The sequence below is a fragment of the Epinephelus moara genome, chromosome 8 (genome assembly GCF_006386435.1).
Source record: "Epinephelus moara isolate mb chromosome 8, YSFRI_EMoa_1.0, whole genome shotgun sequence".
NCBI lineage: Eukaryota > Metazoa > Chordata > Actinopteri > Perciformes > Serranidae > Epinephelus > Epinephelus moara.
This window is the reverse complement of record NC_065513.1, coordinates 20,850,164-20,913,997: the sequence shown is the minus strand read 5'-3', so window position 1 is coordinate 20,913,997 and position 63,834 is coordinate 20,850,164. Positions and strand designations below refer to the sequence as shown.

The 63,834-nt window shown below is 40.9% G+C and overlaps 6 protein-coding genes across 8 annotated transcripts; 2 read left to right on the top strand and 4 right to left on the bottom strand.

The window, feature by feature from the left end:
* Positions 1-8,170: 8,170 nt before the first annotated feature.
* Positions 8,171-19,353, bottom strand: mvk (mevalonate kinase). The gene is made up of 10 exons (XM_050052025.1): positions 19,215-19,353; positions 18,770-18,917; positions 18,239-18,383; positions 15,961-16,116; positions 13,931-14,034; positions 13,740-13,785; positions 13,471-13,561; positions 12,911-13,030; positions 11,982-12,135; positions 8,171-9,428 (listed from the first exon to the last, which is right to left on the bottom strand). Exons 1-10 carry the CDS (start codon positions 19,290-19,292, stop codon positions 9,277-9,279), a joined length of 1,194 nt encoding a protein of 397 aa, XP_049907982.1. The 5' UTR covers positions 19,293-19,353; the 3' UTR covers positions 8,171-9,276.
* A 398-nt stretch (positions 19,354-19,751) lies between these two features.
* On the top strand, positions 19,752-22,247 carry mmab (metabolism of cobalamin associated B). 2 transcript variants are annotated; one of them, XM_050050948.1, is made up of 9 exons: positions 19,752-19,922; positions 20,226-20,284; positions 21,056-21,149; positions 21,245-21,302; positions 21,396-21,468; positions 21,567-21,664; positions 21,755-21,819; positions 21,923-21,982; positions 22,065-22,247. In XM_050050948.1, exons 1-9 carry the CDS (start codon positions 19,819-19,821, stop codon positions 22,147-22,149), a joined length of 696 nt encoding a protein of 231 aa, XP_049906905.1. In that variant the 5' UTR covers positions 19,752-19,818; the 3' UTR covers positions 22,150-22,247. The 2 variants fall into 2 exon arrangements, with proteins under 2 accessions (XP_049906905.1, XP_049906907.1); XM_050050950.1 differs by lacking the exon at positions 21,567-21,664 and having other exon boundaries at positions 21,714-21,819.
* Positions 22,248-22,387: 140 nt separating this feature from the next.
* Positions 22,388-26,518, bottom strand: aldh3b2 (aldehyde dehydrogenase 3 family, member B2). Its single transcript, XM_050050947.1, has 10 exons — positions 26,403-26,518; positions 26,123-26,318; positions 25,921-26,031; positions 25,500-25,620; positions 25,320-25,405; positions 23,897-23,978; positions 23,430-23,819; positions 23,167-23,333; positions 22,967-23,066; positions 22,388-22,870 (listed from the first exon to the last, which is right to left on the bottom strand). The coding sequence occupies exons 1-10, from the start codon at positions 26,462-26,464 to the stop codon at positions 22,671-22,673; spliced, it is 1,515 nt and encodes a 504-aa protein (XP_049906904.1). The 5' UTR covers positions 26,465-26,518; the 3' UTR covers positions 22,388-22,670.
* A 1,429-nt stretch (positions 26,519-27,947) lies between these two features.
* On the bottom strand, positions 27,948-40,221 carry ube3b (ubiquitin protein ligase E3B). 2 transcript variants are annotated; one of them, XM_050050945.1, is made up of 27 exons: positions 39,670-40,221; positions 39,338-39,506; positions 37,984-38,101; positions 37,391-37,450; positions 37,206-37,310; positions 37,023-37,119; positions 36,830-36,912; positions 36,624-36,706; positions 36,353-36,458; positions 36,129-36,249; positions 35,824-36,001; positions 34,754-34,920; positions 34,485-34,652; positions 34,210-34,381; positions 33,999-34,117; positions 33,795-33,909; positions 33,584-33,683; positions 32,869-32,988; positions 32,604-32,780; positions 32,397-32,507; positions 32,160-32,297; positions 31,998-32,063; positions 31,856-31,914; positions 31,554-31,736; positions 31,213-31,324; positions 31,008-31,100; positions 27,948-30,375 (listed from the first exon to the last, which is right to left on the bottom strand). In XM_050050945.1, the coding sequence occupies exons 2-27, from the start codon at positions 39,496-39,498 to the stop codon at positions 30,184-30,186; spliced, it is 3,204 nt and encodes a 1,067-aa protein (XP_049906902.1). In that variant the 5' UTR covers positions 39,499-39,506; positions 39,670-40,221; the 3' UTR covers positions 27,948-30,183. The 2 variants fall into 2 exon arrangements, with proteins under 2 accessions (XP_049906902.1, XP_049906903.1); XM_050050946.1 differs by having other exon boundaries at positions 39,716-40,221.
* A 251-nt stretch (positions 40,222-40,472) lies between these two features.
* kctd10 (potassium channel tetramerization domain containing 10) lies at positions 40,473-44,798 on the top strand. The gene is made up of 7 exons (XM_050051286.1): positions 40,473-40,560; positions 41,772-41,985; positions 42,089-42,258; positions 42,821-42,907; positions 43,029-43,081; positions 43,193-43,388; positions 43,511-44,798. The coding sequence occupies exons 1-7, from the start codon at positions 40,558-40,560 to the stop codon at positions 43,727-43,729; spliced, it is 942 nt and encodes a 313-aa protein (XP_049907243.1). The 5' UTR covers positions 40,473-40,557; the 3' UTR covers positions 43,730-44,798.
* A 20-nt stretch (positions 44,799-44,818) lies between these two features.
* myo1ha (myosin IHa) lies at positions 44,819-59,529 on the bottom strand. The gene is made up of 32 exons (XM_050051285.1): positions 59,279-59,529; positions 55,424-55,558; positions 55,216-55,331; positions 54,941-55,139; positions 54,763-54,843; positions 54,081-54,260; positions 53,890-53,988; positions 53,695-53,811; positions 53,537-53,608; positions 53,305-53,424; positions 53,164-53,231; positions 52,842-52,947; positions 52,682-52,762; positions 52,510-52,601; positions 52,018-52,112; positions 51,878-51,924; positions 50,548-50,628; positions 50,050-50,155; positions 49,842-49,959; positions 49,615-49,728; positions 49,452-49,528; positions 49,304-49,372; positions 49,139-49,223; positions 48,891-49,053; positions 48,718-48,801; positions 47,671-47,764; positions 46,840-46,895; positions 46,620-46,755; positions 46,465-46,535; positions 45,568-45,665; positions 45,385-45,484; positions 44,819-45,281 (listed from the first exon to the last, which is right to left on the bottom strand). Exons 1-32 carry the CDS (start codon positions 59,282-59,284, stop codon positions 45,255-45,257), a joined length of 3,093 nt encoding a protein of 1,030 aa, XP_049907242.1. The 5' UTR covers positions 59,285-59,529; the 3' UTR covers positions 44,819-45,254.
* Between the last annotated feature and the right edge of the window lie 4,305 nt (positions 59,530-63,834).

Sequence of the window (63,834 nt, the reverse complement as noted above, 5' to 3'; positions counted from 1 at the left end):
TGCCTCTCGGACCGTAACAGGAAGATGATTCCACAGGAGAGGAGCCTGATAGCTGAAGGCTCTGGCTCCTGATCTACTTTTGGAGACTTTAGGGACCACGAGTAACCCTGCGTTCTCAGAGCGCAGTGTTCTGGTGGGATAATAAGGCACTATGAGCTCTCTAAGATATGACAGAGCTTGACCATTTAGAGCTTNTTAGGGACCACGAGTAACCCTGCGTTCTCAGAGCGCAGTGTTCTGGTGGGATAATAAGGCACTATGAGCTCTCTAAGATATGACAGAGCTTGACCATTTAGAGCTTTATAAGTTAACAGTAGGATTTTAAATTCAATTCTGGATTTTACAGGGAGCCAGTGCAGAGAAGCTAAAACAGGAGAAATATGATGATGCTTTTTAAACTCCGCTCCGTTTCCGTTTCGTTTACCTGCGTGCTTATGCATAATGACATGAGGCATTAAGTGGTATTGGATTGGTCATAGGCTGTACTCGCCGATACCCGATACCGCATTTTAGGCAGTATCGGAGGTATTTCCGATACTGGTATCGGTATTGGTACAACTCTATTGAAAATGTACATGTGATACAAAATTATTACAAAATACGATACCAAAAGGTCACATGCTAGCACAGAAAATTCACTCAACTGAGTTTATTGCAAAAAGTTCCCACTTGTACACAGGTCATACATAAACCAAATAAAACAAATTAAAATACCACACTTTTATGACTATTTGTGGTCAGTTGGGTTTCAATTACAGTAGAGAAGCAACGGTAAAATAAAAGTTAATCTGTGCCTAATACATTTACTTTTATGGCCCAGAACTGTGGAATCGTTTCAGTGGTTAACTACACAGAAAAAGGCCAAAAAGTAATCTAACTACTTGAATCACCATGCAAACATTAATGTAGTTGAATCACTAGCAACTTGCTAGTTTAATTACATGTAGTTCACTACTCCCCAACACTGGACTTTACACTAGATGAAACAATATTTTGCTTCAGAAAAGTTTCTTAGAGGAAGAAGCATAGTCAAAATTATGGCAGTTGCACTGTAGCAGTTGAAGTGTTATAATTAGCATTCAGAGTGAAAGCAGGATCATGTGACCGTTGGCAGAGTTTCTAAGTTCTGGCCCAATGGACAGAGAGTAAACTCCACAGGGGAGTCCCCGGGGAGCGAGACATGCTGGGTTTGAGAGGGGTTATTGGACTGTGCTGTCTCTCTGACTGTGAGCCACTGGGGACCAGAGCAGAGGTGCCTGATGGTGCACTGAAGCCTGAGTGTGACACCTGGGCTGTCTGTCACGGCCACAAACACAGACAATGTGACACTTGACAGGATAGGAGTTGAGGCTGCAACACCAGAAGTCAAGACCCAGCTGACAGTAAGGATGAGAGGCGTGCAGTTCAACTCAATAATTTCCCCGACACACTTAAATCCAAGCCTGTTTGTCTCCATCCTCCTTTCTCCTTCTTCATGTGTTCATGGCCCTTTAAATAAATCAGGGTCCTGAGGAGGCTGAACCCATCAATTAGAGTCGTCTGATGAGACTGCATGTGTATTAATCAACAGTGTGAGGCGTGTGACAGCCTGAAAAGAGACAGGATGAAGGGCTGCAGCGCCAGAGAGCTTTAAGAGGAGTTCTGACGAACAGGCTCTTAAGATGAATTTCCCAGTCTGCATCGCTAAACTAAACTGATATCCAATTATGTTCCCCACATCGACAAGCTAACGGAGCAGCTGTGAGCAGCACAGGCTCGCAGTGTCAGAATTGGCCAGGCGCGAGGCAGAGAAACCCAGGACCTTGAAGGAGATGTCACAAGGAGGCCGGAGTCAGCCGCTTGAGTGAGCGATGGTCCACACGCTTGCCTGAAAGCATGACATTGCCGAAGGGGGAAAAACACCATTTTATCATTCAGTGCGATTCGCACCCTCTCTCCCTGTCAAACATGCCATATGTCCCCGTCACAGGTCGTCTTGCTGGCTTATCGAGTGTGACAGGGCTATTCACACACTGCTCCCAATCAGACACCATCTCCTGCAGAAAAAAAAAATCACCACCATAGCACAGTGACAGGCTGTCAGGCAGAGGGCACCAACCTCCACAGGGCCTTGGCTGAGAGTCTGCCCAATGCGGGGAGGGGGGGCAAAGGCCAGGGGTTACGATGGGAGACACAACGCAGGCATCCACACGTCCACACACCTCGTGCACACTCGTACTGTTGACACTTTTCCTTCGTTATTCAATCAGCAACGAGGCAGAGCTAGAATCCAAGTCCATCAAAGCATCAAACAAAAGCTTTAATTAACACATATAGTAAAGCTTTTGTGTTTGGGAACTTTTAAGTTTAACTCTGTTTTATGCTGAGACTACAAACTGCTCTCAGCAACTTCACCCACAAAATGACCATTTGTGTATCAATCATGAGGCGTTACCTTGAATTCATGGAGAAAACTGATTTCCTTGCATGCCTTCACAGAAAACAGCGAACATATTGATTGATTTATTGACTGGGGACCACATTTAACAACAGCAAAACTATATCAAAACATCAGTTTACAAACTCTCACACAACTCGTGCAAAATAATCCAAGTTTCATTCATCCAGTTGTACACTCAGTACTTCTGAAACACATGCATTTTTGCTAAATAAAAAAACCTGTCTGGCTTTAGAGAGAGCATAGATACGTTTCACTTTAAGTTCAGTTTCAAATAACAATCTTTTAGTGAAAATACATGTGTTTGAAAAGTACTGAGGATACGACTGGATAAATGAGGCTTGGATTATACTGCACGAGTTGTGTGAGAGTTTGTAAACAGGATGTTTCATATAGTTTTCCCCAGTCAATCAATAAATCAGTGGAGGCATGTAAGTAAAATGCTATTTTCCACAAATTCAAGGTAAAACAGCATGACTAATTGATACATAAATGTTCATTTTGTGGGTGAAGTATTCCTTTAACTTACACTGCTCACACTGTTTATAAATCTCTGTGAAAGATATTTGACTTGATATTTTACTGGATGACGTAAATCACATGAAATTTGCCTGACAGGAAACAAAAGTGGTATGTAAACCTCACCTGGGACTTTATCCCCGTGACCTGGTCACCAGGCTATTTTCCTAACCACTAGACCATACGAGCCCCTCATGTGTCGTGCCAATCTGAGGCTACAAGCCAGGACAACTAGAGGTCACTGAAATCCATATGTAGGGTGCACAGTCTCGGAGCTTTGAAGCAGATTTGCTTCTCTCGATGCTCTTCTGGAGTCTGCAAATGTTTACTTTGATGCCAAAGAATCTCAGTGGTACTTAGCCACTTGGCTCCAAACACAATAACACTGCAGATGCTGAATATATTCACTAAGTGAGCAATCAGTTGCAAAGTGGGCTGAAAATTACACTTATCCCCCACCCCGTGATGATATGCATAGAGAAATAAATCAGAGAGCAAGAGAAGGAGCAGAGGGGCAAGGGGGAGAAGTGGTATCACCTGATCCGTCTTATCTTAAAAAGCGGCGGGATGTGTCACCTCAACTCTTCAGAAAAAGAGATAGAACCCTCCTGGCACATTTTTATATGAAAGATTTCTGTGAAATGATTGCTAATCTATGCAAAAAAGCAATCAGTGACTCATTCATAATGCATGAGCAACGAGATACCAATTTTGCAACGCTTTCAGATTATTAGATGTTATCGTGAATGCAGCAGATGAAATATGAACACTCCTACCTGTCCCATTGTAATTACATGACTGCAGTGGTCGAAAGATACACTGGGAGAGGGTAAAACGTGCAGAAAGAAACATGCAGAGAGACAGACAGACACGCAGATAGAACATCCATTACTATCTGACTGCAGATAGCTCTAGATGGGAATATTTGTTTCTAACAGCTTTATGTATCCATTTGTGCTGTAATTTATCAACCTAAAAGCTGTGGTTTTAAGTACATCTGGCTGACATTTTAATGGTCCATCAATAACCCGTGTCATGTGATAACATTTTGAGATCATCCTCCTCCCCGAGCCTCCGAGAAAAAAAATATAAAGCTGAATCCAATAAATTGGCTGCAATCCCAGGGAAATAATGAGAACCTATTTCTAATTCAAAGCAAGTTCAAAGTATGAATGTTAGATAAGCTGCTTCTCAAATTAATGCAAATCAAATTTCATTTAGGATATTTTTGTTCTATATAGACCTCTAATGCACTGAATATATTTATGTGCCAGTTTCTGAACTGCAGTTTAAAGCCTGACAACAAAAATACAATTCCTGTTTGGATTAATGGCGTCAGATTAATAAGTGCAATGTATTATCAAAGTAGAATGCATTTGAGGAGACATAGATGCATACATCATAAACAAAAAGAAAGAATTAAACTGATTTCACAGTTTTTAAAATAGAAAATACTGCTAAACCTCTGATGTATCCCAAAATACTGGACACTATTTTCTCCATTTTAACAGAAACACTCAAAACGGACAGAGCAATAAAATTTGACCCTCCCAGTCTGATTGTGTTTCCAATACAACCTCACATTCAACTGGTCCCATATGAGACACACACTGGTGTGTGTAAGATAGCCTCTTTTCTTCCTTCTCCTGTTTAAACATTAAAAAAAAAAAAAACACAGGGGCCTGACTTTTTTAACTTGGGTGTTAACTTGTATGGATTGCACCTGGAAGCCTTGTGAAAAGCGCTGACAGATTTCATACTTTTACATTCTGGGCAACTTCGACGCAAGGGATTTGCTCTTAAAACGGAGCACAGCAAGGATGAAGGGTGGTATAAAAATCAATGAGGCTTTTCAAAGGCAACAAGAAAAAACAGCGCCTTAGCCTGCAATTAAACAAGAGCGCTCCTGGCACTGAGGGATGACAGAGTATGTTGCAGGTGCCCTCGACTTCACAGAATCAATTACAGGATCAATACAATGACATGATACAATTCCATGATGGAAAATGGGACGTGGACTGGGAGTCGCTCTGCGTCATGTGTTTCAGATGTTTACAATAGTACAGCTCGAACAAGTCTATACACTGTGGGCCCACTACATAAACATGAGTAAAGCCCAGTTCTAGCCCAAACAGATCCTGCGGGTGGAAACTTCAGTTGAAATATTTTGTCTAAGGGAAAGAGTTAAGGTGAGGTTCCCAATCTGGAGGTCAGGAGCCCCACAAAGGGTCACAAAAAAACAAATTGAAGGGTCATAAGATACCTAACAGGACAGGAAAGTAGAAGAAATGAACATGTCACAAAATCAGGCTTATTTTTTGAACCCTCTCTAATATTTGTTTAATTGGTCCAGACTGAAATATCTCAACAACCATTTGTTGGGTAACTGTGAAATGTTCCCAGAGGATGGAACTAAAGTACCTCCCCTGACTTTTCTTCTTAGCGCCCCCTAGGGTTCAGCATTTCTGGTTTGAGTGAAATGTCTCAACAACTATTGCCATAAAATTTTGCACAGACATAGATGTGCTCCTCAGGGTGAACTGTGATAGTTTTTTTTTTTTTTTTTTTAACTTTTCCTCTACGACAATCCTCAGGTTAAAACACTTTAATTTAATACCTAAAAGACCAAGCAGCACCCTCCAGGGCTGAAAAATGAAGTCAATTCACACGTGCCGAAAACTGCAGTTCTCTGAATGGCCACTTGAGGCTGGCTCCAGTAGCGAGCCAATCCCCATAGACCCCCATGTTAAAATGCCAAACTTTACAGCTGAAATAAACATGTTTACGGCCTGGTACCATAAATGTTTTTGATCTCTATAGCTTATTTTCTCAATCCTGAGAACTGTACATGAGTGAATTTTTCATAAACTCCCCCGTTTACATTTTATCAAGGCTTAAATTTGCACGGGTGGGTTTGCTTTGCGGAAGACCTGTCTACGCAGCATCAGATCAGGCTCTCCGTCAAATCCATCCCTCGTTCCACCACAACTCCACCCTCTCGTCCAAATATGGTCACCTCTGGCTCCAAAAAATCCAAGATGGCGACAGCCAAAATGCCAAATTTGAGGCTTCAAAACAGTCCACAAACCAATGGAAGACATCACAGTGGCTACAGTCATTATTTTATACAGTGTATGTTTAAAACTTTAAAACATTCCCATCAGCCTCAGCTGTACTTTGTGTTTTGTGCTAATTAGCAAATGTTAGCATGCTAACATGCTAAACTAACATGGAAGACATTATACCTTCTACATTTTCTTCACAACTGGTAACTATACAAATCTAATAATGGAAGGGTTCCAATTAGACAATGCTTCGTTTTGGGGTCCAGATGCTAAAACCTGCGTATTTTAAGGAGAGCTTATCCTTTACATTGGATAAAAAAAATGAATTATAAGGAGCTGAGACTAAAGGAACAATTCAATGTTCCTCCCTAAAACCAAATCCTCCGAGTTCTTTGGCCATGCCCTTGTACCCTGCTGTCTTAATTGGACCCCTGCTACTAACACCGTCCGCCTCCCCCCACTTACCGAAAGGGCAAACACCCCCAGGAGGATCATACAGCCCATCATGACTGAGAGGAGCTCATGATGTTGATGTTGCCTCTGTCAGCGTGCCGATATGAATGCTGGGAGAGGACGGTCACACAAACCTTCCCCGCTGTGGCCAAATGCACATCCCCTTTCGACACAAATATCATGACATAAATTATAATATACGCACAAGTAACAACCGACACCATACTGTGATCCAGAGGCCTCTATATGTTAATGCAAATGCTCACTATAGGAAGTCATGCACTGACTCCCTGTTAGTAAAACCAGTGGCCAGCAGCAACATGATATCTTGTCAGTCAGGTCTAATTCTGTGTTCAAACTTAATGGCTCCTGACAAGCATTTCACCAGTCGACTGAGGGACCAGAGGGAATGTGCCACAGCGAGCATGACCACTCAGCAAATTCACATTTAACATTTCATTCCTCCTGCTTGGACAAAATGAATTATACATCCTTGATTCTCCCACATTGATCCATCCAGACAAAACTCCCTAAACGTTAAATGTTAAATGATTTGTTCGTCTCCTTCCTCGCTGCTGGGACAGCATCTCTCTCATTCTGACATTCTCCCTCTATCCTTGACCCCCTTTCCTCACTCCCTCTGTTATCTGAAATAATCTCAGGGCCTCTTTAGATTCTATTCATCAGAGCAGAAAGAAGCAGGCGCTGACATTGATAAAAAAAAATACCATCTGTGCCTTGCAGGGGTAAAAGGAGTGAGAGAGAATGAGACAGAAAAGAAAGAGAGGGGCTTCAAATGAAACAGGCTCTGTTGTCTCCCTCTTGTCCCCCCTCGTCAATGCCATTTCAATTGAAAAGCGCAGTGGTAATTAAATTCCAGCAGGGGTTAGGGGCAACTGTGCGGCGCACTGACGGGGGGCTGCCCTGACATAAAGATGACACAATTCAAGAGGACAGAGGGGGCGCCAGGCGGAAAAGGAGGGAGGGTGACAAATGTTGTGTATTCACGTACGCTGCCAGATTCATACTGCTCAATCTTCATGACATTTAAAAAATGGAATATGAAATGGATATTCAAACTCAACTGAATCCCACTATGACCTTTTCTCCAAATCAGGGATATTCTAAACAGATCCTTCCTCTGTATCTGCAGCATTTGCAGAATATTTCGTAATGCTTAGGAGGATGAGCAATTAGGTAGAGGAGAATTTGGGAAAGCTGGTGTCTGTGTGTGTGTGTGTGTGTGTGTGTGTGTGCATGTGTGTGTCTGTGTGTGTGCATATGTGTCAGCACAAATGTGTGACTCACAGAAGGACGCTGGTTGTTGTTGATTCACATTATAGTGGCGCTAATCCAGAGGCTCCAGAGAGGCCACACACTCCTGCTGTCCCCCTCTCCCCATCCTCTATTAGCAAAACAAAACAGCCAGTCGGTCTGTGACTGCAGAAACGAACAGCACATGGCATGCATTTTTTGAAATAATTTTTTTTTTACCAAACCGTAACAGATATTTCATATTACATATTATCTTCTTTGAGAGATTTTGATTAAATAAACCACAGAACATTCTTTGGTTTCAGCATTATTTTGCATTTAAACACTCTTATGTTGAAAGCAGAACATAATAAAAAACGTTGGTTGGATCACCCTCCAACCAACGTTTTTTATTATGTTCTGCTTAATATTAGGGCTACAACTAGCGATTACTTTCATTGTTGGTTAATCTGTCAATTATTTCCTTGATTAATCGATTAGTTACTTGGTCTATAGAATATCACAAAATGGTGAAAAATGACAATCTTTTTTTTTTTTTTAATGTCCAAGATGACGTCCTCAAATGTCTTGCTTTGTCCACAATGGATATTCAGTTTAGTGTCATAGAGGAGTAAAGAAACAAGAAAATATTCACATTTCAGAAGCTGGAATCACAAAATTCTGACATTTGTTGCTTAAAAAAATTATTCAAACCAATTCACTGATTATTAAACTCACTGGCAATTAATTTAATAATTGACAACTACTCGATTAATCGTTGCAGCTCTATTCAGCATACATCTGTCTTTGTAATAATTTAAGTTTTAGTTTTATATTATATGCAGACAGTCCTCAGAACATATTTATGACATTTATTTTTTCCTGGTCTCAATATTGTAGTGATAGAGAGAAATATCCAAGCATGATCACTTTGATAAAACTCTTTGCAGAACTGTGGAGACTAAAGAAAACAGTCTCTGGGTTTTGTTAAAGAACCAAAAACAATTTCATTTCTCAAACTTTCTCTTCATCATCTTCTGTAAAATGACCACCTTCATTCTAGCAGTTATCCAACATCATTGCATGTTACAGTGCCAAGAGTGAGCAATTAATGACTACAAACGTCTAATCCCGTAAGATGTGTTGACCCTTCTGCATTTAGATGAAACTATAAATTAATTCTGCTAGCGCTTCACTTACACATTAATCAATTTATCAAAGCCTCTCACCATAAATCCTGCTTCATAAAAAGCATTTGTGCAACTCTGCTGCCATCTAGTGGACAAAGCCTTCAGAACATGTAATTGCACCCTTGAGGATCAGTTATTTTTCCCACAGTCCAACATGAATATCAGTAATTTGTTAGATACACAGTTGCCTTGTTGTTAGTTTCACAACAGTAAGATTGTTTTTTAGTCGGTCCAGCTCCGCACAGTGGGAAATTTTCCTTGGTCCATTCGTCTCACTTCATTAGCTGACCATACCTCAGGTCTTGAGGTACAAACAAGAAGACAATCAGGTCGTTTTTCCTCTTGTTCAGCCAGAGTTTCAGTAACGGTTTAAAATCTCCAGAACTTCCTCCTTAACAGAGAGAGGAGAGTGCTGCTGGACACCCGGCCCACCAATACTTGTTTCCCAGCAGTCAAAGCCACAGTCTTTCAAGTCTTGCACTGTCGTCTGGACAACGAAGGAGTCCGTTTCTACAAAAAAAAAAAAAAAAAAAGTCATATTAAAGTCATATCAAAAAAAATTATGTCAGGGTGGGTTCAAATAAAAGGAAATGGATTACAAGCTAACCAGACAGCTGCTGTTGAATGTTAAGACTATAATTTAGCTACAGTGGTGCTTCCACAGATGAACCTGCAAAGGGTCTGTCGCTGAGAGCAAGCGGACAACACTGGAGGCACACAAAAACCTCGTCACTTCAATCAGTGGTCTAACAGATGCAGAAAAATAAGGACTCTGTAATTGGTGGGATCCCACCAAATGGCTGACACTTCCCTGCGGTTAGTTGCAAAGGACATGGTCTAAAGCCCACTTCAGCTGCAGCTGCACAGTAATACTAATGCTAACCACATGTGCAGCTTTATTTTAAAGCTTCAAAAACAAGAGCAGCTTTTAATGCAATCATATAATAACTTAATGCTCGCTTGCTTCCTTCATTCACTCAAAGAGCTTTAACACAAGGACAGACAAGAGAAGACACACAGCAGACGATCTATTTGAAAAATAGCTGTGATGCACACAGATGGAAAGGCTTGCAAGGAAAACAAATAAAGATCATTTGCAAGTTTTGGAGGATTTTAACCGTATGAAATTTCAGTATGCTGCAGGCTGCAGGCGTAAACAGAGACTGAACTCGCAGGTTTTGTGATTGTTTGTTTTGTCAAAGAGAGGATGATACAAAGTTTCCTTATAACAAATTTCACAGTAGTACCCACACACCAAAAGACCCTTCTTATGCAGCCGTCTCATCATTTCCTGCCACTCAAATCTCTGTTTCAGAGAGGAAGAGTGAGGGGAAAACACAACATTTGTTGTCAGCAGGAGTCTGACAGTTTGGCTCATCAAACTTCCCTCATCAAATACAATTCATTATAAGACAAATCCATCCGAGGATGCAGTTCAGCCTCGACAAAATGAACGATTAATTTCTATCGAGTGCATCGTTTAAACTACACAGGTTATTACAAAATCAGGAAAAGTAGGGCTTTACATTCAATTAAAACATCACAGCCAAAGTGTTTCGGCCCAAGGCATGAATAGTGTTAACAGCAAATACCTCATACAAAAGACAATCAGGGCTGTCACATAATTCAATACAGGTGTACAGCACACCACACCACACCCAAAGGGAGTGTTGACACTCAGTAGTATAGTGAACAGGAATATAAGAATACAACTGTGGTATCATGCATCAAAGAATCCAAAGTAAGACTAACACTGAGGCCTCAAACCACAGTGTTTTCGACTATGACTACCTCTGATGAGGCTCGTCATTTTAAGGCCAATGAACCACAGAGAGGATGGTCTATGTGAAAAAGTATTTTTGTGCCACATGGCATCACATGACGGTCATAACTGGCCACCGTTTGGCCACTACAAAATCTGGCTTCAAAGCCTGGTGCACTTCCTGGGGCCTGGTTAATGGATGTTTTAAGCTCTTACAATTGCAACTAATATTGCATTGTGCACCATGTCCACATCTAGAGTTATGTTTCAGACCATCTGTAACAGAACAGAGGAGGCTGTATAGAAATCTCCTGACGCACAGACTCAGCGCACAGGATGTGCCAAAGCTTCCTGATAATGTCTCTAATTTCTGCAGAGCGGTGATTAATGTCAGTGACAAAACATTCCTGTGGTTCATTTTCTGTCTTTGTGTTTTGCATGGAGCAAATCTCCTCTTACGTTATCTTGACACACTGAAAGGGATCAATCACCTTCCAGGTGTACCCACTATTTGTTATCTGTTCACACAAATAATCTGTTTAGACATTAATAATAATATTAAGTCAGGAGAAGATGAGAATTTTGATGTAATCTCAAAAACCGGCCTGTGGGAAAATTGTTCTTTGTGTGTTTTGGATGATTACTGGTTGCATGAAGATGGGTATTAAGGTCAGTTGATATACAATAGAAGTGTGTCTCGTGTTATCATCTCGCTTAAAAATAGTCGTGATTTGCTGTTAACTCTATTCATGCTCTGAGGCGATGATATTTTCAGAAAATGTAAAGCTCCTCTGGCATTGTTTGCTGTGATGGTGTGCCATTTTTTCCTACTTTTCAGCAGATAAAATATGTTCCTTCGAAAATAAAAGACAAACATTTGACCTGACCCTTTATATAAAAATATAAAATGCACACTGTTGTGCTACTATATGTGAGCGACAGAAATGTGATAGGAAACGGCGATTCTTGAGGGATAAGTTACTAACATTATGACATATAATTGATAACTGTATGATGATGATGATGATGATGATGATGATGATGTTTGCTCAATAAGGTGTTATCGGTATCAGGGATGGTTACACTTATTTAGATATTAGGGGTAGCAATGTAATGTGATGTTTGCCCTATGTGTTATTACTATTGGATATGTGAAAAGTAGCTATGATGAGTAGTACTGGCCGTGGTTGTTACTATCATTGCAATACAGGAGTAATTATTATATTTACCATGTGTATTATTGTTACAGTGGTACGTGAGTGATAGCAGTATGATGGATAGGAACATTTGGCCTACAGTACCTGGTCTCAGCAGGGTGATGCCGCAGCCTCCTCCCCCTGCACCGGTTAGCTTGCTGTGGAGCCCTTTGGTCATCGTGACCTGGCACAGTGTGTCCAGGGCAGGGTGTCCCACACCCATCACATTCAGGTGGTGCTGGTTGATGTCAATGAGCTCCTATAAATGATATGATGCAGCTGCTGTTAAAACCTGATGCTACTGGCAGTTCCATTAGTCATGTGGATGTGAATATGGGCTCTCTGGTTTAAGACATTTTACCTTAAAAAAGGAACATGCTATTGTATTTTAAAGCCCCTTCATCACATGCACGGCAAACCTGAAACTATTGAGACATTATCTGGAGGAGCTTTTTGTGAGAACGCAAATGTCCAAATCAGTTAGCCCGCACTTTATACAGACTTTAAGCTGCTAGCTCCCGACAAAGTCTGTGTGGCCATGTGTGAATAGAACTAGGTGTGTTAATAATGTTTCTGTCTTGCCGCTTGTGCAAAACCGGAAGAAAACAAACATCCAAGGGTGAAGAAGAGGGGTCATTTACGCAGATAGGGAAACGGTAATGTCTAACTGGAGAGAGGACAAGATTCAGAAACTTCTGTTGGTAAGGGCCGGCGCTGCAATTGTCAAAGTTGTCTCAAATCAGACAAATTATGAACCAGCTACATGACCGGGTGTAATTCGCGTCATGTCCTGCCTCCTGCACACTCTACCTGGACGCCACCCTTCGCCAAAACCAAACAAAGCATTTCCAGTGGAGGAGAATGATCTGACACAGACAAAATCCTTCTGTGTGTTACATGTGTGAAAGGGAACTCTGGACAATGTCTGGACCTTATTCTCCAGACACTGTTCATATGACAAAATGGCTAAAGTGTTGCAAAAATTTGATGTAACGTCTCAATGTTTTGATGCAACAACCTACAATATTTTGTACCTCTAGAATATTGTAGTGCTCTCCAGTGATGGGCTCACAGGTCATCTCTGAGAGGACTCTCTCACAAGTGCAGGAAATGGCATCAACTGAGTCAAGCACTGGGGTCATGATAGAGGGAAACTACAGCAGAGGGAAACAAAAACAAAGGAAATCAACATCTCCAACATCACTTGTGCACAGCATTTCAACACAAAAACCTCACTACAGTTTAAATGAAAAAAAACAAACAACAAGTGTCTTTGTGCCTTTGTTTTAAAAAACAGTTTGATACAAATACAGATTGTAAAATGGCAGGTTTGATTTTTGGTTCTGCCCCTGCCTGATCACAACACTGCCACAACACCATTCAGACCGATCCGTGTCTGAGGTAGAGAACTGCACACCTGCTGGTGTCACCAGGGCAACAGCACACAGGGGCGCTCGCTAAGAGTTTAATTTCAATATTTTATGAAGGCACTCAACGGCAGGCTCTGGAGTATCTGCCATGCAAAAGCACCGCCTATTATATTAATTACAGTGTCGGCAAGTAACACACGGGGGAGGAAGAAACCATTTAGTACCTTGTTAATCTTGTCCTTCACCCTGGCAACAAGTACCTTGGTGCTACGTGGTACTTTGGTGTTAGTGAGGAGGATTCTTAATAACGGCACCCTGGAAGTAAAGCAGACAGATCAGAGAGTTCATGCAGACGTATTATTCTGGTGCTTTCATTTCACTATATTAATATTTGTTTTCTGTAAGGAAAAAAAAGCCACTATGATTTCTATTAATTCACTGTGTACTATTTTTAAATGAAATCAAATTAAAAATTGCTAATCAGTGTCATTACCTGCTCAGTGGTATTATCTTTCCGGCCAGGAATCTCAGCATGCCACCTAGAAAGAGGGAAATTAAAATCATTAAATAGATAATCATCAAACGATAATGAACAGTAGTGGTTCCATTAAAGTGTCCACGGAGACAAGGGAGATATTAACACCATATGCAATGCACCGTATGCCAGATAATATCAGGCCTCACCCCATGTTCCTACAGCATTGTCTACTCCTGAAGGATTACCATGGATGATCATCTCCCCTTGGAAAGCCCAGCTGTTGATCCGCTCCAGGTCCTCCTGACACCACCTGCAATTATTTGTAAATTAAAGGAGAACTTGTATCCCAGCAGACCCTTACAGACCTAAACTACTTCTTCATCTCTAAAGCAAACACTGGTACGTACAGTAGGTGTGGATGTTCAACGAATCATTATAAAGATGCTATTTGTGATGAATGTACTGACGGGCCCTGACACACCAAGCTGTCGATGAGTGTCTGTCGCCCAAGTTTTGTGGGTGTGTCCCGCACCATCGGCCCTTGTCAGCTTTTTTTTTTTTGTTGATTCAGTATGTTGAATCGGTGTCAGACCTAGTGGAGCCTGTCAGTGAGTGTAATCGCTCTGATTGGCAGTTCAACTCAGTGCAACGGAAGTGAGAAAAGTGGGAAACAACTTAAGTCAAGAGGTCATGAGATCATAACAAATTTGTTATATTAGATGAAATTATATTTTTTAGCCATTGAGCTCTTTAGCAGAAACAATTTGTAATTGTTTTATTGTTCATAACACACACATGAAAATATACTTTGTGTTTTAAAAAATGGTATGCTGTTAATGTACAACCTGGCTAACTTGCGTCTTGAATCTGTCCTGTCGGTCTTCCACTCTCCTTTTTCAAATGACGAATACAAACTGCGCAGAATGTACGTGGTAGTTGGCCATTGGCTGTAGTCTCTGCAGCGTAAACATATGCAACTTTTTGGCAGAGACACAGGCAAAGTAAGGCAATGCAACACTCGGCCTCTGTCGCCACTAGTTCTTTGAAGCTGGTTTGTCGTGTTTGGGCCTTAACATTGAACATTTGGGTAGGTTCAAAACACTATCTACACCTTAGGCAGTCTCACATAAAAGCACCACAAACTATGAACTCAAAAATTACAAACAGTTTAGATACTACTGCTGTCAGGACTCCCCTCTCTTGTCAGTTTCTCCAACTGTCTTTTGAAATGACAACTAGTAAGTTAAATTGTATGCCATGGCCTTTGAGACTACATCCACGCATGCGCAGACCTTTGGAGTCCCAAGAAGATGAATCCACGAGGCTCAGATAACCTCCTGACTTTTAATCTAACACCATTTTAAAATATACTTGCAGCTGATCACAGGACTCCTCTAATTGTATTGACCAAACTGCATGCATTGTCAGGTCCTCTATTAGTGCCACTGTTCCACTCTCAATGTTAGCATTCATCAAAAAGCACCGTCCATACTTGAGTTGCATTGTGGATAATGTAGGTGTCAGATTTTGAAAAGGAAGAAGAATTTTTGGGGTATAAAAGACTAAATTTCTGATCGTGCTGCATCGATTTTTATACTTTTTTCCCCTTCATTAAAGAGCATTCACGTGGACAGCTCCATGTACTTGAAATCAGCTCCAAAAAATTTATTTCAAGTGACCACTATATTATGGACAGTTTAAGGATTGAAATTTGAAGGTGCAGTATTTTAATATAAATGTAATATTTCTAAGAATTGTTTTGCGTCTAATTTTTCTGTAGGCTGTTTTGTGTGGCATAATGTTGCAGTCATTTGGCCACAACAGTTGAAAAACCAATCTAGTTCAAATAAAGGCAAATTTAAGAAAAAGAGTTAACACATTCAGCAAAAATATAACATCATGAGCTTCTCAAAAAATGTATTTATTGCATTGCAGGGTACTGTTTTAGATTGCATTATTCTCCACAGGCATTCATGCTATAGTGCTGACCCCAAAGCATGTTTTTCTATTTAAGAAGTATAACTTTGTGATTTAAGGTCTTTTTTCTAAACTTCCAACCACATAACTTTTGGTGAGACTGGACAGTGTGAGACATGTAAGACATAAAACCACCTCTGTGTTCCGTTTTAGTGCACATTCATCAGGCCTAGAATTCTGTCTATGCACACCAGTGTTGTACACAACCTGTACACACACAGCTCATAAAAGAGACATTTCTTTAACGTGATGTCGTTACCTGGCAGTGTGATCCCACTCCCTGAGAGGAGCGGGGATGGCTCCGCTTGCACAGAGCAGAGCTGCAGCTAAACACACAGAGTAGGCGGCACTTGACCCCAGCCCTGCTCCAGTCGGCAGCTCCGACCACACAGACACAGTCAAGCTGGGCAGCTCACTGCAGAAATAAACAGTACATCTGAGATTCTGATTGTAAAGAAAACCTTTAAATATTGTATCTTTGATTTACTTTTTGTTACCAAAAAATCAAGTAGTAGGTAAATAATGTACCATATCCCCATCTAAACTTTACTTAACCCTATTACTGGTACAGTTACAGTATAAACATAACTATAAGGGGTGTGTAATGTTAAGTAATCCATACACTACGATATGCAACAGAGACTTGTTTGACATTGCTGTCAGTGTCTGTCAGAGAAGCTGCTTTTGGGCAGACAGGAGAATACTCTAAACTAATTGTCCACCTCTTCTCTCGAGGGAAAAACACATCCAGACTTGTTAAAGGCTGCAGTGTGGCCCAGTGCCAGACTCTCATTAGTGGCCATCCTGTCAGAACCCATCACCTCTCTCAGACACGGCAGCACCGTGTCAGCACCGATTAAACCTCTCAACAACCTGCAGCTCTAATGTTCCTGAGCATCTTCCGTGCTCGCAGGTGCTGGAGTCGCTAAAACTAACATCCGGCCTTTCTGTCTGTCTCTTTTTACTATCTTCATTTGAAGGTGGAGGTAATTTTTTCAGCTGCAGGGAAAATTACCCTTAACTCCCTGAACAACCTGTCATATTGTGCCAGTTTTGTTTACAGCATTTAGCTGAGAGAGAGCTGAACATCATTTCATTTCAACAAAAGCATCTAAACGTATGCATGTGCCATAGTCACAACGCAACATGTAATAAGCAAGTTAGACAAACAATGATTTAGGGATGCACGATAATATCGGCACACCATCGGTATCGGCCGATATCAGCTTTAAGATGATCAGAATCGGCCAACATGCACAATAAATGAATATCATATGCATTGAAAAGCACTTTATTTCATGTCTCCATCTGCTGGTGGGCCATCACGATAAGAGTATGCATTCATAATACAATGTTAATTCCACTCTTCCACATAAGAGACTTGATGACAACTTAAAATTAGGTGGGGGAAAAAAGTGGATATATCAGATATATCGGCCAAAAAAGTTGATATATACCAGCATATCTGATAACAGTAAAAAATCCAATGTTGTGCATCCCTACTATGATACACTACAGGACATGATACATAACATAATACAGGCCAATTTAATTGAATTTGAACGGCTATGTATTTCATACACACACTCACAAACTCAGGTGCAGCTGGCTGTAAATATTCCACAATGCAGGTGCCGTTATAGGATTAGTTACAGGATTAGTTTTCGACTTTGCCACTGCAATTTTAACAGTTGCGTCACCTCAGGGCAATAAGTGTTACAGCTGCAGTTTTTTGCCTTTTATTACAACTTTATTTTTTAGTGTGTACTTCTGAGGTTTAACATTTAACACTTGCGCCACCTATTAGCTAAAATAAAATAATGAATATTAATACATCATTATGTAGAGTTATCCCTTAGAAAACATTTAATACTAACAAAAACATTGTTCAGTTTCTGTTTGTAAAACACCAAATGTAAGCTGGTGAAGTTGTAAATCTATTTCTTCATTACTTCCCTTCCTAAACAAAGTTTTTTTCCTGGGACTTAATCATTGGACAAGTGAGTCTCAAATCTGGTGAGGACCCCATCCCCCATTCCCAAAGCACACAATCCCGGAGAGCAGAGGACTCATGATGACATGAGCTGAGTGCACACACTTCCAAGTATTCAGCAGAAAATGCTGCTCCTCAAAGTCTATCTCTCTCTCTTCGTCTCTCCTTCTACTCTCTCCCCCTCACATACACACAGTCAGTAGCTATTAAAAAAGAGATGCAGCTGCAACACTCATCGCCTACAGGTGAAAAGTGCCAAATCTGCAAGTCCAGATTTGGGCTGACACGATTGTTTTCAATATTGATTTCGATCTACATCTGCGGTTTTTAGCGGTTGCTGCTGTTACTTTTCTTGCCAAAGGTGCCCTAGATTAGCCTGAAACAACTGGCGCTATAGCTCTGCAATTGGATATTTGCTGAGCCCAGTCTCAGGTTTTCCATCATATCAAAAATATCTGTAAGATGTAATGTGATTTTTGTGGCCATATGAGCCAACTAGCTAGAATGATAAAATGAAAGAAAATGCAGAGAATTTCTGTCTCACCCTGATCCAAACAGTGAGAGGTAGATGTAGAGGAAGGCTAGGGTGGCCATGTTGCAAGTATCCAAGTTTCCATTGGTGACACCAACGAATTCACGCAGTCTCCTCACAAGTTCAGCATCCAGAAGTTTCATCTCCTCCCTCATACCTGTTAACATGAGTTACAAAGCACAGCAATCATCAGCATCACTTGAGTAATATCACAACAACACACACTTTAATCTGTGGGTGTATGAAAAACATACATAAAAGATAGCATCTATAATGAGAAATACTAACCGCAGTAAAGCACACAATATTCATCTGGCCAAAGGTAAGTTATCCAAGTTAACAGTATGTCCAAAGATGGACACCATAACAAACTAATCTGATAATTAGATGTCATTGGTGTTAATGTTTATCAATAGAAACTGTTTTGGACACTGGAAAATGTCCCGGCGTGTACTGGAGTATGAGATGCATGACACAGGTCCAACAGTAATAATTACAGTGTATGTGGGTGTAAATGGTCCCCAGTGCTGCACCACTCCTTACCACGGGAATAAGAAATAAGCCGCTTCAGCTCAGACAGGTCCCAGCAGAGGAATGTGTCAATATTTGGGAGGTTGATGCAAACTTTGCCAGCTGTGGTGGCTTTCAGCCGTAAGTATGTTCTCAGGTTTAAACTCACAGCAAGAGCCACCTGGAACAGAGCAGAGAACACAGGGTGATTAACTTGTCAGACTTTTAGCCCATTTAATGCACATCATTTCAAGTGATATCCAAAAGTAAACCACAGTTTGCTGTCTGCTGGATCTGTTTTTTCTACCTTCCAGGTAATTATTGGTTTCCCTTTCTTTAGGGAACAGTAGGAAAATCTGCTTGCAAAGATGTACTTGTATCATATCACATTTAAAAATGCATGTACTGAAGTTTTCGTTCAAGACTGGCTAGACATGCAACTTATAAAAACTCTCTGTTAGCTGTACTTTCAGGTTACCTTTCCGTGCACCACCGCATGCTCTCCGTGGAGGATCGCCTTCCCTGGAGCAGACACGAACAATTCCTTGACTTGCATTTCTGTCACAGTTTCCAGAGAGCAAATATCTCACCAGAACTGGGAAGCTTCAAGTTCAACTTGTCACTGACACTGGTATTATAAGCTAGCTTAGCCACCTTTAGCTAATGTTAATCCTCTGAAGCCCCGACAAGCAACTGACAACTCTGTCCCACAGCTCTGCGTTCTTCATGAAGACTCGACGAATATAGGAAGTTTAACAAAACATTTTTCTTTTTGGTCAAAGTATTGCAAGTTGCTCTGAGCACAGACTCTCTTCAAGGTAGCGTGATAAAAACATGTTAAAAACACTGCTGACACACAGGAGCAGGGAACAAGATAGGTTTGGCTTCTATTATCCAATCAGCGCTGCAGATAGTCGGACACATATTACTATATCCAATCAGCGTCCCGCGCTCTACCACCACACGGTGAGTTGACCAATCGTGCGATGAAAACGAAACGCCCATAAACTACGGACATCACAGAGGGTCAAAATACGTTTCCCAACATTGTTAACCTTTAGCAGTTAGCTTCTAACTCTAACATGGCATCGTTTATTATCAAACCTGCTCACCTCCGGTGTGTTGTAAGGACAGCGAGGCTCGTAAGCGAGCATCGGAATAGGAGCGCATTGTGTTCATACAGAAGGTGAAGGCAAAGTCTGGAGCTCCTGTTTATGTCGCTGATGTAATGTTAACTCTTTGTAACATAGCAAAGTGCTAGCTAGGTAGCTTCTACACAGTGTACTCTCTGAAATGAAGGCAATTTTAGCACATTAGCTAAAGTTTATCTGTCAAACTGGAGCATTGTTTGAATATTTTAAGACCAAGTGAAACAAAAATGCATTTTCATAATGTGTTCACGCGTTATTTGTTGTGTTATCTATTAGTATTTATCAAATAAGTCAAAAATAATTGTTTTTCTCTGTCATCTTTCTTTTTTTCCAAACAGTTATGCCACTGAAGGTGACAGCAGAGTACCCAAAATATACACCAAAACTGGAGACAAAGGTTGTGTTTCAAATTACCTAGGCTTGTGGTTTCCAACCTTATTTCTTAAAGGGACCCAATGTTTTATGTTATTGAGTAAACTGATGGCCCTTGACTAAGTGGCATATTTTATGGATATTTCATAATATATTCAATTCATAACAACAGTATAGAACAACTCATTAACTACAATTAACCCAAATAGTGAATGCAAACTGTGTAAAAGGAGATTTGGATACATTTTGAGCAGATTTTATCCTGTGAGTTTTGCACTAGAGATGAGTTTTCCTGATATTGTTAGGGACTTTTATTAGATTCTCTGTCACTATCATACATACCTATCACACTTTTCTGTTTTTTACAAATTCATTGTGCATTTGTTTGTCTTCCTGACGCGTAGCCATTGTTCTACAAGCTCTTTGGTTTTTAACTTTGCACCTTTCTAATGCAGAAATCTCACTATCTGTTAAACAGATAGTGAGGGCTCTGTGAATAGGCATATAGCTTGCTGTGAGATTTTTTTTTTAAGTTTATATCTTGAATTATAATGTACACTTAAATATTAAATTCATTTCTTTTTCTTCACATAAATTAATGAAATGCTGAAATATAGGCCTACTGTATATTTAAAAAACTAAAAAGATCTTATGCTCCTTAATATCAAGAAGGCCTTGCAACCCCTAATGGGTCAGGACCCCCAGGTTGGGAACCAGTGACCGAACATGTTACAGCACTGTTACCATAGGTGGTGCTTACAAAGGCTGACTCAGTTCTTTCTGTATCTCCTAAAAGGTTTTTCAAGCACATTTACAGGAGAAAGGAGGCCAAAGGAAGATCATATTTTTGAAGCCTTGGGAAATACAGATGAGCTGTCATCAGCTATAGGGTAAAATTTTCACGACTCAACCATCACAGTTCACTTTAAAACTTTATCTATAATCTGCCTCACCTTAAGTGACCGTGTTGAATTGTACTTTACAGGTTGGCCAGAGAATTTTGCCTTGACAAAGGTCACACATTCACATATCAGCTGGACAAGGTTTGTTTTTCATATTGTATTTATTATCGCTCTTCAATGCAGATCTATATATGCATGTATGTTTCTGACAGTATTTTGCTTTTTACATTTCAGATACAGTGCATTTTACAAGACGTGGGCTCCAATATTGCCACCCCTCGATCATCTGCAAGAGAAAGTCACATAAGTATGCACTTGCTGGCTTGGTCTAATGCAGTCAAATATCGAGTCTTGTGTGCTTGTTGATCTGTTGGATTCATTTTTTTTCTGTCGTGTTTTTTTAAGAGAGAACAAAATTTACTGCACAGCCAATTGCAGACCTGGAAACTTGGATTGATACATTTACAGAAGAACTCCCTCCACTGACCAACTTCATTTTACCAGTAAGCGCATTTGTGGATCTGTAAGACAAAATTTCTTTTGACATTTCAGGTTTTGCTTTTGCACTGATACATATGCTTGGTGCTCCACAGTCTGGAGGGAAGGGCAGCGCGGCTTTGCACTTGGCTCGGACAGTGTGCCGGAGAGCTGAACGCAGGTCAGTTGCAGCATGTTCCTCGCCATCTATGACATAGAATTCACCCCCTTTGTGTTGCTTTTCCGGCTCAGTAGGTCCTGACAGATCTTTGTTCTTGTTACAGTGTTGCTCCAATTGTGCGGTCAGGCGAGGCAGATCCAGATGTTGCCAAGTATTTGAACAGGTCAGTCCAGTGTTTTGAAATTAATATGAGAACATGGTTCCTCTGTTACACATCTGATAAAAGTCCCAACATTTTCATTCAGATTGAGCGACTACCTGTTCACTGCAGCCAGATATGCAGCCATGAAAGAAGGGAACGAGGAGAAAATCTACACAAGACCTGAATGACCAGATTCTCACATGAGGAATAAGACAAAGAGTGGTTGATGTTGCAGAGATTTCACTTTTATTTTAAATATATCAATAAATATGAATGAGGACCAGAATTATTGTCTTATTTTGATGCAACTTTCTTCTTAGCATAATGTGAGAATATCGGTGGTAATAAACTTCACTGTGGCTAAATCTTAAACCATTCAGCCGATAAATGTACATCCTGGTTATTTAATTTTGCACAACTAATGTTTCATTGAACACATATGTAGTTGAGGTGGTATACAGTTATTGTGCTGCAGCAGAGGAACTTAAAATACTGAAGAGTATCTCTTGTTCTTGTTGGTTTTACAGTTGTCATCACCCAGGGTTGATATATACCCCCCCCCCCCCCTTTATTAGATGTGGCTGTACCCCAGTTGTTTTTGTTCTCATCTATTTTTAATACACGAACAATACATCTGCATGTCACAACTATTCAGGACTTAGGGGGCACCCGGCTTTCTTCCAACATGGCTCCGTTCACCCTCCCACCGTCACAGGATCTGGCACCAGCCCTGGCTCCTCTGGGACAGGGTACTGGCCCATGTCATTAGAGACAGATTGCGGTCCTCATAGGGCGGATAACGGAGATAAGTTACACACTCAAAACGTGTGCCTCTTAGCAGGCATGATTTCCTGTGAGAGAAGGTATCAAAGCTGTAGCGTCCATGGTAGGAGCCCATTCCACTGGCACCTGTAAAAAAAAGTGTCAAGAGAATTTATATATCATAGGTAAAATTATCCCACCACTATGTTCAGTTTAATTTGCACTCTGCTGCCACTGACTTACCAACTCCTCCAAAAGGCAGAGCCACCATCAGACTTTGCAGGATGCTGTCATTGGAGCAAAAGCTTCCACTAGAGGTCTCACTCATTAGCCTTGAGATGACCTGCATTGTCAGAAAGGCCAACACGTGATCAGAATGCACATCAGCTGCACCAGGCTTGTATAATGAATACAGAGTGTCTTAACTTGAGTCTGTCACATACTTTGCTGTTGCTGGAATATGCATACACACAGAGGGGTTTCTCTTGCTTATTAATGAAGGCAATTGCTTCATCCACATTGTTCACAGTCAGAACAGGAAGGACTGGGCCAGAAATGTCCTGTTGCATAATGGGATCTGATTCTACTACCTCTGTCAAGATTGTTGGAGCTTCAGACATAATAAAGAAGTTAATAACAATATAAAACTTAATGCATATGACACAGTTAGCTTTATTTCATTGAATCCCACACAGAAGATGCTTACCAATATATTTTTCTGCTTCAATCACTTGCCCACCCACAGCCACCTTGCCTGATCTCCACAGCATTTCTCTCGTACGGTTGAAGACTTCTAGATTGACCATGCGGCCGTAACTGCGGGATTCTCTGGGATCTGAACCGTAGAACTGCATCAGGCAGCACTTCAGGGCCTGCACCAGCCGTACTTGGACATCATTGTGGCAAAGGATGTAGTCAGGAGCCACCAAGCTCTGTCCAACATTGTGAAAACGTGCCCAGGTGATGCGCTGTGCGGTGGTGGCAATGTCACAGTGTTGGTCCACATAACACGGGTTCTTGCCTCCCAAAATCAGTGTGATGGGCGTGAGTGTGCGAGCTGCAGCCTGAGCAATTCTGCTTCCCTCCTCCCTGTTGCCTACGGATTGACAGACATCTTTAAGAATAATTCAATAAATAATCACAAAATGGTTTTATAGCCGAGGTTATCTTTACCTGTAAAGAAGACATGGTCAAATTTAAGTTCCACAACTTCAGGCAAGTCATGTGTGCCTGCAAGAATCACATGGAAGCATTCCTTGAGGAAAACAAGAATTTTAGATCATTATATTTTAATGTAGCACTGTAGGTCCTTACTGTCAATCAATACACAGAATACAACTGCGGAGTCATAGTCTGTGAGCAAACATTTGAGTTGGTCTTGGGATAACAACAGATTATATTCCATACTCACAGACTTGACCCAGTCTAACCTCTTTAAAGGTCCCATGTGTAGGATTTAGGGAGATTTATTGGTAGAAACTGAATATAATAGCCATAATTTTCCTTTCATGTATGTATAATTACCTGAAAGTAAGAATCATTGTGGTTTCATTAGCTTAGAATGAGCACTTAATGTCTGCATAGGGACCAGAGTCCTGCATCCAGTTGGGCAACTTAGGTACCTTTTTTGCGGGGTACTTGGTGGGTGCCTTGCAAAAAAGGTGATTTGCGCTTGGTATTTTGTCTCAGTTTTATTTTGCCGGCTCAGTTCTGGTACAAATAATAACACAGGTCAGATCACTGGTGTCGGATGATGTATTAAAATTAAATGAGAAGAAGAATAAATTTATATTTTAACACTTTAATCCTGCTGCTGACGTGTGTCGGCTCTGTCTTTTGCGCCAACCAGAATATGAAAGCATCTTACCTTCATTTTAAAATATCTTAGTTTCACATATATTTTTTGGGGATTTGCACTTTCTGGTCAGGCTGAAGATCTTCTGTCATCAGGTTAGGTCGGGTTGCGGAATTAATTGGTAGTTTGTGATGATGGTGAAGTGGTGTGTTATTGGTCTTTGCATTTCTAGTTTAGAAGTGGGTCTTGAAAATTTGAACCGCTGTCCTCTTCCACAGAGCCCATCTCCTGGGAGAAGTTTGCAGAAGGGCTTTCTTTGTTAAGGTTAAATAAATATATATCTTTGTTTGGATTAGAATGAATAATTATCTGGCTGAAAGGCCTCCAGGCAAACCTCTCCCATATGCTCATGTGCTAAAGCCCACCATGTTGCACCACCATGTTTCTAAAGTAGTCCTGATTGGACAAACCAAACACTTGTTCTAGGGAGGAATTTTCAAGGTTTTTTTTTGTTTGTTTTTGTTTTACATCATCTAAAGGCCACAGTATTCTCTCTACACGTCACGTATTCAGTTGGTTGCAATCTGCAACCTCTCCACTAGATGCCACACTTTGTCGAGAGCAGTTTCATACAAATGAGTCATTAAGGCCCGAAATGAGTAGATATAGCAATTAGTCAACCTCTCAATATTTGAGTGAAAAAAAAAAAAAAAAAGTCAGCTTTTGTGATACTTCTATACTAAAAAGGTTTGTTGAAACAAAATGATAATCATCCATCCTCACTGCTGTGTAATTACTCACATTGTCCAAGTAAAAGGGGATGAGACGATGAAGAAGCTCTGCTGTGTGAGTGGTGTACTCATGGGGGCTGATGATTGCACAGTTTCCTATCCAAAGTAATGACATATAATCAGTAAGCTTGTGTAAGGATAAATAAGACCAGAATTAAATTGATTAAATGAGTGGCTTGAGTCTCTGCACCTGCTGCGATGACCCCTACCAGCGGCACCAGACATGTTTGGACAGGACTGCACCAGGTCGCCATGATGAACACCACCCCCAGTGGCTCACTGACCATCAGACACTCATCCAACGTGGTGGACTAAACCAATCAGATGAGCTCAAAAATAGGTTACAAGTGACACAGAACCATTATGAGTGAAAAAGGGCAGAGTTTATTAGTGTGCAGGTTGACTAACAGAAAGAAATGGACCTCGGCCAAATTCATTCTTACAAAAAGGGCAAGGCAACGTAAGTTTTAATCTGCTTTGGTGGGTCCGGCACAATACTTTTCTTTGTTGCAGTGAGACAGAATAAGCTCTCCAGAAAGGTTGTGTAAACCCTGAATAATCCCAATATTATTATAAAGATGTTATTGAATAACAGGGGGCAAAAGTCTCACCAGGTTTCTTTCCACATGCTGAGGCTGCATCCACTTCTTAAGGTTGTTGATAGCATGAAGTGCCTCATTCTTGACAAGAATCAGTTCTGACACAACTGTCTCAAACCTTGGCTGGTTAAAACAGAGAGAAATCACCAATCAGACCATTATGTCAGTTCTCATTACAAGCACAGCCATTGTAGGTGACCACTTCACTCCTCACCTTATGAAGGTCCCTTCCAAGAGTATCCACAAAGTCACACTCATGTTCCTCCAGCATCCGCACCACAGCCTCCAGCTGAGCCAGTCTGAAGCCCTCCTTGAGGGTGCGTCCAGCTTGAAAAACAACTCTTGCCCTCTTCAGCAGATCCTCACACTCCAGAGGGTATGTCCTCAAACAGGGCTCCCCCAGCCTGGTCCTGAAACAGCAGCCATGTCACCAGTTTTTAACACCATAAGACAATAAAAAGACATCCTTGATCCATAGCTTAAACCGTCTGTACCTTCTGCATGTTAAGCGGCCATTCCTTTGACAAGCATAGCATGCCCTTATTTTTCCACTCATGTTTACTCTCCACTGCTGGACCTTTTCTGAGTGGTGTTAGTGTGCAGTTAAGCCAATGCACCAGCTATGTAAAAGCCCCACTGGCAGGAAGAATAGTGAAAATCCTAACAAGTCCAGCCAATCAGGTGATGTAGGCTACACAAACTAAGGCTAGAGTCACTGCAGCCATTCCAAGGCACTGGTGGCGGGGTGGGGGGTTTCTCTCAAATGCCCCTAATAGTTTAGGTTTTTTGCCTAAAGAAATTTAATATATTTAGGTAAGTGTTTTTTTCTTCTGTCAGTGTTGGAGATCCTGGATTTACAATTAGAGCACCCCAAATGATTATGGCATAGATTCAAATGCAGCAGATCTGTCAGCTAAACATTCATTCTGTGAACTTTACACTCGAGAACAGTATCACAAAAATAGGTTTCAAGATTAGTGATGCTGTTGAAATGCCCAATCCCCTACCCTACTATGTTATGTAACATTTTGAATCATGCTTTTTATTGTGTTCTTAAGAACAATATGTCAAAACCATGGTAATCAGAGTAACTTGTTCATATAATAACACAAGAAAATAGTTAGATATATTAAATAAATTGATGAAAAACAAGGAAGGAAGAATATATGATTAAATACATACATTTCCAGTCATGTCATGTCATGTAATTTAAAAATGGTAGCCTTACAGAAGACAATTTTTGCCTCTTTTTAGGAGGCAGGTGTGAATCCTCAACATAAATATATGTAGTGATATAGTTTCAGAATGATGAAGACAGTTGGAGAACAATTAACTACAAAACAAGATATAGGCTCTACAGTAGGATTTATTTCCCTTGGCAGCTGTAATGTTTTTTCCAAATGATGTGCAGATTTTTAGGCATGCTATCATCTCAAACGGCTTGAAAAAAGTGTGCCACAAATGGGGGGAAAAATCTGCAAGGGGGAGCATGACCCCGGCCCCCTTAGGTTTGGGCTGAGCCCTGAATATTTACAGGCTCAGCTCCTGAGAGGTATGTCATCAATGGACAGAACTTACACACAGTAAAACATTAAGATCACATGTTGTCTTATCACCAAACATGTACATAGTGTAAATTAAAATATAACATTACCTTCGCAGCGCTTTGAACCATCGGGCTGGAGAAGGGCTTGGTGGACTGCTCATGGTTATTGTGCAGGTTCCTCCTGTTCACCTTTCATGAAGAGACGCGCAGTGCAGGGACGGAGCACAATGAGACTTGCGCATTTACACCATAATCCGCCATGCACACTATTCAGGAAAACAAGAAACTGTGGTGTAATGAAATCCCACAGCCTATTGTTAATGTTTAAAACAAAGCTTGCTGTCAATCATCAGCCTGTCACTGCTTCAGTCCCATGCTCAGATCCACTGTGGTGTTTCTCCAGACTCAGCAGGTGTTTGCAATAAACCAATTAATTCAATGTAAAGAGCTGAAACACTGTCAGTCAGTGCTTTAAGAAGGAAAAACACTGATTTGAAGAGATGATTTAAAGAAATGATTTATATTATACTGGTGTACATGAGTTAACATTACAGGGGGAAAAGTATCTTACACATGGACAAATCTTACATCTGTTTTAACAACAACACGCTCCATACTGTAGTGCAGCCAGTCTCAAAGACACTTTAAAAAGAGATGAAAACTTTCACAGGAATGGTGGAAACATTTCCAGAATCGTTTTTATTTTTTTTTTTGTACTAAAAGAGCGGATAGTCAAAGGTCAGCATCAGCAGTCCACTGGTACACTTAAAGTCTAGCCTACTCTTGACATCATTTTTAAACAGATGAGCGACCTCATCACGAGACAGACAAGCTTGTGAGGTATCTTTCATCTCTCTCGCACACCAACACAGACTCGGGTGTAAAGCATGTCGTGTGCATCCATTCGCAGTGTTTCCACTTGTTGCTGGAACAGATTAAAAGGTGGAGAATGGAGCAAGATCCTCATGACTGATTTGTCAGATCTGAAAATATTTTAATCTCATTAGTTTACTGCGGGTAAATTTAGTACAACCGGTGTTATATATAATTATAATCACTTTTTTTGTTGTTTTCACACAAGTTAACGGCCATGGCGATACTAGTTTGAAACATGGCAATAATGACCAGTATTTTCTATAGCTTGTGTTACTTATTAACAAGTATCCATACTCATTCATGACAAGAAAACATTTTTTGCATAATAAAGAACTTAGTAAAGATTTGATAGTTTCTTTGAAAGCTGCAGTCCTCTTTCTGGTAAACTTCCTTAACTTTATGATGTAATGAAACCCTGTGTAAAGTTAGGCTGATAAGGTGACATTCACCCTCATGTCCCTTCTCCCTCCACCAACAGCCACAAACAGCAGAAAGGTGTGCAACATTTCCATCCAAGGGAACATCAAATCAAGCACAGTCACATTTGGTTGACGAACCAGTCCATGACATCATGTTGAGAGGTTTTCAAACCTCTAATTCTTTTTCGACATGGCTTAAAACGTCCACAGAGCTCAGAGGGCATTGCAGTGAAACCCTCCTCGGTCGTTGCTGTTGTTGTAGTAGAGTGTTTGGGTTTCAGATTTTTTTTTGTTAGTCGGAGCAGAGAATAAGTCCAGGTACGTAGCCCCCATATCTATGGCTTGTTTCCGATACACGTGGTTATTGGTTACTATTGGAGTACTGTCAGACATGTGAGAGCGGGGGGGTGGTGTTATATGAGGCACTGAGCGTTATTCAAAGGTGTAGTGAGAAATCTTCAGTTTCACTAGTATTAAGTACAAAGACTTACACCATCATTAGCTTTACTCGTTTTTTCAGAGTGGAGGTCAAGCACAGATGTGTGAACAGCGGTGTCTCCTTTACTAGACGGATATAAATAGTGCCCAAACAATTTCAGCTTCTTTTTTACTCAAAGGTAAATGTTACAGCACGGACATCTTTTCTAAATCAAACAGCAGGATTCTGCTGCTTCACCAAAACTGAAGCAGGAGTTCCATTTTCAATGCTAAAAATCAGAGGGCCAACATCTCTCTCAGGTGACTGCAGTGTCTTGTAGTGGGGACACATGTAGTGCGGTCAAAATGATTTTCCTTGAAATGGGACGTAATGTAATCAACACAGGATCGCTGCTGTGAGCCGCTCCTTCTCCACGAAGGTTGAACACAGACATTGATTTGACTTCCATTTATAAAAGATGCATTATGTTCAGCAAAACATTTTAAGACTCATCCAATATCAGCTAAAAGTTGCTTGGGTAATGGAGTCCAAGCTTGTACGTGTATTAACAATGCTTGGTTCCACTTGAGTGAGTCAATCACGTGTCTAATGGCTTGCATTGCATCTGTATTGCTTTCCAGTTCGTTTAAAATGGATCCGAGCGTGATTCTGTTAAGCCTGAGAAACAGAGATCTAGCCACTGTGTATCCGTCTTTCATCAAGTTAAATACATGACATATTGAATTTTGAGAGTGGCAAAGGGAGATGCTAAAAATTGGATTGTGCTGCAGAGACAGCATCCCCTTTGATGTGAGGGAGTGGACTGAAGTAGAGCAGAGCTCATCCAGTTTGAAAAAGAGACAAAAGGAGAGTTTGTAGGTCCTTCATGACACCCCCTTTTGTTTATGTGATGGCCTGTTGACTTGACAGGCTCCAGTCCATGTAAGCCGAACCTCTTGCTCGGCTCAGGCTGCTTAACACAACCCTCTTGTGAAGATTGTCTTGGTGCAACACAGTTAGGAGAGCTCAAAGCCTGTGTTCATACTGATAGCATAGCGCAGCTTGTCGCGCAAGATGCTCTTCTTGCTGTAATTGGGCAACTTGAGCAGGTTGAAGCACGTTGACGAAGTGGGAAGTCGACCACCAGGCTCCTTCTTGCGGATAGTGAAAAAGCCCCTAAGAACACTGCCGAGGGTGTCTCCGGTGTCCTGGACAAAGGAAATACTCTGTTAGTACAAACAGACCCACACTAGCACTCGTCAGCCCCTGTCTGCTTTTTGTCAGCCGATTTACCACGTTGAATCCCTTTGATAAACAGTTTAGCTGCACGAGAAAGTTTAAGTGCACAAGAAAAGAAACAGAAGTGAGGAAAGCAAACAAACAGCCAAAGTCAAGAGATGAGACCGAAATAAACTTGTTGTAGAAGGTAAAAAAAATTTTTTTAAGCAATTAAGCTCTTTCTCAGAAATGACTCAGAATTATTTGTGTTATTTTCGCTAGTGTTCAGTAGATATCCTTTGTTCTTTAACACCAGGTTGTGCTAATGTGTTAACTAGCGTCTTGAATACGTCCTGTTGGTCTTTCGGATTCCCTTTTTCAATGAAGAGTACAGACTACCACCCTCTGCTGTTATGGAGAGTTATATCCTCACATACAGGTGCAGAACATACGTGTGAGTTGGCCATTGGCTGTCGTCTTTGTGGTGTGTTCAACTTTTTGGCCAAGACACAGGCGACATGGGGTGACGCAACTATTGGCCTTTGTCGCCACTATTTCTTTGATGTCAGTTTGGCGTGTCTGGCCCTTTAAATGCATCAATATCCTCATGTTTTATTCTTACCTGATCATCTGAAACTTCCACACAACGGATGGAGAAAGGTGGTTTGAGGTAGGCAAAACCTAGAAGAGGCGGCCTGGAGCAGCTGGTAACAAACTGTGGAAACAAACACAAAGAATACATGAGATGACAGAAAACCATTTGGTGTAAAAATTAGCTGCTTTTGGCTGTGACAGTTACAGTAGACAGAACCAAAACAACGATTTACTTTAAGGAACATAGCCCTCTCTTCAGCAGTGAAGTCACTGGACAGGATGTCCCACAGCCAGATGATAACACGATGGCTGCTGTGAAAACCTCCATAGTAGACCGTGTGTTTCCTGAGAAAGAGAAGAAGACAAGGATGAGCATCTCTGTGCACAGGGAGCATAGATGAAGGAAAAGGGCTGTTGCATCTCTAATTAAGTGTTTTGGTTGAGGGGAAAATTCCTGCTAGATTTGGGACACATTTACTGAAGAAGCATTACAGTGAGTAAAACTGTTGCAGTGGCACAGCAAGAATAGAAGAAGAATTGTCTGCTAATTAAACATGTCTGAAATGTCACATACTTGAGGTCATCGAGATCAATCTCAGCATTATCTCCCGAGACAAGACGCTGAACCTCAGGCGTGGAGAACATGTGCAGCCACTCTGGGTTAATGATGCTGCGGAAGCCCCGAATGAAAGCCGCCGTTTGCTCCTTAATCTGCGTGTGCATCCGGAAGTGAGCCATGAGGTGGATGTAGCTGATCCTGCGGGACATCGTGTTAGGTCACAGTTAGAAAATGATTTCTGTTAAGTAGACAACCATCAGAAAAAGGACATTATGCATTTAAAGAGGGTCAGTGCCATTGAATATGAATTTACATACTTGTTTTCATTGGTGACTGGCATGGTTTTGCCCCCGGGTATCAACTCATGACAGACAAGCTATACGGAAAGGAAAAAAGCAGCTTTGAATTTGTGAATTTCATGTATTTAACTATTATATCTTTCACACTTTCCGTTCTTACCTGCCCCATAACATCCTCATCATAGGATAACGTCAGTCCTAGATCTCCTACATCTCCATCATAGCGCTGAAAAAATAAAAAACAAAATGAAAGATGTGAGATGGAGAATAAAATGGGATAAATTACTGAAAAACAAACTGTCCAAGTGTAATCCCAGCCGACCTTGATAGAAGTGAGGTTCTTATAAAACTCAGAGTCCAGCGAGGGCAGCTCATCGATGGAACTGTAGAAAGTGCTGTGGTGGTGACCCAAGACTTGACTGAGGAAGAATGAGGCAAAAGGGACGTCCACAACGATGCCCTGAGCATACAGAAATCATAATTACACATTCACTGAATATCACCTAAAACAGTATTCAGAGGGAGATTAACAATAAGGGCATGTTTTCAGAAGACATACCTCATATATGGCTTTCCCGAGCATCTTCCCCACAAACTCAAACAGCTGCAGATGGTTCTCATGGATGTAAGAGGTGGGTGATGGATACAGCCTTTCGTTTCCACTTGTAGTCTACAGAAAATAAAAATTATATCACACAAAATCGTAAAATCAATATCAGCGGCAGTGTTGTGAAGAAAAAAATGGCTTTCTATCTGCCCGACTTACTTTGAACAGGTTGAGAGCAGGATTGAACACTTTCTTAATGATCTCCTCTAGAAACTCTTTGAACACACCATCCTGATCAATACCAGCCTCGTCTACTCCCAGATCATTGACAAACTTCACACGAATTACGCCTTTTATGGAATTTGCCGGCAATCTGCGGAGCTGGTCGTATCCATCCTTAGGACAGGGAAACGGGTTATTATGAACAACTGACATACACATTTGTGCTCTCTTTAAAAAAAGATCTATCAGATCTGTGTCTTACCTCCAGCATCCGTGAGCGACGAATGGTTATGTGGGTGACATGAGGTGAAGCTGAGCTTGTTTCCACCAGTCCTAAACTTTCTTTTTCTTTTGTAACAATGTTTCTGAACAGCAGCACCCTCTGAAATGAGAGGGAAAGAAATTACACAACTGAAAATGAAATGACACTGTCTTAAAGGGACAGTTCACCCCAAAATCAAGAACACATATTTTTCCTCTTACCTATAGTGCTATTTATCAATCTACATTGTTTTGGTGTGAGTTGCAGAGTGTTGGAGATATCAGCTGTAGAGATGTCTGCTTTCTCTTGAATGTAATGGAACTAGATGGCACTCAGCTTGTGGCATTCAAAGTGCCAAATCATGACCCAGTTACTTAAGATAATCCACAGCACTTGTTGTGAGCAGTTTCATGTCGGAACTATTTTCTGTCTACAGAACTACACCTGCCAAACCTATCAATGTGCAGAGGGCAGTGCACATCTACTCATGGACAAGAGACTCATGCTCATGACAGTGTCAGATGAAACATTAATGGCGTCCTCCTTGGCTGAGCTGTAATGTTGTAATACTCAGCAGTGCTAGGTGAGCTAGCAATCGATATCTTCAATACTTGGAAATTCACACCAAAACCATCTTGATTCATAAATAGCACTACAGGTAAGAGGAAAGTGAAATATGTATCCTTTATCCTTCATATGGATCCTTCTTACTCACATTTTTATGTGGGATGACATGTGGGATGTACTGCAGTAAAAGCTGAGCTCTTTTCTTGCCTTTCTCCAGCTCTTGAAACAACAGGCTGGGCTTCAGGTCCCTGAACGCAACACACAAAGATGTAAAGATGAACTTTAAAATGAAATCACAAAGCAGAAACAGAGGGCCGATGTGTTTAGGATATTAACAGCAATTAAGTGTTTGTATTTACTTGCGAAGCCAGTGATCATCAGGGGTGAATCTTCGCCTGCAGTCGCGCTCATAAAGCACCATCAACCAGCCATGAACACTGTGGAACAACTCCAGTTTCTCTCCTTTAGCGTTTTCTATGAAATACAAAACAGCTTTATCAGTAAAAGTGTATCTGTTCAACCAGGTCATCATCATTTGTGTCAAGTTTCAGTCACACACGCACCTAATATGCCATCCCATATCATCTTGTACACAAATGTGTTCAGAAATGAGGAGATAGTGATGAGTTCCTCTATCTTGAAAGATGTTTGTTCTTCATAGACTTCAATGTCATCTAGAATTCTGTAACACATAAACAGTGTGTCATAATATGTTGCTGCTACATTGGGCATCCTATGCACATGAAGGTAACGAAAAAATTTCAGTAAAATTACGTGATGAGGTGCCGTGAGCAGTCACAAAAGAGCATGAGCATAGCCAGGAGCTGCTTGGACTCTTCAGTGTCATTGTTTAGACACTCCATGAAGAGTTTGAGGCCTCCCTGTGGACCGAGCTCACAGATAAAGGCCCAGAGTTTAGGCAAAAGGTCATCAAGATGTGTCAGACCTGCAGATAATGCACAGTGAAATACTCAGTGGTAAACTTTTCAGTATGTTTCCAAAATACTGTGTGTTTGTATGACATAAAAAAGTAAGATTCTGGTACTGACCGGTGAGTATCTGGAGTCGTATCTGTGTTAGCGTAGACAGAGCAGTCTGGTAGAGCACACAGATGCTGCACACCTTCTGAACTTCAGCTGAGTCGACTCGCTTCCCTCCGACAGGTTTCAGGATGTTCCGTACTGAAGCCGACTTCTGAAATGCCCGCTTGAAGAGGTCTGTCAAAAACACAGACACAACACCAGGGATGCAGAGAAGAACCTTTAAGGACAGAGTGTGCTTATCTTGAAAGGTTGGAATAGCTTTGTTTATAACTCACTCTTCACTGGTAGATTGTTTTGTGATGTGCTAGGCTGCGGGGGCGGGGGAGTGGGCTCCTGACTCTCCAGCTTTTTAGACAGGACGTCACTGAAGAGCGTCCGAATGACAGAAACACCCCACAGGTACTGAAGCTGTTTAGTGACCAGCGGCATCGACTCATTTAGACTGCAAGAAACAGGAAAGAGGAGGAGGCAGAGGCAAGATGAAGTCAAGTCACATATCTGGCATTCGCTTTTTAACAAAGTAAAAGTGAGACACTACTTAAAGGAATACTTCCCAACATATCAGTGTATGTCAATGTCTCACCGCATGTTACGTTGAATTTGGAGAGAAAATTTGGGTCTTCTCGCATGCTTCCAGTGAATAAGAAATCCAAAAAAGGAGAATTTCTTGATGAACTAACAACAACAAAACTATATCAAATAAGTTGTGTGAGAGTTTACAAACTCTCACACAACTCGAGCAGTATAAATTAAGTCTCATTTATCCAATTGTATGCCCAGTATTTCCCAAACACCTGCATTGTTGCTAAAACCTTTCTATTCAAAACCCTTCTACATAAACTCACACAAGGACCAGTAGTGCGCCTCAGCAACTCAATGGATTGCACAAGCAGAGTTCAAACTTGCGCACTTACCCATGCACCTGAGTTTTCCTCATAGATTTAACGTAACACATGGAAAGTAATTTATATTCAAATGGTCGTTTTGTGGTTTGAGTATTCCTTTAAATAAAAGTCAATCTGTAATTTGCAGAAAGTACAAACACAGTTATGCTTTAAACACGTACAACACATGATGTCTTGATAGACTACCAAAAAAGCACTTTCCCAGGAGAAAGCAGGCAGCCTGAGTATGTCTATCAAGGGATCTCTGTGTGTTCTTTGTCTTTACAGCACAACTGTCTTTTTTGTGCTATGTAACACATTAAAATGTTAACTTTTGCATTTAAAGAGCCTCACACCTTTCCTCTCTTTATATATTCTGGGTCTCCTGGAAACCCATTTTCTGTGCAGTTTTCTTGTGAATATTTGGATCCATTCAAGCGAATATAAAGTATTTCACTGACCCGTAGTCTACAGTCTGGGAGAACCAGCCCAGGACAGGGTGCCAGTGGGTAAGGTTGGACTTCTTTTGGGACACATATCTCTGGCAATAGGACAGCATGTCTGTCAGGTCCTTCACAAAATGGTTGGCCTCCTCTTCAAGGACTTTCTCATTCAGGTAGCCCAAATGAATCAGGTTGCCTATCAAACATGAGAAAAATGTAGTCACACCAGTACAATCAATAGTCCACAGAACACAAAATCATTCTCTCATCCATCCACAACCAGATCGCATCAGTGAAGCACATATTTATCTGAAATACTATACCAAGTAAGCAGAGAGTGTGGCTCCCCTCGAGACACACACAGATGTCTAAACACTGTTCTTCTCGGCTGAGAAACAGAATGAACTTCCGAAGCAGGTCATGCGTCTGGATGGATGCCATACACTGTTAAGACATTAGGAGATTTTATAACCTACTCTCTTATTGTTCAAATTATTACATACAGTACCGCTTTGCAACAACACGTGATATGTGACAGGGCCTTTACCTCTGGGGTAAGCACACTGAGGTGAGATACGACAGCTGGGACTGACATGATGTGAAGGAGGAAGGATCTTAGCAGGTTATCCGAAAAGTGAGCAGCAATGACTGGCCTGAAAAATATTTGATTTAGTCAAAAGGACAGCCTGCAAATAAAAACACAAAACACAAAGCTAACTGGATATAACATGTCTCCACCACTTCATGTATTAAAACTGGAGTATTATCTTATTTTTGAACAGCAGTTACATCCATCAAATAAGCAGCACACAGCTCACCGTAATGACAAAGAGAAGATAGCTGTTAGAGTGCCTTTGGAGAGAGACGGTTTAGAACGAGCCAAGCCATTGGTCAGCAAGATCTATACAAGAGAAGTGATGTACAATGTGCATTTATATTACTGGCACTGAGGAAGAAAATATGTGTCACACTACTTCACTGAATCTCATGATAAGACTGAAAAGTACGAGCTGTAATACTGAACCTGAAGTATTGAATAGAATCCCTTTTGATTCAGATGGCCCATTATATTTTCACAAATCTTTGTCAAAGCAGGTCTGAGAGCTTCTGTTAAAATAATGAGAGGAAGGTGTTGTGTTTTTTGGCAGAAAGCATGTCCTGCAAAAACAAATTGGATGTTTATAATAATAACAATGCCACCTTGGCCAGAGACTCACCCTTCCCTCTGACTATCCGCCAGGTTGAAGTGTCCGTGAAGGTCACCAGCATGGTGAGGTACAGCGTTACCAATTTATTGTCCTGAAGTATGTCAGGCTGCATATGACAAAACAGTGATACATACAATTAAAGTCATACAATGAATATCAAAACACATTTCCCAGCGTCAAATCAAGACTAACCTTTAAATTTTTAAGTAGTTGACAGCAAGTCCATAGCACGTCTTTTATCTGTTTGAGCCAGGGGATGGTGAGGTCTTTGGAGAGAGCCAAGGAAACATACCAGACCTGAGGGCCAAATGTGAGAACAGTCACTCAGACAAAAATCCCATTTAAAAATTGTTTGATCTAAGCATATGCACACTCACTTTAGAGTCATTTTCAACCTCCATGCTGGCAAGGATTGCACGACAGAGCTTCTCGAACCTCTGTGTAATGTACAAAATTACAGTCATTTGAGTCACAAAGTAAGCATTAGCAGGTTCTTATCATTGATCCACCATAACGTTATGCTGTTACTTGTTTTGCCCACTCACTTATTTCTGTACATACTCCTCATTAATGCACATTTGTGTCTACGTGTACGTGTATATGTATACATGTGTGTCAGTATGTGTTTGCTTGTTTTATGTATTGCATCATTTGTGTGGATGTGTATGGGTGTGTGTATGTATTGTATGTGTGTTTATGTTATGGTACTTGTTTGGGGGACTTAGCACGCCAATGATGAGTCTGGTTTGGTGGCCAGGGGAAGTTTTACCCATGACTACTTGACCCCCAGATATGTATCTGCAGGGTGTTGTCATATGTTGTGTATGTTATTTGTCTTAATTAAAAAAAGGATTAACAGGTAACCGAAACAACATTATTATGATGACAGTGAACTAACTTATGCTACTTAAAGATGCTCACTAAAGATTGCTATTACATATTTGCCTAAACAGGATAGCTGGCAACTCACCATCTTATCCTCTGGGCGATATACAAATAGTAATTTCCGAGCTATTTTGAAAATTGAAAGTGCATTTCTTTTTGTTGTCCCAGTTTCAGAGGCTTGAAAATAGTCATCAACCTCTTTCCTGGTGAGACACAGACAAAAATTATTGACATAAGGATACGTGAACATGAAACCAAATATTTGCTATTTTACTAACAATGTTCTTTTTAAAAAAAAAAAATACTTTGTTTACTTAGTTTTCGGTTTTACAATGCCAAAATATATTGAAAGGACAAACAAAACAATACAAAGGAAAGTGGAACACAAAGAGAACAAAATGAAAAGGGTGCCAGACAGTATACAAAAATATGTAAATCATCTTCCAAAGATGTTGTCAAAATAGTATCATCTCAGGAGAAAGGTAAAGTAACACTCATGTAGCCAAGCAGGGTCCTTGTGGATGCCACTGTGCAAAGAAAGGCCCCCAAATCCATTCAGATCTATGCAGTCTTTCCACTTGTATAATACATAACATGTCCTTGAGCCAATGTGCATAGCAGAATAGAGTGGTAGACTTACGCATGAGGAGAATAAGTCTTTTAGCAACCACCATTCTTAAGTGTAGAGTAAACTGCATGTCGTACAGCAGCTCAAAAGCCTCCGCAGAGCAACCAAAGATGGCAATGTCGTGGTTGGGCTGAATGTCTCTGGAATAAGCTTTTAAAAGCCACTGAAACTGCAGTCCAAAAGCTGTGCTAGTGATCCTTCAGCAGAGCCGCACTTGTCGCATTTGAAAGACACTGATGGGAAGATGCGGTTCAGTTTTGTCTTGGGGTAATGCAGCCTATGCATCAGCTTGTAAAAGATTAATCAAAATTGACAACATAAACATCATAAATGGGTATTTCCTGATTGAAATACAAGGAACCTATAAATATGGGAACCTTAAATTCTTGTTGGGATGTTTTGCAGTGTATGTAAATGACATCAGCTGACAGGAAGTAAAGAAGGATTGCCTTGCAATGCCATAACAGTACAAAGTTCGTGAGTTAAGTGAACAACAATGAAGCCAAGACACTGAATCTTCCCAGAACTCTGCCAATATCTCTGAATTCAAGTCACTGGCCCAGACTTGCCTAACAAGATCTAAAGAAACTGAAGTAGTACAACAGTTAAAAAAAAAATTAATACTCGCTTCATGCAATCTGGAAGGTGCAAGAGATTTTCAAGAAAGGGATGGGTCTTGAAGTGTGGGCACCTTTCCTTAAGGTAGTTCCTAACATGATTATTAATGATGTTGGTGGCACACATATTAAGCTCAATGCTCTTCAAATTACAGGTGACTAGTAAATCTGCAATAAATAAAAGTGGAGACTACCGTATTTGCTTCTGGAGTCGGCAGCGACAGAGAAATCTTCTGACCAGGGCTTGGATGTGGATTGCTGCTTTCTCCTTGTCCTTCTGTCCTTTCCTTTCCTCCCTGGCCTGCCTGGCTTTGTCCAGGAACTCGGACTTGGAGCTTTGAGGTACACTAAACATCGTGCACCCTGGAAAAGAAGACTCACTTATACATTGATCATCCGCATGCTTGTATCGAGTACATTTTGACAGTGGGTGCAGATCACATATCTGCGCTTTATGAACACTGTGACTGTGATAACACAGCATTCCGACAACTGCACATTATCACACTGTTGTGAGTGAACTCACCTGTGATATTGCTCAAATGAAGATTTTGTCTGGCCTTCAGGCTCACCTGGCGCTATACCTCCTCAGTCATTTGGGTGTCCTTGAGATCCGAGCGGGAGGAAAGCCAAACAAAAGGTGAAGACTAACTTGCCATCTCTGGAGCAGCGGGCGACACAGGAAAGATGGAGCTGGGATAGTTAGCACACAGGGCTAGTTCGCCGCTGGTCGACTTGTACTGTCTCACGGATAATCTTTTCACACTCATTTAGCTATATTTGTCTTCATTGCGGGGTTAGCTTTGATCCTGTGTCAGTGACAGCCTCAAAAACACCAACAACATACCGTTTCGAAATGTAAACAATGAGAGGAGATCCGTACATTGACTGCAGCCATTAATCCCCTGTGTCGCACTAAATGATTCCGGGTAGTATTTGTCCAAATGTATAATTTGTTTTATGAGAGTTTTTTTTATCGACAGCACGTCCCATATATGCCAAACTGTCTTCAATCTGTTGTAACAACAGCGACTTTTTATTTCTGCTGGCGGATAAAGCTGTCGTCCGGTGTGCTGGGTGGGTGTCGAGGGGGGGACTGTTATCGCTGTTACTCCTTCAGCAGCGGAAATGTGCAGGCGGCTAATGAAATTAAAGCTATGTTCTTCAATATGTGAAATAAAAGTAGTGGGACAAAAAGTTGTTTGAACTGAAGAGCTGAATTACCACTTATGTCTCATTTCACCCCATACTGGACACTCAGCAACGTTTAACAAACTCATGTTATCTGTCTCTTTAAACAGAGCAGGGCAACGTTGACGTCATTTTTCTATCTGCGCAGCGTTGCACCGGAAGGAAGTGGGTGTTAGCTGACTGACGTTAGCAAGCTACAACTAAAAAGTCTGCTGTGGGTTCTATGGTAAATATACTTATGTTTTATCAAAAAACTATTAGAAATACGCTAATAACGTCATGTAGAGAAAGTTGTTGTAATAGTCAGCGTCATAATATGTGTATCTTTTGCCAAATTTCTGACAGTAAAGGTAACTTTAAGTAATGCTAACTAGCTAGCTCATTAGCGGTGCTGGCTAAAATCAAATTACTACGGAACGTTACTTGATTGAGGGATGCGGTGTGGTGTTTTACGCTACCCAGAGTTAAAACAAATACTGTACAATCGTATTAACACAAAAGGCTTATTTTTAGTGTTAGGAAAAAGCAGGAAAAGCAGTCCCACAGTAACGTTAAAAGCCCGTAGTACTGTCTTTGAATTGTCTCTGCCATGTTAGAGCTTTGTCGTAGCTCTGTCATGACAGTCTCAACATGACTAATGGAAAGAGATATTTCTTCTAAAATGTTTTTAATACTTTGTAAAACTCCAGGCCAGACAGTTCATTTTGTTTCTCATATTGCGAATACAAGTCTATAATTATGTGAGCGAAGAATATAAGTTTTACTATAGCTCTTATGTAGAAAACTCGTTATTTTATTATATAACACAATTTCCTTCGCTTTAATGATTTTTATGGCTTTATGCAGTATCGGAAATGTCTTTGTAAAGCCATACAGTATCAGAGTCCAACATCAGAAATAAATCGCAAGGGTCACTACATTTATTATAGTCATTTTGCACATTTAAAAGATTAGGATGGTTATATTCTACACTTTTCCTTGTTGTCAACAAATCTTATAACAATACTAACAATTAATTTATTTTACTAACTGTGTAGCAAAAGCCTGCTATAGCTTATTGTCATTACATATACCCAACATCTTTCTTTGTCACAATGAACATGGACACATTTATTCTGAGTTGATCCCACATACACTGTCCTGCTGCCATTATAGATTGCACCATTTCAAATGAAACTATATTTGTGGCCTGATTAAAAGTCATTCTTTCGTCAGCTTTAGTTACAACAAAGAGGCTTGGGGCAGAGTGCCACAGTTGGGTGGGTGAATTGCCGGATATTGTCATTGTTTAAAAAAAAAAAAAGAGCTATCTGCATAAACATAGACCTTTGTGGTAATAATGTATTTTTTTCCACCCAGTGCCCTAAACAAAAGTAATCCACTGACATACCAGCCTGGATCCAGGTGTCATGCTATGTTTTACCTTTTCTCCTCCAGGAAGAGATGTCAGGAGAGAGTGTGGTGAGCTCGGCAGTGCCGGCAGCTACAACCCGGACTACATCCTTCAAGGGTTCCAGCCCCAGCTCTAAATATGTGAAGTTAAATGTGGGTGGGGCACTGTACTACACTACAATGCAGACACTAACCAAACAGGACACAATGCTCAAAGCCATGTTCAGTGGCAGGATGGAGGTCCTCACAGACAGTGAAGGTGAGCTGTCGGTGAAAATGTTTAAATTATGTGCAGAGTTTATCAGCCCTGCACTGGTCATGATCTTTCACTTACTAATGTCTCACCATTTTCATATCCATAGGTTGGATCTTGATTGATCGTTGTGGAAAACATTTTGGAACAATCCTTAACTACCTTAGAGACGGGGCAGTGCCACTCCCAGACAGCCGACGGGAGACTGAGGAACTGCTCGCTGAGGCCAAGTATTACCTTGTCCAAGGCCTCGCTGATGAATGCACAGCTGCCTTGCAGGTACCGTCACCTCAGAGGGCTGTCAGTTTGCAGGGCACTATATTAATACTTCAGCTATTATCAAATAATCTGAATTTTTGTTAAATGAACTCCACAAAAGTCATATTCCTTGGAATCATTTCTTAAATTCATCAGCATTCCACCTAAAATTAGAGTTTTAAATTAAGTTGTGATTAAATGATGAAGTTTCAAAGTTTTATTTTCAGTGGACTACACCGTATATCAGACCAATGTAGTCCAATTTATCTGTTCATTTTGAATAAAAAAAATGATTCATGGGTAAGAAAATCAAATGTATAAAGATTCAGGTAAACATCTTGCTCAAACTTTTTATTTTTATTTTTCAACTACTATGAGGGGCATAAAATCTGATTGAAAATAATTTGGAACTAATCCACATAAAAAGTCTAAAGATTAATGAGCTTTTTTGGGGTAGGCTTGCATATCCTTTACCCTCTTTGCTACTGTGTTCCACCAGGTGGCATCCTTCCCTTTATAATTTGAATGTTTCAGTTTTGTGGGTGGAACTTTTTTAATGGAAAACTTCTTTTTTTTCATCCAGAACAAAGAAACTTATGAACCCCTTTGTAAAGTGCCTCTGATGACATCATCCAAGGAAGAGCAGAAGCTTATTGCAACCTCAAATAAGGTAGGTTATGTTGGATTTTTTTTTTTTTTTTTTTTAACATATTTAGCTGAATTTCTAATGTTCAATATCAAATTGTTGTTTAGATTTTTCTTTTAAAGTACAAACTTATGTGTCTTCACAGCCTACTGTCAAACTGCTGTATAACCGAAGCAACAACAAATATTCATATACCAGGTGAGTCCTCTTCAATTGATTGAATGTCAAAGTAAAGAAGGAACATAATGTGGTAAAATCATAAAAGCTGTCTTAATATATGACCGCCCTGTAACTCTTTTTCCGCTCCAGCAATTCTGATGACAACATGCTGAAAAATATTGAGCTGTTTGACAAGCTGTCATTGCGGTTCAATGGTCGGGTACTCTTCATCAAAGATGTGATTGGGGATGAGATCTGTTGTTGGTCATTTTATGGCCAGGGGCGTAAGATTGCTGAAGTGTGCTGCACCTCCATTGTTTATGCCACAGAAAAGAAGCAGACAAAGGTAAATATGCATTTGTAATATGCCCACTCTGATGAGTTATTTGCTCTTTTGTAAGCATAGAGCTACAATATGTTGTTTAAATGTCTCTCTTATCTGTTGTGTAACACTCACTTCTCTGCCAGGTTGAATTCCCTGAGGCACGAATCTATGAGGAGACCCTCAACATCCTCCTGTATGAGTCCCATGATGGAAGGGGTCCAGACAACGCCCTGCTGGAGGCTACTGGGGGCGCTGCAGGACGATCTCATCATCTGGATGAGGACGAGGAGCGAGAACGAATTGAGCGAGTTCGTAGGATTCATATCAAACGACCCGATGACCGCACACACCACCACCAGTGACCTTTTCTCCTTCGACCCGTCGGCCTGTGTCTCTGACCCTGGACAGTCTTAGCACCACGCTTGTGCCTTACATCACCCAGCGCCTCTCTCTCACCTCCACTCTTAGTTTACCAGCTTTTTCTCCAGGAGATTACTACGAGATGAGTGTTATACAACAGTGTGTAGTGGTGAAGTGATTTTGTGTTTTTTGTGCGTCATCTTTGTTGTGTGTTTTGACAGGCTGTTGTGTTTTGTTCTTTGTGTGTTTGTGATGATAACTTCTATCACTGTTCTCTAGCCCATAGACATGGGTGTTTGCATTGAGCACTGCAGGTGACCACAGTTTTACCTGTGTGTGTGAAAACAAAGAAAAAAAAGTATTGTTGGTATACATCTGTTATTTGAGGTCCTATCTGCATTACATGCAGGAGAACAAAAATTATATCATGCAAGCAGCTAAAGATTAATGTACATAATTTTTGCTTCTCCTTAATGGTTCTGACGGGTCCACTGTAAGGCCATCAGTGGATTAACCAGGTGTTGTACACAATGAGGCCACATGGTGGCACTATTTTCCTCTTAGAAGATGTTACCAAGGCTATTTTGTAGCCTGCGGTTAATAGCAATTAAACCTTTTTAAATTTTATTAATTTTTGATACATTTAAGATATGACAGGCGGATGCAACATTTCACTGTAGTGCGTCTGCCATATTTAGTTTTAACATTTACGCATTTTCCCTTCACTCCACTTAACAATCATTACTTTCAGTGGAGGGAACTTGAGCTGTGACCTGAGGTGTTAAATGTACTGGGGTGATTGAATGATGGATGCTGAGGTTGAAGTGAATGACTGTAACCAGAGATCTCCCTGGCAGGAAGGGAATCCTGTCTACAAGCTTTTAACAGGGAGAGAAATTAGACCTATCCTTCATCGCCACATTCATTGGAGAATGTACTGTTTGCACACGATAGGTTTTAGTTGAAATATGTCTAACAATCACAGTACTTGTAGGTCTGTTGTACAGAAGTGAACATATATGTATGTTTTATATTTATACATACTTTATCACAAATAAATTTCTACAAACACTCTTTCGTTCTGTTTTTAATTCGCATATTCCCATCATCATTGAACATACAAAATTATCATACATATGGCTTCATTTTGAGAATCAGAATTACATGTTCTTTGAAGCAGTTTATGAGTGTTTTCTACATTAAATAGTTTTGTAGATTTAAAAGTGGGAGTCACAGTCTAGTGTCAGGATTTTGCTTTGAATTTAAATGCTCAAAACAGCAAAAACAAAAACTTAAAGCACAGAATGATGTTAAAATTTTAACCTCACATGTGAGTTTAATATTCTTTGGAAGTTAATCATCGACTAATGTGTATAGATGAGAACCGTGTCACTGTATAACAAAGCCAGCTCATCAAGTGTTTCTAAAGTGCTCAGGTGTGTTTCTCCAGACATGTTGATCTCCCCTCAGGGGTCTCCTGATGAAATATGCAGGGGCTTCTTGTGTGTCGTCTCAACCCCACACACGCTACCGTGTCCTAGCCCGAGTGGCAACCTGCAGTGACAAACAGCTTGATTCGTGTTGTGTCCTTTAGTTTGCAGATTCATTTCAGAGCAGAGAATCATATAACACTTCATCATAACAGCACGCATCTCACCACCATGAGGTGTCCGTTCTTGGCCTTGTACACCATGGGTTCCTGTCCAGTGCTGAAGTCCACCGCACTCTCTTTACCTGCCTGGATTTCAATCTTGATGCTGAGAATCGATACATAAGTGTTTTAGATTGAAGCACAAATTAAATCCAACCTCTCTTGATTGTTTCATAAACACAGACTCACCTTCCCTGAACCACTTTGATTGCATTCTCTTTTTTAGCAATGACACTGAGTTTGGTCAGAAACTCAAACAAGTGGTCACACTGCATTACAAGGTCCCCCTGAAGCAATCACAAAACATTACACAATCAGACGAGTGGAACCTACAGTACATTACATAGTTATTTTTTAATGTGGCGTTCAAGAAACTTCTACCTGACAATCCTCTGTGTAAATGAGCTGCATGATTCAACAGTTTCCTCAGCATTTTCTTTTATAAGGAGTGGCTTCCTTTCAATAATATTAGGGAGAGTAAAGCTGCTTTAAAAGAACACCCCCCACCCCTCTGTTTTTCTTGAATGCCTCCATGATGAACTAAGAATATATAAAAGGCAAACTTTCTTTCTGCAATTACTACATTTAACAACAGCAAAACTGTATCAAAACATCCAGTTACAAAGTCTAACACAACTCGTGCAGTAAAATCCAGGTCTCATTTATCCAGTGTTTATCCATATTTATGCCCCAAGTGAAAAGGAGGCAGTGTTGACAAGCTCAAATATTTTCTACCTGCTACATCTTTTTAATCATTATTTCCTGTTAGCCAATACCTTGGGCCATCATAAGCTGATAACAAGCAACCCCATCTCGATGCCGTTTGGTTATTTCCCGGGGTTTGCTGCCATTCTACTTTAAAATATTGCCTGCGACATCCCAAAAAAGGCCAAAAAATACTGTCTGCTAGATACACTCTCATCAGCACTTAATGCTAAATGTCACTTCCTCACTTGTATATAGAAAACCCAAGTTCATAAGCTTCAAGTTGAGCCCTCTATCTTGAAAATTACACTTTCTGTGGCCTAAATACTTCACTGTAACTCAAATCAGATAAAACAGAACTTTAAGCCTTGAGCCACGTACCTTCTGTTTGGGGTCCTCACACGTTATGTGGAGCACAATGATGCTATCAGTCAAGTTACTGACCGAAATACCTGCAATGAGTAAATGAAAGACCCTTTTAGCCCAACATAAAAACATCCCCAATGGTAAAATATGTATTATCAGATTGTTCTGACCTTTCAGAGAGGTGTAGAGCACTCTCTGTTTGATCTTGGCTTCCTCTATCACATAGGCAGCTGTCTGGGTGAGGATGAGCTGTCGTGGTCTCGGTTTGAAACCATTCCTATCATATTTGATCACAGGGACGCTGTACTACAGAAACACAGAACACAACACAGTGACCTGTGTTTGATGTGAGGCTGTATGTCCTCTGGGTGTATAATGGCAGTTTATTACCTTAATGCGCTCATTGTGAATCATCTGGAGAACCCTCATGTTTATGTCCTGTTCACCTAAAGATAGGAAATTATGTTAATATGATCAAAAGAATACATTGTGTGAAATTATTGGCTACTTACCAAAGGTGAGATCAAGTCATTGTTTTCCAAGTCCCAAGTAAGTCCCAAGTCAAGACAGTTAAGTCTAGAGTCTAGTACCATATCCTAAACTTTGAGTATCATGTGCGAAAAAGTTGTAATGCACTCTCCACCAAATGTAATGCCATTTTAAGAACAGAGTAATAATACATTCAATTTACAAAAAAAAAAATCAGAAATGATTTTCAGATTTCTAGCTATTTGTTAAAAGAAGTTTGTTGAGATTAATATGTCTCCGTCTGCATATTTCTATTGCAATTTGTTTTTTTGTTGATCACAGCATAGTTGTTGTGCGTGAATGGCATTATGTTTGGTATCGTTTTTTTCCAACTGATGTTCAGTAACGTAACATTGTTCGCAGTTTCAGGTTCAAACTAGGTGGATCTGGGAAATTAAGTGTTAATTTACTGGGAGTGAATCGCGATGGATGAAGAAATGAAGGGAAATTAACTGATTCATGGCTCACTTTTTAAATAACTTTTCAATCTTTGGGCATTGGGGAAGGCATCAAGTATTTTAAAGTCAAAAGGCTCAAGTTCAATTGAAGTCACCAGTCACTGGTGTTAAAGTCCAAGTCAAGTTGCAAGTCTTCTTTAATTCTGTCAAGTTCAGTCTAACGTAATTGAATTTTTGACTCAAGTCTGGCTCAAGTCCAAGTCATGTGACTCGATTCCACAACTCTGATACTTACTGATTCTGGTGTCCACAAAAGGCTGAGCAACACTCTGTGGATAACTGTCCTTTTTGCCCTTGAAGATGGAGCTGGTAATTAACTTTAGTTGAAGCTAAAGAGGAACAAAAATATGAAGTTGATCACTGCAAAAAGAACATATGATGATTCAGCCTTTCATAATGAGTGGGTCAGCATTGCTCACAAAATCAAGACAATCATTCATTTTGTCATGAAAGCACCAAATTCAATACATACATAGCTTAACATATCTAGAGGACATCTGAATATCAGGGCACCACAGATTGGTATTTTGATGACCATGGTGGCAAAATCCAATGAGATGATGCTACAAATGCAAGCTTGGTGTCTATTTTATGTTTTTTGACCATAAGAAACACATTGGAGTGCTTATTTTTATGATTGGATGCATCTGGACCCCTAATTTGCATATTTTAAGAATTACAATCACACTGGAAAACTCACATTTAAGATTTATTTTTTAAATCATTTCATATTTTATTAATGCTCTCTAATTTGCATATTACCAATATAGCCGTTGTCCCAAAAATGTAGTTTACACACACATTTTCACCCAGATTGAGAGTTGTAGGAATGAGCTTTTTCCATGTTGTGATTCCATGTCCAGAGTGATATTGTATGCCCACTTCATCCACAATCAAGTTCATATGAATTATGAATCCTGGGTAATACTCCTCTAACCATGAGCACACATTCACACACTGAGAAAAGCATAAACGTAGCCGGCCAATCAGAACATGCCTACCCGGATACGTGCAGACCCCACAGTATATTAGGAGGCAGATTCCCATGTCCGACATCCTATACTCTTTTCATCGAGCGGCGTAGGAGCAACGGGGCCCCTAGTGAGAGAGCTCCACCTGTGCTAATAGAACTAGGGTTACAATATTGTAACCTTCAATCTATCTCACACAGGCTCCGCCCTGTACTGGACTCCTTGGCTACAGTGGATGGAGCCCAATGTCGTGACATAACATCAACCAAGCCACACTGACCCTGACCTAAATGTACTGACAAGTGTGTTACCTGAGCTTTTTTCTGGGGTGTGATTCCTCTCACGTACTTCCGCACCATCAGACGGTAGTGAAGCTTACGCAGCAACTCGGATGTCTGACAGAAGCAAAAACATGCACAGAATCAAAACAAAAGCTAAGTTTGTATTTAATCTGTTTTACAATGAAGTTGGTTAATCACTGTACCTCTTCCAGCACAACTGGTGGAGTCTGCCAGGTGGTGTTATCCAAAACCGTCTTTGGCAGATTGGCTTTGAGTCTGTTCAAGTAATTCTGTCTCACAAAGGCCAGGTACTCTGAGTTATCTGTGCTTTTTGCCTGCCCTCTGGTCATGTAACCTTTGATGAATCTAAAAATGTCAAATAATGTATCAGTGAAAATGTGATAGTAAGCTTGAGAGGAGCTGTGTAACGACACTTCATCTTCTCGCTTACTTCTTAATGACTTTTACAGCCCAGGCCCTCTTCTCTCTCTCCTTCCTGGCCTGCACTCCTCTCCAGCAGGTTTCAATCTTCGTGGCTGAGGATACAAAAAAGCAATTGATGGCGTGTCATTTTCCTTTACTCATGTACCAGAACATCATACACTGTGGCATTTACCAGCTTCTTTCTGTTTTTTGAATTCTCCCTTTGCTCTGTAGCCTTTGTATTTGGCCTGGAGCCTCGTTGCTGCAAATTCAGAGCATAACATTAAATCACTGTGCAACTAGTAATGACTGACAATGAATCATAGTAGATCTGCACTCACCCAGTTCATGTTTACATTTCTCATAAGCATCCTCTGTGGCATAAAGTGTCCTCGGATGACGGATGAATATTTTGGTACTATAACAAAAGGAAAGCATATAAATGTTTTTGGTTACCCCTTAAATTGTGTTCCCTCTGTTGTATTTAGGGAGTGCTGTCCTCACCGGCCCATTTTGTACTCATTTGGCAGGTAGCCCAGATGTTGAACCAGCACTTCCACTCCATCAGCTGGCATTCCTCTCCAGTGAGGCCAGGTGGCCGGGCACAGGGGTTTATATCTGCAAGATGCAGCCAACAACCCTCTCAGCATGTTTTAAATGCACTGGAAAGGAACGAAGGGTTTTAATTGATAAAATCAAGCATGAGCTCCATGCTCTTTGGTCCTTCATACCTCTTTAAGAAGACCTCATATCTGCGTCTGTATGCAAATCCAGCTCGTCTGACTCTGAGGTGCTCCATCAGGCCCAGGTACTTCACCTGGTGCCTGATCAGCGCTTCGTCAAACTGACCTGTGTTAGTGCCGAGAGTCAAGAATCATATCCAAACATCTCCATCTTCTTAACAAAATAGATTCATGTGCCTTCTATTAATTGAATTACCTGGCTGCTTGGACTCATTGGATTTTAGGCAGCGTATGTACCAGGCCTCTTTGGCCATCAGGATCTCTGTCAGCTTCAGCAGGCTGCTCTTAAACTGGGTCGCCACCTACAGACACGACAGGAGGGTCATAATCCTTAACAGTTCACCTGTCACATACATATGGCTTAATGATGACACAGTCAGACTGCCACTGACAGAGGAATAATGACCTGTCTTTGTCTCGGCGGCCACTCTAATGAGACCGCTTACTCATTTGTTTCCTCTCATTGTTTATGTTTGCAAAAAAATTACAATTGTGTATATTATATGCCCTGTATGGACTACAATCCTTTTGTAATTCCAGTTTTTTTATGTGCAAAGTAAAAAGAAAATATATGTGATTCTTGTGGTATATATGACTTGTAATACTGAGCATAGTACCACTGATATTATATAACATGAGCTTCATTAGTGATACAGTTAAATAATGTGGAGGGTGCATCATGGTTAGCACTCACTGTTTCTGGTCTTCGCCTGCTGTCTGAATCCATTGTGGAGAAGCACTCTCTGACTATGGCATTTTTAGACTGACAAATCAGCTATGAGAAGGAGGGATAACACACACAGATTATAATATAACGCACCAATTTACCATAATGTTCGGTACTTAAACATTGTCTGCCAAATAGCCTGCATTGCTCGCTGATATGATTTTCTCAACAGACATTTTTACTTGTCAAATGCAGGTGTAACTAATAACACTGTTAACTGCTGCATTGTAATAACTGAGGGAATGTTGTCATCATTAAAGCTGGGGTATGCAGTTTTCTGGAAAGGGGAAAAAAACAGAATTTGAAAATACACCCTCTTCTTTCAGTTCCCCCTTCACTGTCCTAAGACCCAGGCATACACACCTGCTTCACATAGTTTAGTCTTATTTCATCGTAGAGCTCAGGGCAGGCAGCAACTCCAGGGACACAACTTCACTCGGCTGTAGCAACTCAAGTTCAGCAGTAAAAGCAGAGTGGTGGCCAGCGGCAGCACTGAGTCTACACTCTAGACCTGGCTGAGTTTGAGTTGCTGCAGCTGCTAGCTGGGATCAGTCTCCAGGGCTGCTGCCTGCTCTTGTCACAACGAGGTGGTCTGTAGCATAGGGGAGTGGAGCAGAGGACACGCTGTTATCTGAGGCTTTAGCTAGCTACATAAATATAAACTTGAATTAGCCACTGCTGTGAGGCTTTGGCTCAGGTTAGCAGAGGGCTATTAGCATCCTTTTTTCTCAGTTTCTTAAATGCTTCACAGATACTTACATTTTTTTATTTTATTTACTGTCAGACTCCCTTTTATGGGTTGCTTTGCAGTGTACACAGTTGTTTCTGATGCTAGAATTGCAACTTTTTTGAATCAGGATTTCCCCATCTAAAGGGACGTGCACGTGCATCTGCAGTTGCAGAACAGCCAATAGGCACACCCTCTCTCTGAAATGACCTGTGGCTGGCCAAACGTTTCCCATCATGAGGTAGAATTTTTAAAGCAGACAAACAGAGTCAAGACTAGTGTGACGCCAAAATAAAACTGCCTACCCTAGCTTTAATGTGATTAGGTACACCTGTGCAGTTTCTACTTTGACAGGTCAAAATATCTGCTGTTAAAAAAGGTCTATGAATATGATTTATTTGAGAACAAGAGAGAAACAAGAGTGAACTGATGTTCTTCGGAAAGCAAGTTTGGGAACCACTGATTTACCATAGAGCTACATTATTGTTAATATCTGAGGTATTAATAAAAAGACTTCTGTAGCACCACTTCTTGTCGCACACAATATAAAAAGTTAATTTGCAGACTTACATCTTTTATGTTCCTATATAAAAGGTCATTGTTTTTGTCCAGGAAACCTGAAATGTGATGAAAAAAAAGAAGCTGTTAGTCAGCTGATAAAAAGGTTCAGATGTTTGAGTAACAGGGCCTGACATTCTGGTTTCTTTTACCCACAACGCAGTAGGTGACCTCCCCGGCATAATGCAAGAGACGGAAATCTCCCCTCTCCAGAGTCTTACGTGTCATTTTGTCAGCCAGTTTGTGCCTGCAGTCAAAGAGGTGGAGAGAGACAGAGGAATGAAGAGTGAGAGGCTTTACGGACCAATCCTAATCCTCCATCTCTATCGGCTCACTGTCGGCTCGCTCACAGGACACCGGTCAGCAGAATCTTTGATGAATGGGGTTAGACTTTAGTGTTGAGGAGAAGCTTTGAATCACACAATATCCATTTAGATGGAGTTCATATTTAATTGAAACAAATGGTTATTTAATCAAACGTGCAACTCCAAAACACTGATCATGTGAACCTCCCTACTTGTAAAACATCATGTAGGTGTGTGTGCTATGTTAAGGTTATGTTTTAAAGAAATTCAATGTAACACGGCATGACTAATTGATTTACAAATGTTCATATAGGAGGGTGAAGTATTGCTTTAACTCACGTGACAAAGTGGGGATGATTTCCCATCTTGTCCTCCAGTCTCTCCAGGAAAGTGAGATCTGTGGCATCTCCTGGCCTGAGACACTCCTCATCCTGCAGGATTATCATCAACACAATATGTCACCTTCAGTGCTGATGGCTCAGTAAATTATTCTTTTCTAGTAAATACACACCAATATTGATATGATCCCTCTGTGTTTCTCCTCAACCAGATCACAGATAATCTTGTTGTTGAAGAATTGAACCGGCTCCCACTAGAGGAAATGTTAAAAACAGACTATGAAATCTATTCAACACCAGTCACTGTAAATATACTCTAGGTTTCAGGTTTACCTCAATATCCTCTGCTTCATATTCCTCCTGCTCAGCCTTGAGTGTCAGCTGGATAAAAAGCTGCTGCAGCTTCTCGTTGCAGTAATTTATACAGAACTGCTCAAAACTGAGGACATCGATCATGATAAACAGGTCACACTCAGTAAGAAATCATCATCACAGAATCACTTGTGAAAGTGCCGTTTTCCAATTGCACTTCATGAAGTTTTCCATGCACATTTGAGCTGTTTCTAGTATAAAAAGGCTGTAAAACAGCATTCATCGGGTTGGCACATAATCAAAGCAGTGCCACAATATTAGAAAAGCAAAGATTTTTGCCTACCTGTTTACATAGAAAACTTCAAATCCGTAAATGTCCAAAAGCCCTATTACAGTCTTCCTTGAAGGGTCCTGGCAAAAACAAAGAAAACATAAAGTTAGTAAATAAGTCTAGGATCTGTCATTCACACACCCTTCTCCTCACCTTGTTCTCCATGGACTCATTGATCCTGTTGACCAGCCAGGTGAAGGTCTGTCCATAGATGGCTTTGGCCAGGGCATCTCTGGCATAGATGGCATGATCAGTTGTGAATGGGCTGAGGACCTTTTCAGTGAGACAAAATCATGGCTAGATTTCAAACACTGGTGGGATTAGTTTAAATAGGAACACAACTTTATCATAAATGAAACTAAAGGACATTTTAACATGCGTGCACCTGATCTTTACTGGCTTCAATCTTCCTGTATGTGAGTGCCTCCTGGAGACGGTGGGCATCAACTCCTAGTAGCTGCAGGTAAAAATAACAAGTTAGTTTATTCTTTTTTATTCACTTTTTGTGACAATCCTATATATCTCAAGACATTTCTTTCTTACATTTGAGACCCAGCGCAGCTCTGCATTGTTGTTGTTCAGGAGGGCATGGCCTTTACTGTCAGAGTCAAACTGAACATTCCCCAAGTGGAGGACGCTCGCAACGATCCCAAACAAGTGCTGCACAGAATGAAAATTTGTAAGTCAATGCAAAACCAGCAGGGAAGTGTGAGAGGTTTAAATCAGCGTCCAACTTACACTAGTGTTAATGTCATCAATGTTGATGATCTGTAGTGCATTTTTGACCGTTTTCCAGTCATTTCTGTCATTAATGGAAGACACAATGGCACACTCTCCCTGTCGGAAACAGCAACAGATTGCCACAGTCACAATCTAGCATTGTCTTATGAATCTGTTTAATTAAACCAGGGTCACTGACTTATACATACTTGGGTCAGATAGTTGTAATGCTGGCAGTCTCTCTCCAGGCCCAGCTGGTGCAGTAGGTTGTCCTCTCCTCCCTCCACTAGCTGGTAGAAGATGTGGAAGTTTCTCTCCCCATGATTCTGATGCACGACCCTCGACTTCTCCAGCAGGTAGTTCAGGATATGGCCTCCGACAGCATCCCCCTATGGCAATCATGATCCTAAAGACAGCAGCTCTACAACTTTCAGAAAAAACAGAGCCTATGGTCCAGTGGACAGATTTTTAAAAATCCTTGTAGGATAAAGTATCTTCTTCTCGAGAGTTTTTTTTGTTTTTTTTCAGTCTTATGAAAGGGATGTTGACTTTTTAAATGTACTTTCATGTTTTTGGATGAACACCCTTTTTGGGCTTCTAATCTATTTTACAATTTAATAAAGCATTTAAACAAAACACTTTATGGTTAAAATTAGATCGTCATATTTATTTCATATATTTTATACACCTTGTATATGCACCTTGAGCATTTTTTCCCCCTAATTGTTGGATGATAGTGCAATAGGTTGCATGGGAGTAATGCTGATAATAAAATAAGGGAACTAAGCTTACAGGACTTCTCATACACTTCCTGATTTTTTTCTTTCTTTATTATAATTTATTAATATATTTCTTGGAAGCCCTTATGTGAATCTGTCCTTTGATTCTTACCTCACTGTTAAACTGAATGTCCATATACTTCCCGAAGCGACTTGAGTTGTCATTTTTCAGTGTTTTGGCATTGCCGAAAGCCTGTAGGGAAACACCACACCACAAGGAATAATTAACTTTAGCAGGGCTTGCTGTTTGGTATACAATTACCATGAAATATCACATGTAGCCATCAGACCTCCAGGACAGGGTTGGACATGAGCATTTTGTCCCTGACAGTGTTTAGCAGAGTGGTGCTCGGACAGCTGACAGCATAATACTGCAGAATCTTCTTGGAGGCCTCCGTCTTCCCTGCTCCGCTCTCTCCAGAGATGAGTATGAAGTGATTGTTATACTCTGTCAGCATGGTATGATAGGCATTGTCTGCCAAGGCGTAGCTGTAGGGATGCAGAGCGATCAGGACACACATATATATGCAAATATTTACAGTTCCCGTGCAGATTATACACTCACATGTGTGGTGGGAGCTCAAAAAAGTTGACACCCATGTAGAGATCCATCTGTTTACTATTGTACAGGTCCAGGTCTTTGTAGGGATTCACAGACACTAGCAGTGTGCCAATGTAGGTCTACAAGATTGAGTTTGAAAATGATCATATTAATTGTTAACATGCACACATGCTTGGCAGCAGGCTTTTAAAAAGTCCTTTTCAAGACTCACATAGATGAGATCTTTGCTGAAGCGTTTCTTGAGGTTGCTGAGGAAGGCCGCCTCTGTGGTTTCATCCAGGAGGACAAAATCCTGGATTCCAACCCGATCCCTGGCAGTCAGGGCGCCCTCCATGTCCAGCTGACCCTGTGCAACAAGTTGGATCAACCATAAGGCAGCCAAATGCACAGTGGGAATGACTTTGAAAAGTCTTACACCAAATTTCTGGTGTTAAGCATCATACGCTGAGGATTTCTCTATTTCTAAAACATATTACACATTCAGTGCTTCACAGTACTTAATGAACAACTTTATGAATTATTCTCTTTATTAGTTAAATTAATTCTAAACTTTAGCGGACACAAACTCTGCCAAAATAACAATAACAAGTGTAACACATTTTACATGCATAACAATGATATTCAAAATTCTCAGCCATGTATTTTGACAAATGTGGCTGGATGAATGCATGTTTGTATAAATGGCTCCACAGGGGAGGATGGAGCTGAAAAAAAGCACCAGAAAAAAGCACAAACATGGTCCCTGTTAGTTCTATTGAAATAAGAGGTCTAGAGGTCCTATGTGTCTTTGAAGCAAAGCTCTGTGATTGTGCAGACGAACAGACAGAAGCTAATGATCGCTACACAGCACACAGGGACCTTGGCTGGCAGCCCGTAGTTCACTAGAGCTGACACACACCAACCAAACACAACACACTGTGCAAATGGAGTCGGGGAGCCCAAAACAGCGGCACATTTAAGAGGCATAGTGGGAAAAATTCCACCAATCTGTTTTGCATTCTCAGCACCAACACTTAGACCAAAGGTTTTCACAGCTTTTGTTGGTTTTGTATTTTTTCTCTCTCTCCTTTGGAAGCAGAAGTCCTTTGATTCTCAACTCTCTCTGTAAAAACATTAAAAAAGATAATCCATTGGATCTAATTGACACAAAGCCCTCCGTCCCCCCTCCTCCCCCCTGCCTCTATCCTCCGCCTATGGCCCTCATTTCTTCTGAGAAAGGCCAAGTGTTTTTGTCCTGTAAATACCACGGAGCAGAGACAAAAAAGACGTCTTTAAAATGCAGTCTACAATCCATTACACATATTCCCCCTGCATATCCATTCAGTAATTATTCATTAGAAAACATTTAACGTCACAGTGAATTTCACACTAGGCAGTCGAAACACAATGGAGGAGATTTGGCCTATTTTGGGGTGAGGAGTTGGGGAGGGGTTGGCTGTACAGAGGAAGGGTGAAGGCGAAGGAGGGGGGAGGAGGGGAGCAGTATTTGTCTGATCTGAGAACCTCTGAAACGGGGCCGTCTTGAGACAACGGGACAGACTAAATAGTGCAGTAACGGTCTGTGCCCCGCTGCTTGCTGTGACACTCATTTAGTGTGCCCTGAGGGCGAACAATAGAGGCTTGTTCTTAGCAATCCTATGCTGTAATTTGGACTTCATTACTTTGCTCACACGGGGCCCCATAGAAGGATAGAGGAGGCTAGTCAAATGAGAGTGTTTTTTTCCACCTGTCAGCCCCGCACCCCCAAATGCTCTCACCCCTCTCCTCAACAATACCCCTCACCCCGTGTCCCCACCAATAACCCTCACCCGACCCCCTTCCCATAGCCTCCCCCCACCAGCCACCCACTTTAAGCCAATGAGACAGGTGAACAATATCATTGAAGGAGCCCTTTTTTGGACGTCAGAATCAATCTGGCGATGTGATGGTAGTGGTGCTGGTGTGGGGTATCTGTGACACCCCCTTTCTTCATGGGAACAAACTTCTCTCAGGGCAGCACAAGCAGACAATATGCTGGGACAGCGTGACTTAGGGATCTGCCATACAGTATTACAAGTAATAACATGAACAGATAAGCTCCTGTCAAGAGGAGGATTAATGAATTCAGGCGGTGATGATAATGCTAATGTTTTAGGCTTTCATTCAGAGCACTGACAAAATCTAAAGGCTTGTTGTTTTCCATTCAGGTTTCCTTTGGTGTCCTGCAGGTATTTCTTTTTAAGAAAGCTGTCTGCAGCATGCACAAGTGTTTCTAATGGCACTGTGCTAGAAAGGCTGAACATTTAATGGGCGTTCTCAGTGCAGGAGGACAAGAAAGAAAGGGTTGAAGAAAGCACCTGACCAAAGAAAAAAGTTCTCCTCTTGCATGTGTTATTTGTAGCTTTATATAATACAAAGTGCACTGGGTTGTAGCTATAATTAAACAACTGACGGCCCAATCACGTGCACGGCGGAAAGAATGATTATGTAATGAATCCACTAAGCCATTGTCAGATCAGGTGAATTGCCTTGCTACCTCAGAGCACAACCAATTGTATTTTAATTAAGAGATGGTCCCTCATCTTGGTCTAGAGTGTCAGTGTTGCCTGAGACAGAGTGACCTCATCTAAGTGAGAAGTAGCTTTAGACAAGAGAGGGAGGGAGGGTGGAGGGAGTTGCTGCTTAGACGCAGCAATTACCAACTAAGTAACAGGAAAGTTTATCTTCCTCTTAAAGAGGATTCTGTCTAAGTATCTCATGCGTTTGTATTTTTTTTCATTAAAGAGAAAGAGACTAAAAGACTGTATTTAGTATTCTTCAGCTCAGGTTACACTGATCAGAGCCTTGTATCCAAAAAGCATTTTACAACAACAGTTCCACATTTTAGGAAGTACATTAATTCACTTTCTGGTGACCACTGGCCATCAATAAATGGCCATCAATAGAGTGGTGCAGCAGTGAGTCCTAAAACCCGGGAATAAGTTGGCATTTTAGTTCTTGTTTCCTTGTCTTGAAGTCAATGGGTTTTTTGAATGGGTTTTTGGTGAGATGCCTGAAATAAGGCCTGTGGTTCACACTTAGATTTTCAGGTTTTGTTCTACAACATAAAATAGGTCAGTAAATATCCCACGTGTGAATTTTGAAGCTTTTACGTGTCTTAAAATTTGCAGTTGCTAATAAGTGGCTAAATGTGAGAAAAGAGTGTCTTCACACTGTGCACAGCCTTTTTTCGAGGGAACAAGGGCGACATTAACTTTTCCAGTCTTTGTGCTAAGCTAAGTGAAGTGGCTACTGACTGTAGCTTTAGATTTAACTGAGTATGACAGTGGTATTGATTTTCTAACTCTCTGCGAGAGAGTGAATTTTCCAAAATGTCGAACTCTTTGTTTGAGATGATGATCAGTAATTTAAAGGAGAAGTGCACACATTTTCAAAATACATACATGTTATTCGTGTGGTCTACGACAGTACAAAATATTAATATACATGGAAAAACTCCTTCCCAAATCAAAACCATAGAGCTCTAAAACTGATGTCATTGAGTATACAGAGCTGAGCTCCAGTGACAATGCAATGAATGGGGGAACATGTTACAGATGACACTGAGAGCTCCCAGGGGAATGTTCTGGGTATGTGGGTACATTTTCTTTTTCAGAACTGAGAACACTACAATAGAATAAAGCTCATTTGGGTATTTAAAGGAAAACAAACATTCTGTGGGTCCACAAAATCAGTCTCCCATTCACTGTCTATGGAGCAGCTCCAGACTTCATATTGATGGCATCACAAGGGGCCTCTAAGGAGTCTTAGGGGCCTACTTCTCTGGTTTCTGACTTTGAGAGAGAGTAGCTCATGTTGACAAATACTGATTGAACTTCAGGTGTTGTTCCACTTAAACCCATACACTTACAATGGGACCACGATCATCTTAGCCTTTAGATGCCTCACATCACTCACAGAACTAAATTCACACTGAACTGTACCAACTTTGAAATTCTTTGACAGCACCTGATACAATGACCCGATATGTAAACTACAGCAAGTTCTTTGAAATGCAACAAATTACAACACAAAAGAAAGTTCAAACCTGCATTTCCGAAGTTGTATTGTTCTGCTGTCAGATGCAGAATCTCAATGAGGATCCAAACTGTAAAAAAATCTCGTCAGTGAAGCCAGACAAGAATAGCGTGTCCTCCTGTATCTGCTTGCATGGAGACAATCAGTGAACCTGTAAACACTGGATTGTTGACAGTTAGTTGGCAGAAGTCCAGTTTCCACAATACTAATAAAAAAACACATTTACTGTCCTCTCCCCTGGTTTGTGTAGTAGCTCATTCATCTAAAGTGCAGTAGTGGTAGTGTTGGTGATGCTGCATGGAGGCCTATGTGCACATATGCTCCTCCACATCGTCCTGACCCAGGCTCATGGCACTGTGGGCTGGGTGCTTAATGATTCATGCCGTGGGAGGTGGAGGGACAGGGAGATCTTACTCAGTGCTTACCTGGGTATCCACTGCTCTGCTGAGTGTAACATAACAATACAGAAACAGGATCCAAACCACACCAATGCAACCATCCCCCTGTCCCTCTCTCTCCGTCTTCTCTGTGACTGAGCTCCATTACATCACGACCAACAGCTTAAAAGCCCCCAGTCTCCTTCTCCCTGATGGTACAGTCTAGATCTGGTTACTGATCTTTGATTAGATGGATACATTACAGCCTAATCACTAACTGATTTATTACTCAGTATAACAATGCTGGTCAGGGGAGCACCATTGTTTTGAAGGGTAGTCTGAGCTGCCAGTGCTTAATGCTTCTTTACAGTGCCACCAGGTTGATGGCCAAATGCAGTTACCTCATTCTTTGCTTGGGTGAAAACAATTATCAGATAACAGCACCTTTAATTGAAGCTCCTTCAATAACATTCAAAAGTCAGACGACTGAATATTTTGTGGGCATCTGATGCTTATAGAGAGTTGACAGTGTGGAGTTGACAGGTATAAGGAGAGAGAGAGATGGGGATTTACAGGTAATAAAGGTCCCTGAACTGGCTTGAACCAGAGACTGGAATTTGTGGTCAGCACCTTATACCCAAAGGCCACCAAGTCTATAATCAGCCCCTCTGCTTCAACTTTGACTTAATTGTAATTATGATGGAATTTGGCTTGCAGCCAGGTGAAACACAACACATGTAGACTTAAACATAAAACATGTAAAACACTGTACATCCTATTAAAACCATTATAGCAGGGGTAGGCTGAAAGTACACCTTCCTCCTGCAGCTCCCCTCTCTTCTCTCTTTGCCCTAAGCCCCCCCCATCAGACGATGACAGCATCATATAGTAACCCAGTGTCTCCCATCAATGTATCCTCATACAACTGTTCATATGATATCCTATGAATAAGCATCTCATGAATGATGTAACGTCCTTAATATAAACGTAATTAACATAAAGTTATGGAAGTTAGATTTAGGCAAGTAAATCTACTGTGGTTAGGTTTCCCCCCCTGGAGAAAGTTTCAGGGGAAAGGCCTGTAATTTGTGACCCATCTACGACCCAAGCCTAATGTTTAATGGACCACTTGAGATTGCTCTCTTCTTCACTTCCATCAGGACACTGGTCACGTGAGCACAGCCTTCCAAAATTATGCACAAATTACTGGCTCATGATTACGCGGGACATGTTAGTATTTTGATGCATTACTTTCGTAGGAAAATTCCCATACACAGACACCTTTTTTCACATTGGAGTTGCACACAGCTCATTCGCTCAGCCCCACCTTGTCCTGGCCCCTCCTCTCTGCTTATCAGATCACAAATGAGACAAGAATTAGTTCACTAGCCATCCCGTGGTCTCTTGGCCTCGCTCCTCGACATTATGGCTACTGTCACAGTGGGCTGGTAGCCAGCAGCAGTGCTGGCAACTTCCTCTGCAGGTTTCTCTGCCGTTGAATCAGGCTTTCACCGCATCTGCATTTGTAGATCAGCCAATAGGAACGCCCTCTCTCTGAAATGACCTGTAATTTGCCAAAGTCTCCTGTCATGGGCTACATTTTCTACAGCCTGAAAACAGAGCCAAGAGGATGTTCCATCAAAAGTACAATATGTTCAAAGTTCTATTATGGAACATTAGCCCAAAGACAGCAACAAAAAAATTGCCCACACCAGCTTTAACAATGCATGTATAAACTGGAAGAAGGCAAGTGGAATGTAATACTTTCAGAATCGTTTTGGGCCACATGTGCGTCTCTAAATATATCCCAATATTTTTTTTTTCCATATATAAAGACACAGATCAGAATTGTAAGGTCATCACATGATGTATCCACCCTGTTTCCTCTCACTGTGACCCAGGCCCGTCTTCTGACCCAGCTGACATCAGAGCGTTAGACCAGAGGGATGTCAGTGAGATTAATGGGTTATCAATGTATGCTGAGTCTGAAGTCAGAGTTCTCAGTGTCCCAAAGGTGGCACTCTTTTAACCTGGCTAGATCACCATGGCAACTAATGCTGTGGACCGAACCTGGTCCGAACCAGTTCAGTTTTGGATTGAAATCTGCCAAAAAGCACCTTTCACTTCTTTGGGAAAAATGTTCTCCATCTAAGTATAGCCCACATTTAATAGTGGGCGCCAGACAAAAATGTCATTAGTTTAGCATGAATTTTCTGATAAATTAAATGGCAAAGCATCCAATAGTTGTTGAGTCATAAAACCACAAATGTCAACCTCATGGTTAGAGCAGTTGTGTCAATATCATTTTAGTTTGTGGGCCACATACAGCCCAGTTGATCTCAAGTAAAAAAATAAGTGCAATGTCAAAAATATGTCTGTTACTTGCTGTCAATACATGTACATTTCCACTCCTGTGTGGTAATGCTGATATCACCACACCAAACTAAAGTGGAAGCTAATGAGTAAGCAGGTTGAGTTATCCCCTGCCTAACAAGCCATTCACAAATCAAAAGTTTTGGCAGTAGCTTGGCAATAGGGTTCCATCAATACTGTTTAAAGACATAAGTCTAATACAGATTATTTTGGACTGAAGCTGCTGATTGATAATATTTTACACAATGTTTGATATATTTAGATGAGACCACAATAAGTCATTACTGTTATGTCAGAGAACTGTATTCTGGTCAGGGTGTAAAGCCTCTGCAGCTGCTTATTACAAGACTCCTTACTCTGAAACCTGGCATGTCATAGCCTTCACAGCTGCATCAATATTAGGTGTGTGAATTCATCCAGTTGTCCAGATTGGACCCAGTTCTGGCCAGCAGGACATATGTTTAACACCCCTGCTCTACAGGAAAAGTCAGGGGATCACCAAAGTCATTAGGATATATCCTTTGGGGACCATGTAAATCTGTACAGTAGTTGTTAAGATATTTCAGTCTGGCCCACAGGCAACATTGTCAGCTCTAGAGCCACACCGCTCACATGGCTAAGAGTTAAGCTGGTGCAAAGGTACAAAAGGAATAAAACTGTGTGGGTCTGTCCTTTACATTAGCTTATGTCGGCTAGTTTGAACATTTTAGTCATGGCTTTCATCTAGATGCTTAATTATTGCTGACTCACTCACTTAAATGCAGAGTCTAGACTTTGTTTTCAAGCTACTCATATCTATAAACAATAAGACATAAATGGATATACTGTTAAACTGAAAGATTTGATAGATCTCTTGTGAAGCTTTCTTTTGTGTACAAAAATGACGAGGCCATAAAGTAGCTGCATGTTGTTTAGAAAGACTGGGTGGAAGTAAAACTGTGTTTACTGCTGTTACCTGGCAACCACCATTAAACACACATCCTCCAAGGTAACACAGGTGTCTGTTTTCTCTGCTCTGATGACCTAAATGTGAAAAAAGATCAGGTTTCACCCAGTTTATGGATTGATTAACATTTGGAAAGCTCTCAGTCAATTGATGGGAGACCAGTTGAGTGTTCAGCACATTTGAATTATTTACTCTCCCTTCCAGAAAAGTTGTCAAGGTTACCTCTGCCGTCGCCCCACCTCTCCCCCTGGCCCAGCGGCCCAGCAATGCTTGTCCAATCTTAACAAGCTTTGTGCTACCCACTGGGCTCTGATTCAGCACGAGACCCGGCAAATCCAATTACACAGGAGTCAGAGAGGTTGATTTTCCCATTATAGATTCCATGCTGAGAATGAGAGCTGATGATAACACTCACATCGCACCACTACTGCCCCCTCTCTCTCTTCTCTCCATCTCATTTTGTCTCCATTTCACTGTTACCCTCCTTTTATTCCATCCTCTCTTCCTATCTAATTCCTCTTTTCCCAAAGACCCTCTTTCTTCCCCTGTCCCTTTCTTTGGATCTCTCCTTCTTTCATAGTCCATTATTCTAATTTTTCAGAGCAGCGTAACGAAGCCCAGGCCCCGTCATCATTTCAGTCCCAAAATGCTGGGTCATTGGGGTTACTTCATACCTCACATTGGATATTTTTGAACCTAGATATTATTTCTGTCTTGTTGAAGAGACAAGAAGGATATATAACATCATTATGTCCCTCCTCTGGTTGGGATTTCTTATTCTGTCCCTTTTTTATGTACTGTACCTTTTAATATTGCATTGCATGATGCTCAGGTGGCCATTTTCTTCACCCAATACCCGCTCACACACCA

Excerpts from the sequence above, each read along its gene's own strand:
- mmab (XM_050050948.1), top strand. The coding sequence starts at position 19,819 with ATGGCATCGTTTATTATCAAACCTGCTCACCTCCGGTGTGTTGTAAGG. Across the intron at positions 20,285-21,055 it reads CACCAAAACTGGAGACAAAG|GTTTTTCAAGCACATTTACA; the intron begins GTTGTGTTTCAA and ends ATCTCCTAAAAG. Across the intron at positions 21,303-21,395 it reads TCACATATCAGCTGGACAAG|ATACAGTGCATTTTACAAGA; the intron begins GTTTGTTTTTCA and ends TTTACATTTCAG.
- myo1ha (XM_050051285.1), bottom strand. Across the intron at positions 53,812-53,889 it reads TTGATGACATTAACACTAGT|CACTTGTTTGGGATCGTTGC; the intron begins GTAAGTTGGACG and ends CATTCTGTGCAG. Across the intron at positions 49,729-49,841 it reads TATGAGGTCTTCTTAAAGAG|ATATAAACCCCTGTGCCCGG; the intron begins GTATGAAGGACC and ends TGCATCTTGCAG.
- ube3b (XM_050050945.1), bottom strand. The coding sequence starts at position 39,498 with ATGTTTAGTGTACCTCAAAGCTCCAAGTCCGAGTTCCTGGACAAAGCC. Across the intron at positions 37,120-37,205 it reads AACTACTTAAAAATTTAAAG|CCTGACATACTTCAGGACAA; the intron begins GTTAGTCTTGAT and ends TGTCATATGCAG. Across the intron at positions 33,684-33,794 it reads GATGATCACTGGCTTCGCAA|GGACCTGAAGCCCAGCCTGT; the intron begins GTAAATACAAAC and ends TGTTGCGTTCAG.
- mvk (XM_050052025.1), bottom strand. The coding sequence starts at position 19,292 with ATGCAAGTCAAGGAATTGTTCGTGTCTGCTCCAGGGAAGGCGATCCTC. Across the intron at positions 18,384-18,769 it reads GCTTATTTCTTATTCCCGTG|GTATGAGGGAGGAGATGAAA; the intron begins GTAAGGAGTGGT and ends TCATGTTAACAG. Across the intron at positions 12,136-12,910 it reads AGCACTACAATATTCTAGAG|GAGCTCATTGACATCAACCA; the intron begins GTACAAAATATT and ends TATCATTTATAG.
- kctd10 (XM_050051286.1), top strand. Across the intron at positions 42,259-42,820 it reads AATGCACAGCTGCCTTGCAG|AACAAAGAAACTTATGAACC; the intron begins GTACCGTCACCT and ends TTTTTCATCCAG. Across the intron at positions 42,908-43,028 it reads TTATTGCAACCTCAAATAAG|CCTACTGTCAAACTGCTGTA; the intron begins GTAGGTTATGTT and ends GTGTCTTCACAG.
- aldh3b2 (XM_050050947.1), bottom strand. The coding sequence starts at position 26,464 with ATGAGTGGAAAAATAAGGGCATGCTATGCTTGTCAAAGGAATGGCCGC. Across the intron at positions 23,334-23,429 it reads TGAAGCAGAAAAATATATTG|CTCCAACAATCTTGACAGAG; the intron begins GTAAGCATCTTC and ends TTATGTCTGAAG. Across the intron at positions 23,067-23,166 it reads CATATTCCAGCAACAGCAAA|GTCATCTCAAGGCTAATGAG; the intron begins GTATGTGACAGA and ends CTGACAATGCAG.